The sequence below is a fragment of the Homo sapiens genome, chromosome 18 (genome assembly GCF_000001405.40).
Source record: "Homo sapiens chromosome 18, GRCh38.p14 Primary Assembly".
In the NCBI taxonomy this organism is placed as follows: Eukaryota; Metazoa; Chordata; class Mammalia; order Primates; family Hominidae; genus Homo; species Homo sapiens.
Genome location: NC_000018.10, coordinates 76,025,416 through 76,097,504, shown reverse-complemented (window position 1 = coordinate 76,097,504; position 72,089 = coordinate 76,025,416). Strand labels below are relative to the sequence as shown.

Below are 72,089 nucleotides of genomic sequence, written 5' to 3'. Positions count from 1 at the left end.
CTCATGAGCTTGACACTTGAAGAGCATGGGCCAGTTATGTGGTAGAATATCCCTCAATTTGGGTTTGTCAGATGTTTTCTCTGGATGAGACTGAGGTTGCCGGAGGCAGTGTGTCCTCCTCAGGGCAGCGCAGCAGGAGGACGTGATGTTGGTCTTTCTCACTCCTGCTGCTGTGAACTCTGATTGTTTGGTTAAGGTGGTGTCTGCCAGGCTTTTCCACTGTAAAGTTAGTCTTTCTCTGAGCCGTTATGAAATATTTCAGGAGGAGAGATGTGGGCATTATGTTAACATCCTATTTCTCATTATACTTTCACTCAGTAATTTTAGCATCTGCTATGCCTGCAATGTGCTGTTTGCCTATTGATGGTTTTCTAGTTGCCTCCTTCCTCTGTCATTGATAAACTGGAATTCTGCCCTAAGGAGAATTCCTTCTCCTCCATTAACTTACTCAGTTATTTATGTCACTACGAACTCAAGGTCTTTATTATTATTTTATTTTATTTTATTTTATTTTATTTTTGAGATGGAGTCTCTCTCTGTTGCCCAGGCTGGAGTGCAGTGGCGCGATCTCCGCTCACTGCAAGCTCCGCATTCCGGGTTCACACCATTCTCCTGCCTCAGCCTCCCGAGTAGCTGGGACTACAGGCGCCCGCCACCACGCCCGGCTAATTTTTTGTATTTTTAGTAGAGACAAGGTTTCACTGCGTTGGCCAGGATGGTCTCAGTCTCCTGACCTCTTGATCTGCCTGCCTCGGCCTCCCAAAGTACCGGGATTACAGGCGTGAACCACCGTGCCCGGCTTCATGGTCTTTATTTTATCCCACAGGTTATGATTCATTCCTATCATTTGTATTGTTTTTCCTCAGATTGTCCCAGATTTGTCCAGGGAGCTTCTCCAAGTTGGATCTTACAGGACTTTATAATTTGAATGGGTGAGATTGACCACAGATGTGATTAACTGAGCGCTACAGTTTCACATGGAATTGCACTTCAAAAACAAATAAACAACAAACAAACAAACAAACAAACAAGAAAACAGCCCAGAATTCTTTGTGGGAAGTGTTTCTCTAGAATTGTAAAAGAGACTTGTAACTGGCTATTAGCTAATGGCAGAACACTCTATGAAGACCTTCAGAACATTCTAGACTTTCTGGGAGGTTTGTTGTCCTTCTGTTGTGTCCTCCCATCATGTGGCAAGGAGAAAAATAAAAGAAATTTTGCACAGTCTCCACAGAACTGTGTTTTCGTTATCGCTAATTATTATTGGCATTATAATTACATTTAGGATGCTTTCCAAAGAGGATAATTTATTAAGCATTCAAAGCATTAAAGCATTTTGGCTTGAAAAAGTTCATATGTAAACATGTATATATGATCTACCTACATACATTCACATATGTGCTATATATAAAGAACACACACAGACACACACACACATAAAGCAAGAAACATACTCTCTGTGTGCCCACTACTCAACTTAAGGAATAGAACATTACCAGTACTGCTTATCCTTTTGTATACCTTTTGTGATTCTATTGCTCTTACCTTCTGTGTAAGGGACTACCCACCATACTGAATTTTGTTAATTTTTCTTTTCTTGAGTTTTATTGTCTTCTCTCCCTCTGTTTTTGGAGAATTGTCATACACTTAAGTTTAGGTTAGCTTCCAACATTTCATTCTGTGTACTTTCATTGTTGCAAAATATGTCTGCAAGTTTCTCTTTTGTTTGTTTAAAACATTTTATTTATTTATTTAGATTCAGGAGGTACATGTGCAGGTTTGTTATATGGGCATATTGCATAATGCTGAGGCTTGAGCTTCTATTGATCTCATCACCCAAATAGTGAACATAGTACCTGATAGGTAGTTTTTAAAAACAGTTTCCTCTCTTCCTCCCTCCCCTCTCTGGTAGTCCTCAGTGTCTATCGTTCCCATCTTTATGTCCATGTGTACCCAATATTTAGCTCTCATTTGTAAGTGAGAACATGGTATTTGGTTTTCCCTATCTGTGTTAATTTGCTTAGGATGATGGCCTCCAGCTGCATCCATGTTGCTGCACAGGACATGATTTCGTCATTTTTTATGGCTGCGTAGTACTCTATGGTGTATATGTATCATATTTTCTTTATTCAATCCACTGTTAATGGACACCTAGAGTGATTCCATGTCTTTGCAATTGTAAATAGTGCAATGATAAACATATGAGTGGATGTATTTTTTTGGTAGAATGATTTATTTTTCTTTGGGTATATACCCAATAATGGGATTACTGGGACAAATGATAATTCTATTTTTAGTTCTTTGAGAAACTGTCAAAGTTCTACAATTTCTTTTGATGTGAAACTTTTCACTGGCATCTATTCCTCTGAGATATCTTCATCACGATCTCTTTCCTCATTAATGTTCATTAGTGACCTTCACTAAATTCCTCTAGTCTTTCAAATGATGGTAGTGCCAACACTCTCATGGTCGGTTATCTTCTAATTACATCTAATTTTACACCTAGTGTTATTATTTTTGTTTCTTTGCTGCATATAGTAGGCTGAATAACAGCTGCCCCCAAAATGTACACATCCTAATCTCCAGAATGTATGACTATTATCTTACATGGCAAAAGAGCCTCCGCAGATGTGATTAAGACAAGGATCTTGAGATAGGAGGAGATCTGGGGTTATCTAAGTGGACCTGATGGAATCACATGCATTCTTATGAGAGAGTGGCAGGAGATAAAAGAGAGGAGGAGATGTGAAGACAGAGCAGAGACTGAAGTGATGTGGCCATGAGCCAAGGAATGCCAAGGCAACCTCTGGAAGCTGGAAGAGGCAAGGAATGGATTCTCCCCAGAATCAGCCAGACCCAGAAGCAGTCAGACCTGCCCACACCTTGATTTTAGCCCCATAAGATTTGTCCTAGACTTTTGATCCCTAGACCTGTAAGAGAATAAACTCATGTTGTTTTAAGCCTCTAAGTTGATGGTCATTTGTTACAGCAGTAATAGGAAATGAATACACCACACTTTGATCTTGCAAAATTTCCTCTTCCATTGTCCATTTTTTGTAAGATGTCATGTGGGTTTATCATGGAGAGAGGAGGAGGCAACTGAATGCTTTTCTTTCTGTGCATGAACTGAATAACAGAGTAGCAGTGACTAGTTTCTAGCAGACTTTGAAATAAGTGACAAGATTGATCACTGTTCAATATGTACATCTGTTCTTTATATGGTGATCTGTGGATTAAAAAAATGGCAGCACAATTGGCACTCTATTCAGTTACTTATGGTAGATAAGCCCTGGAAACTGAAATTTGAGCTGTGTTGTTGGGGGATAGATTTTATTTAACAAAACCATGGTAACTAAAATGTGTTCATATGAAAAACATTTCAAGCAGGAAGTGTCTGTATTCAGACAAACATTAACAATTTCCTATACATACATAAATATGACATGTCTACATATATATGTATTTATAGGTAATTGCTAACCTTACCTGTTATTTATATAGGTAATTATATACTTATTTATATAGGTAATTGTTAACCTAATCTTTCGACAAAGATTTGTAATTTTCTTTATCAAATATTGAACATTTTTTGCTTAATCTATTTCTAGGATTCATATGTTTTTGTTAATATTTTAATGATGTCAACTTGGGTTGAGTAACTCTATCAGCACCATTTTCCAATAGCACGTGCTCTCTTTGGGCCTCTGTGTTGCATTTTTGTAATTCTCGCAATATCTCAAACTTTTTCACTATTATTATATCTGTTACTATGGAGATCTGTGATCAGTGATCACTGTTGTTATTGTAATTGTTTTGGGGTACCACAAACCATGCCCATATAAGATGGCAAACTTAGGATAAATGTGATGTGTGTTCTGACTGCTCTATCTACTGGCTGCTCTCCCATTTCATTCTCTTTCCTGGGGCCTCCTGAGTGTTTAAGTAAAAGGAAGAATCTCATGTCCCTCACTTTAAATCAAAAGCTAGAAATAATTAAGCTTAGTGAGGAAGGCAGGTCAATAGCAGAGACAGGCTGAAATCCAGAGCTCATGTGCCGGTTAGCTAAGTTGTGAATGCAAAGGAAAAATTCTTGAAGAAAATTAAAAGTGCTACTCCATTGAACATATAAATGTTAAGATAGAAAACCAGGCTTATTGCGGATATGAAGAACATTTTAATGATGTGAATGGAAGATCAAACCAGCTATAACATTTTCTTAAGCCAAAGCCTAATCCAGAGCAATTCCTCAACTCTCCTCAATTCTATGAAGGTTGAGAGAGACGAATAAGCTGCAGAAAGAAAGTTTGAAGCTAGCAGAGATTGGCTCATGAGGTTTGAGAAAATAAAATAAGCCACCTCCATAACCTAAAAGTCAAGGTGAAGCAGCAAGTGCTGATGTAGAAGCTACAGCAAGTTATTTGGAAGATCTAGCTGAGATCATAGATGAAAGTGGCTCCACCAAACAACAGATTTTCAATGTAGATGAGACAGCCTTCTATTGGAAGAAGATGCCTTCTAGGACTTTCATGACTAGAGAGAAGTCAATGCCTGGCTTCAGAACCTCAAAGGACAGGCTGACTCTCTTGTTAGAGGTAAATGTAGCTGCTGACTTTAAGCTGAAGCCAATGTTCATTAACCATTTCTAAAATCCTAAGAACCTTAAAAATTATACTACTCTACTCTGCCTGTGCTCTGTAAATGGAATTCAAAGCCTATATGACAAAACATTTGTTTACAGCATGGTTTATTGAATATTTTAAGCCCACTGTTGAGACCTACTGCTCAGAAAAAAAAATTTATTTTAAAATACTACTACTCATTGACAATGTACCTGGTTACCTGGGAGCTCTGATGAAGATGTACTAAAAGATTAATGTTGTTTTCATGCCTGCTGACTCAACATGCATTCTGCAGTCCATGAATCAATGAGTAATTTTGATTTTCAAGTGTTATCATTACAACTGTATTAGGTTATAATATATTATGTATAATGATAACTATGTTATCATTATAAGTGTATTATGATATCAAGTGTTATCACAATACACTTCATAGGGCTACATAGCTGTGATAGTGATTTCTCTGATGGATCTGGGCAAAGTAAACTTCTGGGAAAAATTCACCTTTCTAGATGCATTAAGAACATTCGTGATTCATGGGAGGAAGCCAAAATATCAACATTAACAGGAGTTTGGAAGAAGCTGATTCCAGCCCTCATGGATGACTTTGTGGGGTTCAAGATTTTAGTGGAGGAAGTAACTGCAGATGTTGTAGAAGTAGCAGGAGAACTAAAATTAAAAGTGAAGCCTGGCGATGTGTTTGAATTGCTGCAATCTCATGGTAAAACTTGAACAGATGGGGAGTTGCATCCTATGAATAACCAAAGAAAATGGTTTCGTGAGATAGAATCTAATTCCGGTGAAGATGTTAGAACATTGTTAAAATGGCAATCAAGGATTTAGAATATTACATAAACTTAGCTGAGAAAGCACTGGCAGGGTATGAGAGGATTGACTTCAATTTTGAAAGAAGTTATCTGGTTAAAATATTAAAGAGCATTGCATGTATAGAAAAATCTTTCTTGAAAGGAAGAGACAATCGATGTGGCAAACTTCATTGATGTCTTAGTTTTAAAAATTTCCACAGCAGCAACCACCACCCTGATCAGTTGGCAACCATCAGAGTCTAGGCAAGACCCTCCACTGGCAAAAAGATTACAACTCGCTGAAGGCTCAGATGATCATAAGAATTTTTAACACTAAAGTATTTTTAAATTATGTAATGCTATTGCATACTTAATAGGCTGTCATATAGTGTAAACATAACTTTTATATGCACTGGGAAAACAAAAAATCTGTGTGACTCGCTTTGTTGAGATAATCACTTGATTGCAGTGGTCTGGCACAGAACCTGTAATATCTTCAAGATATGCCTGCAGTTGAATTACCTAGTCTAATCTCACATACACTGCCATTTCATGGAGAGTTCAGTCCATTTATGCTGAGTTTGAGTTGTGGTATATTCAGATCTGCTTCTCTGTAGTACTTTAAAATGTTTACACATCCCTTTTTTTGTCTTTCCTGATTTTGTTGTTTTGATTTAGATTTTCCTTATCCCTCTCTTGTTTTTCCTCTACTGGTTTAATATAGTGGCATTATATATATTATATATATATATATATATGAAATAGTGTATATATAATATATAACTTTATATATTGTATATATAATTGTGTATATATGCATATACAGTATATATATGTATAATTATATATATAGTATACATAGTGTATACATACCTAATATAGTGGCATTATATATATTATATATTTAATATAGTGGCATTATATCTATTATATATATTATATATGAGCGTGTGTATGTATAAATAAGTATATATTGGTATTCCATTGAACAGTTTAACATGTATATTTAACCTAAGGAAAATCTAATGTTAGCTAATACCTTTTCTTTTATCTCCCAAAACATAAGAATTTATGAGATATTTGAATTAAATTACATGCTTTTATTCATTTCTGTACTCCTAGTTCCAGAGTGCCTTGTATACATGATTAACAAAAGCTTGTTGAATAAATGCATTAAGATATTTATAGTTTATTATAGATTGACTCATATTTAGCCATGTTCCTGAGAAGTTCCCATGAAACTTGGGATATCGTCACTACAGGTGATTTGTTTATTTTGAAAATCAAATGTTGTGTTAGAATGTTTCACTGGAAGATTAAGTATACTGATTATAAAGCTTATATTTTTATCTAGATACAAGAAATATATTGTTGATTTCAGTTTGTCACAATGGAGACCTAAGTGGCTGTTGAGTGTTCATTGCTTACAATACGGTATTTAGCCCTTGTTTCCAGAAACTTGGAGTGAAATAAGATCTTGAGAGATATTCTCTGGTAACTCCTGCTTGTGAGTCTGTACAACTTTGGGCAAGACTACCTTTTCCCATGGAGGAAGGAAAGAGAATGGAATTCAGCAGCCATTGCGCTCCCCTTTGCCTCATCCCCACTTCTCAGGGCTGGAATAGAGTAGGAGAGGCATGTCTCATCCTCAGGCCTCCTCCCCATGGAGGCCCCAGCCAGCATCTGGGCCCCCATGACCTGGAACTTGGTGTGATTTGGGGCTCATCTGTCTTGCTGCATGCCTAAGGCTCATCGTGCAGAAAAGCTCAACACAAGAAACAATAACTCTCAAGAGTGTTGCAATTTAATATTGGTGTAAGTACATCTTTAGGGCTGTGTTTAGCTCCCATCCTGACCCATCTGAAGACTGTTCTAGGTCTTCCAGGTCATGGAGATGCTGCCCTTCTTGGAATTTCCTTACTCTTAGCGCTCACAACTTGCCGTGGTTTTCCCAAAGCTTTCTGGTGTTAGCTCTGAAAGTTCTGTCTCTGGGACCTTCTCACTCCCTGGCTGGCCATCCCTACTTATTGTCTCTGCCATTTCCTTAAGACGGGAGCACAAAGCCTTGCTCGATTCCTCATCTTTAGGCTGGGTTTCATTTCTCATAGGTGAAGCTTTCTCTCTGCCTCTTCTTTTCTATTCTGGGGGCAAGGTGGAGAATGCGGGGAGGTTCAGAAGAATATGAAGTTGTGCTTTTCATTACCTGGTCCTCCTTCCCACACAACACCCACATTCACTCTCCAGTCCCACCTCAGGGAACCCCTTATTGTGAATCTTGGCTGCTTAACCACTGAAGGATGCTGTCCTCCACACCGTGCCTGGTCCTGGGGAAAGCTTTGGATAGACTGGGCTGGCTGAGAGGCATGGGGACCTGTGTCTGCCTTTCTTACCCCCACACACCCACCCTCTTAGCATCTTCATTTACTCTGCATCCAAACAGACTTTCTGTTCTCACCTCTTTTTGATCTTTTCTCACCTTCCGTCTAGCTAAGTAGGACGCTCGGTGCATTTACTTCCTTTAATATTAAACTAATTTTCTAAGAGTTTATGCCAGTGTTAGGCATTGTCCTGGTTACTAGGTATAGAAGACAAAAATCTGCACAACTGTATCTCATGGGAAAGGCAGGGATGGAAACAAACACCAAGAACGTGATAAACATTGTGAAAGAGATCTATAGAGTACGGGAACCAGGAATGTTCTATGAGGACAGAAGTGATGCCTTATACTTCTTTTTCCATCTCAATTCTTGCACCAAGCAAAGTATCTTAAACAAGATAGGTACTTCATAAAAATTCCTGATGAGTAAAATAGTTGGAGTAGATGTTCTTGAGATCAATCTTGTAATCACATATTTAAAAAAGTTGAGCAGTTTGACTAATTTAAAAACCATTTATGAAATACCAATATGATGGTTTTGTTTTTGCATCAGACTATTAAATATGGCTGTGAAAGGGATTTGATATGATTCTACAAGTAGCACGTTGGGTAAGCACCAAATACTTGCTTATGGAGGTTGCAAACATATCCCGTATTTCCTCAGGTTGGCTCCTGGCCTATTCTGCATTTGCTATTTGGACTAGCTTTATGTCTTAATTAATGATCCAATAGAAAGAGCTAAAACAAAAACTTCATGAATTTTGCAGATGGTACTGAATAAAGAGATATTACTAATTGGAATAAAGAGTGGTAAGCATTCAATTGCCTTAAAGATGTTGGAAATACAGAAAATTTTAAAATATCAAACAAAGGTCAAACTTCTGTTTGTTAGAAAATGAACTAAAGAGGTTTTAGAAGTAGAAATACCAGAAAGAGAAAACATGAAACAGCAGGAAATTTGGTATTGGTCTAAAACATCACGGTAATGAAATTAGTTATACATAATTTTATATAAAATGATATTTTACAATGTATCATATGCATGCTTTTGAAATAATCTCACAGATTTTATTTTAATCTAAAATTTATTTTATTGGATAATCAATGATAAATCACTGGACTGAACTGTTATCTTGGGAGTGATAAGTTCTAATTTACAATTTTTACTTTTTTATTTTGACATATTATAGACTTTCAGAAAAGCTGTACAAATAATTCATAGCATACCTATATGTCCCTCTCCCAGATTTCTCAAAGGTTAACATTTTATCATGTTTGCCTTTTCATTCTCTCCCTCTCTCTCTTTCTATATATATTTTTAAACCATTTGAAAGGAAATTGCAAACATTGTTCTCTTTTACCCTTAAATACTCCAGGGTTCTGCACTCAAAACAAGAACATTCTGTTATAAAAACATGGTACAAGTATAAAAGTAAAAAATTAACATTAGCATTATACCATCAGCTATCTAGTCTGCAGATCTTAATTCAAATGCTACCAGTTTTCCTGTTAATGTTCTTTTAAGGAAAAAAATTCTAGGGCCAAAAGTTGTGCAGTGTTCAATCATTAGGGCTCTTTCCACTGCAAATGTGCGGTGGTGCATTGGTTTTCCCATGACTGTTAGGACCTTGATATTTTTGGTGAGCACAGGCAATTTGTTTTATAGAATAAATCTTGATTTGGTTTTGTCTGATGTTTCTCATGATTATAATCTATTTTTTAAATACCACAACAATAATGTTTTCAAAGTATATTATATCAGGAGGCACATGATGTTAGATGTCCCATTTCTGGTGATGTTATGTTGATTACCTGGTTAAGGTGAACTCTACAAGTTCATATACTGTAAAGTTACTATTTTTTTATGGCAAAGTTACTTTAAAGGTTCCGTTTTTACGTTTGTAATCTGTGTCTTATGGGGAGATACTTTGAGACCATGTAATTGTCCTGTTACTCATTAAACATTCAGCATGGGTTTGTATCCACTAGAGGCTAAGTCATGAGTGATTGAGATATTGCTGTGATGGTTGCCAAATGGTTATTCATACCCCATTCATACCCCAAATGCTTGCTTAGCATATTTAGTCAATTTAGAGTGTTGACTTTTCTTTTACTTTGTGGTTGTTTCTTCAGAGAATTTTCATCAGTGGAGGTATTCTCATAGGGTCATCAATTTAACTATTTTGTTTATTTTCCCTTTTATACCCAGTATCCAAAGCATGTCTCACCATTCCTTTGTAAGTTTTTCTTCCCCCAGAAGCAATATCTTTCAATCAAAGCCCGCCACTCAAACTGACTGCATTTATAGCTCCTTTTTGTAGCATCTGATTGTTCAGGACTCCTTTCATTTTGCACATATAATGGATTTTCTCTTTCTGGTGGTCATTTTGGATCAATCTTTGGCCGGCAGCTAACTCCTCTCTTTGCTCCCCCATGAAGTTTTTTTCTTGGACTTTCCTTTTTCTCCACAAAAACATGCAATTGAATAGTGGATAATGCTCTAAGGGTTATATTTCTACTTACAGGTAATTTGAAGTTTGGGCATTATTTGAGTCTAGTTATGCTGTAGGTATGGATTTTTAATTACAGGGCCCTGCTTAAAATTACAAAAGCCTCTGTGTTTCTAGGATTTTGGAAAAGTAGGGGTCGGAAGGTGAAAAGGAAGGGAGTGATGTCTTGGTGAGTGAATGGGTACTCATCTCACATATTTCTGGTTTCAGGTTTTTTGCATAATGTTTATGTCATTCTTCCCAATTAAAAATTTACATTAAACCTTCTGTAAGCCTATAAGGACTTCAATCACACAGTGGTTGAAGGTATGATCTCTGGTGCCACAAATATTGAGTTCCAGTTCTGGTGTCACCACTTGTACATTATTTGACCTACCTGCACCTGCTTCCTGTGTGGAAATGATAACACCTGACTCACAGGGTAATTGTTAAGACAAGGTGAGACGACCCCCATGAAACTCCTTGGTGTGATTCTAAACCATCATAAAAGCACTTTCTAATATTTAAAAACATCACACATGGTTAAATTATTTTACTTAAAGAAGTTTGATAAATGATTGTTTCTATGAGGATGTTTCTCTGTCATTGTGTTTGTAGTGTTTATCATTGACCTTAATGAAGACTTAAAATTCATGTTTATTAAATCTTCAGGTTGACCCCAAGTTAGAAGCTAAATATGATTATCAATTGGATAACAAATTTCTTTCCAAGTTTTTCTTTCTTTCTTGAATATATTTCATAGGATTTTGTTTTTCCCTCTGTAGTATCACTACCATAGTCCACAAGGATATATTTTTATTTATGTGTCTTCATCCTTCACTAACTTGTGAAGTTTTTCAGAAGAAAATCTCCTTATTCAGTTTGGGAAACCAGATGATGAATAGATATTATTCAGAGAATTACAATACAGTGGCATGGCTGAAATGCTTAGGTCCTGTGGAAGAGAATTAATTGAACTCAGCTATACACAAAATTAAATCTAAGATTTAATGGATGCCTGACTTATATAAGAATATTTCCACCACTGTGCCTAGAATGGATTAGAGGGAGACAGGAAAGAAAGTGAAGATCCATGCAGGAGATCATGCAAGCCCAAGATAATCACAGCATGGGCAAAGGTCACCCACAGAGGTAAGCAGAATTAGAAGGGCTTGAGATGTCACTGGGAGGTAGAACCAAGAGTGGCTAGTGTACAGCTAGACTTTGTTGCTTAGTTATAAGTATATTGAGGGGTGGAGGTCTGAATGTTGGTGAAATCCCTAGAGTTAAGACTCCATGAAAATATCAACACCCATGCCACAAAGGAAAAAAACTCTCTGTGGATTTGCCAGATTTACAGTTTGTTGATAAAAGTCAAATAATCCAAGAGAAAATAGTGACTCTTTTCTTATTTTATGTCCTCCACTCAGCTTCCTCCTTTCTCACTTACTTCTTGGGTGGCTTATTAGCAAGCTAAACTCAACACAGTCAAGTTGAGAAGAACAGTGACTTAGTGATGAATGAGTGCCTTATTCTTCTAGTTGGTCAAACACTTTACTGAGTAATTACTGTTGATGGTGATGGCGATCCATCTGGAGCTGTCACTGTGAAGACACTGGCTGCAGCGAGGGAGGCATAGCTGGGATTGGGTGCTCAGAGTGGTATGGAACCAGTGGGAGTCAGGGACAAATGGGATCCCCACCCTCTACTGAGTTGGCAGGGTGAGAGCCCTGTGCTCCCAGGCACAACTGCAGCCACCCAGCTGTGGCTGCATACCCCAGCATCCCTGTGCTTTTAGGAGGCCTGGTAAGCCCCCCTGCCCCTGCAGACTCAGAAGTGCCTGCTCCCACTTCCTGGTCTCTCCCCACTCCCACCAACCACCGTGATTTCCAAACAAAGTTGGGGTCAAGCCTGGGTGCTGTCATGACCTGGTAGGTATGTGTGCACCCAGGGAGACACTGACATGCCAGCCCCCTGCTGCCTTGGCACCCTCCAGACTTTGGGTGCTGACGAGCATGGGAGGGAGGCCAAGAGGGGGCTGAGGGTAGTTGGGTGCAGGCCTGCAGGTGCCCCTTGTCAGGAACAGCCTGGGAGCCATGGACAACATGATTGATGGTGGCAGGAGGCAGACAGGCTCCTGGGTGGAAAGGGGCAGGTCCCCAGTGAAGCCTCACCTCCAAGCCAGGGATGGCCTGAAGCTGGGGGCTAGGCTATCAGTTCTGGGTGGAGACTGTGGCCCAGAGTGAGAACTTATGGTGCTTTTCCTGGGCTCACCTATGGCCACCTATGGACCAATCAACATGCACTTTCCCCTTTCTGAAGCTCTTAAAAACCCTGGACACAGCCAGACTCACAGAGACATTGGGACAACCTGCCTGGAGAAAGGAGCTACCCACTGCCGGTCTCCTCTCTGCTAAGAGCTGGACACTTGTCAGTACAACCTGCCTGCAAAAGGAGGTACTCACTTTGGGTCTCCTGAGAGATGTTTTGTCTCTCAATGAAACTTCTCTCCACCTTGCTCACCTTCCACTTGTCTGTGTACCTCATTCTTCCTGGCTATGGGACAAGAATTCAGGACCTGCTGAATGGTGGGACTGAAAGAGCTGTAACACAAGCAGGACTGAAACATGCTCCCACCACTCGCCAAATTGAGGGCAACAAGGAGAGAAGAGCTGTGGTCCTTTGGGGAGCCCAGACCTAGGGGCTCCCTGAGCTAGGACTGTGACACCCTCTTTGGAGCTCTGTGGCTCCTGGCATCTGCAAGATTCTGGGCGCCACTGCATTCCCCTAATCCAGACACGGATGCCCGCAGTGAAAGCTGTGTGAGGTACATCTGGTCTAGCTCCAGCCTCACACAAAGCCAGCACCTTTGTCAGTACCTGGAGCTGCCCACCCAGCCATAGCAGCCAGTGTGCTTGGTGTGTGCAGTGGCCAGATCCTGCACTCACTTGCCCTCACACCCCTCACTTCTCTGGGCCTGGCTTGCCCTTGGCACGTATGGGATCTGGGCTGGTAGTGCAACCCCAGTGTAGCCTGCCAACCCGAGTGGGCGGAACAAGCCCAGGGGGTGTGAGCAATACTCAGGCAGAAGGTGTGCCCAGCCACAGAAGTTTCCAGCTGGTGCAGCAACACCCCATGCATCCTGTGACACTGTGAGCTGACCCAAGGGATACTAGTGGTCTTGACAAAAATTACTAAGTTGATTATAAAATGTTTGAACGTGGTTATCAACAATAAAATTAGCAGAATTGTGACAGAGAAATGATTTTAATTGCCTACAATTTCTAAAAATAGTATATGTGCATTACTTGCATGACAAAAATGAGGCAGAGCATGATTTTCTAAGAAGAGGAATTTGCTGGGGAAAATTCTGTCCAGTGTTTAAATAAGCCAGAAGTTTCAGGAGGATTCTTTTTTTTTCTTTAATAATCTGTAATCAAAACTATTGATATATCTTTTTTCCTTTTTTTTGTTTAAACCATGTTCTTGTTTTGAATCTAGATAAAAAATAAAATATCTCTACAGTTATTCTTAAAGGCCATAAAGCAGTGACAATTCTACACTGATTCATGAAAACTTTCTGCTCATGAGTTGTAATTGCAGGGCTAATCCTAGGTAATGGGAACCACCAACAATCTTTTTAGGAAATGATGATGTTTTGATCTTTGCTGCAGGGTCTTTCTAGGTTTTAGCTTCTTGAGACGAAGCAGAGGTCTACTGAATGAAAGCTTCAATTTCTGAGGTTTAAAAGACCTTGTTGGAATCAAGCCTCTTTGGGATGAAGTACATTCAGCTGAGTTTGTATTAATTGATGAGATTGCAAGAGATGCTTGTCTAAAATCTTTAACAAATACTGAAACAAGAAATTCTGTTCACTTTTCTTAGAAACATGCACTGGAAGAGACCTCTATGGATTATTCTATTTATTTCCTGGCCTCCTAGCAAACTTGATCTAAGCTTCCCAAATAGGTTCAGCCATGCTGCAAGAGTTTTCCTGCAGTGTACCCATGAAGTAATAGGGAGGCAGGTTGGCGTCAGGAAACACGCCACAGGGCAGTGCTAGCCCTTTATATGCATCTTGAAATTACAGCCATGCACTCTGGAGTGATGCTTTTTTCCTGTGTCTGATGTTTTAATGCCTTTTTTTCCTGGTACTAACTGTGGAGGAGGTGCTTAAACTTCACTTCCCAGGCTGACGAGGACTCGATGTCCGGGGCAACATCCTCAGGGCTCACCATGGGCTGTCCACTATTTATCAGTCTTTCTTTCTTTCTCTTTCTTTCTTTTTCTCTTTCTTTCTTTCTTTCTTTTTCTTTCTTTCTTTCCTTCCTTCCTTTTTTCTTTCTTCCTTCCTTCCTTCCTTTCTCTCTCTCTCTCTCTCTCTCTTTCTTTCCACAGAGTCTCGCACTGTTGCCCAGGTTGGAGTGCAGTGGCACAATCTCGGCTCACTGCAACATCTGCCTCCAAGGTTCAAGTGATTGTCCTGCTTCAGCCTCCCAAGTAACTGGGATTACAGGTGCCCTCCACATGCCCAGCTAAATTTTTTGTATTTAGTAGAGATGGGGTTTCACCACGTTGGTCAGGCTAGTCTCGAACTCCTGACCTCAGGTGATCCGCCCACCTCTGCCTCCCAAATTGTTGGGATTACAGGCGTGAGCTACTGTGTCCAGCCTTATCAGCATTTCTTCTTAATTTTTGGCAATGCCTCTTTTACAGATATTGCTTTACTTCCGGTGTCTTTACCTCGGCCACAGAGACAGGTGTTCAGTTTCCTGGGGGCTGCAGGCGAGGCGCCAGTGTACCCACAGTGCAGCTAGTGAAGCGGTCATTGCAGGCAGGAGGGGACAGCATCCCCCTCAGCAGGAATGCACAGGTGAAGCCCCATCAGCACCTGGAGCTGTTCACCGTTGCTCCACGGACACCCCTAAAAATGCCCTGACACAGATGACTGGCTGGGAGGCTCCATGGAAGGACCTGTGTTTGTCCATCTGGAAGCTGTTCTTCAAGATCCCCAGCACCCAGCCCGTGAGTCCCTGTGAGCCCCCCTGCCTCGATCTGCAGGATTTGAGGCTGCTGTGAAGACCAGTTAAGTCCTGGAAAAGCAGCCAGGGGCTGCAGACCAAATAGTTGCTGCTGCCACCCACGATGAATATGGCATCTGGAAAGTTTTCCTTTGAAATTAGATTATGTTTCACAGATCAATAGCGTCTTCTTTATTTAATCTTCCCGAGGGTGATAGCAAGCTAGGGAGAGAAAGGAACACGGCTTTATGAAACCTACCCGTTTGTTTGCTGGCTCAGGTGTCTCCCACTTTCACACCAGCATTGGGGAGAATTCCTCACTCTCCTGTCTCTCCCTCATTTCTGTGGCCACGTGTGGCCGCTGAATGCATTGGTACTAGGCTGGCAACCAGGGCAGGATGGGGAGCCAGCTTGCGGCGGGGAGGCTCGTCCTGCATCCTCGACTGGGCTCCAGCTGCCTGACGACTGGAGGATGGAAGTGCCAGCCTCTGGTCTAGAACTAGGCCCCTGGGGCAGCACCATGGCCGGCACCGTCCATCAGCACTTGCCTGGAAGCGGCATCACTGCACCTTAGGAGATGTGGGGCTCCCAGGCTGGAAAAGCACCTCCCCTCCCTCTTCCTCAGTGTTAGGCTGCAATTCGTTCCCATCCTGCAGGAAAAATTAAAAAACTCAGATCTCATCTTTGCCTTCAAGATCATTTGCCCAAATCTGGGAGCACAACTTCCTCCTGGAGGTGGAGAAGCACAGTCTGTATGAGCAGCAGGCCTACCACCGCCAGCCCTTTTGGATATGCTGGGAAGTGAGTCCACTCTGCTGGAGTCCACGCCCAATAAACTTCACAGAAGCCAGTGCTCCCAAACACTGGCTTAAAGAGGACAAATAAGTCATTTAAAGAAAGATATTGTATGGTGTTACCTGTCCATCATAAAAAGGTCTAGCCTATATGGTTTTATAACTTTGCCAAGTCTTATTGTGGTGTTTGAGTTTAGCCTGGACAGTGGCTAAATTTGGAGTTCCTTATTTATTTATACTTTCATGCAAGAGGGTCACAGTGTGTGTGGACAGAGGCAAGTGTGTGTATGCACAGATTACTTATCTGCCTGGGTGAGGATCCTTCCTTCTGGCTGCCTCGGACCTTTGGTCACAAACAGACCTTTCCATCGTTTGGACAGATTGAGTTTTCCCAACTCATGTTGCTTCTCCAGGAATGAAGAACATGGGGCTCCAGGACCATGGGGTCAGTCTGATCACTCCTTTGAAAAAATGTTTTATTAAGTTTTTAAATTTTTTATTGTGTTCATGTCAGAGCTCCACACCTTCTGTCTTATGAGACATGCTCTGTCCAAGGGAGGCTGGTGAGCCCAGGGGCTGGGGAGGTGCATCGCGGCGTGGCCTCTGGCATTTCTTTATGACAGTATCCTTCCAGCCATTGTAGCCTGCTCCGTGCAGAAGCATGGTTTCAAATTCTGCCCTTGAAACATGGATTAAGCAATGTTGCTAATACGTATTTGTCCCTGCGCTGTCAAACATTTCACTGATTCTGGAGTCTGCAGACAGCTTAATAGCCAGGTCCTCTGTCAGCATGACTGCGGCTGTGTCTGCTTTGCTTTAAGATGCCATTGAGATTTATTGGAGAAATAGGTGCAGAATGATACCTAGTTAAGAACAGCACCTGGTTATGTATATATCATCACAACTCACGGACATCCAAAGTGACCAGATGAAACGGACAGACCCTGCTTGCCAACAGGCACCAGCCTCAGTGTGGGAGGTGAGAGCACCAGCCCCTGCCCATGTCTCCGCCACACTGTGCACACGGCCTGCGGAACACGGGCACCTCTGGTTGCAGAAACTGGGATCCGCTAGTGATGGAATTCCTGAGATCATTGATGTAATTGATTTTACTTTTTTCTTTTTCAAAATACAGTGTAATTGCTCTTCAAACACAGCACCTTTAGAATAGTGTTGGTTTCTCTGTGTATGATTCTCTAAGACATTCTTCCATTTTCTTTCTCTGTAGCTTTTAGTATATAAGAAATAGGTGGCCGGGCGCGGTGGCTCACGCCTGTAATCCCAGCTCTTTGGGAGGCCGAGGCGGGCGAATCACGAGGTCAGGAGATCGAGACCATCCTGGCTAATACGGTGAAACCCCGTCTCTACTAAAAATACAAAAAATTAGCCGGGTGAGGTGGCGGGTGCCTGTAGTCCCAGCTACTCCGGAGGCTGAGGCAGGAGAATGGCGTGAACCCGGGAGGCAGAGCTTGCAGTGAGCCGAGATCGCGCCACCGCACTCCAGTCTGGGGGACAGAGCGAGACTCTGTCTCAAAAAAAAAAAAAAAAAAAAAGAAATAAGTAATTAAACACTATTTTCATCAGTTTATGGCAGAGATGATTGGACTGTGCTTCAAGATAATATTATCAAATACCTCAATCCAAATACGTTAGAAACTGCATTTTGATTACATAATTTAAGAAATAGATTGGCATCCATTTATATATTTATGATGAAGGTGAGTGAAACTTAGCCATACAGGGTTGTGCGAACTCTTCTAGGTGGTGCACAGTAGGCCACATTTCTCTTCCTGTTAGCATCTCATACTTTTCATAACATCGTTGTTTAATAATGATGTATTCACTGAATGAAAAACGAATGAATACATAATTGCTTATATTGAAAAAATAAGTCAATCTGTGGTTCACATGGCCTTTGATCTATATGCATTTTCTAAATATATAAATATATGCATTTCTAAATATATCCATTTTAATCCATACATTTCTGAATATATAGTTATATTTTACATACATAATACTTTTTTACATACAAGGGCCTTCTTTTTTTTTTTTTTTTAAACTAGTGAAAGACACTTAACTTTGTCCAGGAGCTGGTTCCCCTTATGCCTAGTAGAGGCTGTTTAGGTTCAGGTCTCCACACTGAATCTAAAATTCATTCTTGGGCTTAGGACATGCATTTTAATTGATTGGAAACAATCATGATAATTCCACCTCCTTTGTCGCGTGAAATGGAAAGACGTACTTCTGTCTCTTGAGACAGGAGGGCAAGCCTTCAGCCTGGGCTTCTGGGACAATCATTTTGGCATTTCACCTTTAGCATTAATGAAGAAAAAATGCAAGTAAAATTGAAAAGATGGAGAATGACAAGTGCTGGCGAGTGTGTGGAGCAGCTGTTACTCCCCCACCTTGCTTGCGGGTGAGTGAAACTGTTTTCCACTCTGGCCATTTGCGGGGCCGTTTCTCGTGAAGTTAAATATGAACTCAGCAAAGAATCCTGCCATTCCATTCATAAGAATTTACTCAAGAGAAATGAGCATGTGTATCCACACAAAGCCTTGTGCACACTTGCACATGAGTGTTCATAGATGCTTTCCTTATATTCACTCCAAACTGGAAACAACCCAAATGTCCATCATCAGGTGGGTGCATAAACAAGTGACAGTGTCCCCACCGAAGGACAGAGTGCTACGGAGCGGTCCCCAGGAGAGAGCTGCAGAGGGCACAGCAGCACGGGTCAACCTCCAACACAGGCTGCTGAGTGAAAGGCTGGGCCCTAGGAAGTCCTGGACCAGGCAAACTCTTCCATGCTGACATTCACAGATTCTGGCTTTCTAGGGGCAGGGTGGGAAAAGGATGGACCGGAGGGGAGTGCACGGGAAACGTTTGGGGTGATGGAGACACCCTACATCTTGTGTAGGTGATTACAATAGTGTAATTGCATTTGTCAAAATGCACTCAATTGCATACATAAAATGGAGATGATATTTTGCGTAATTTATAGTTTGGTACAGTGACTTTTAAAAGAAAATCACAGAGATGCAAGAAGGAGAGACCATGTCTTCTGCGCCTGAGCAAGCAGTGGGCAATGCTATGATGCTCAGGGCACCTGCTGTCCTCTGGCCCTGAGTGGAGACAGCAGCTGGAATGAGGACGGACTCATGTGAGGTGCAAAGGATCCATCTTAAGGATGTCATTACGCCACTGAATTTCCCAATCCTGGGATGAGTAACTAGGTATTTTGGAAGAAAACAAATTTTTCTTATTGTCTAGTCTAATCTTCTTGATGTTTTGAAGTATTTTTATATATTTTTATTCTTCCTGGTCACTATCCCCACAGACTACATCTGCATTAATCATTTATTCCTCACCACAGCCCTAGGAAATAGAGTGGGCAGCTGTAAGAATTTTGCTTTGGAGGATGAAAGCATCTTTGGCTCAGAGAGGGTGAATGACTTGTGCCATATCACAGCGTTATTTAGGAGGGTGCTGGACCTACCTTTCTGGTTTAAAAAGCCACTCTTCCTCCTGTTACACTGTTGTTAGCTCACAGCTACTGATGACACTATTATTTCCTCCCCTCTTTTCCTGGCATTCATGTTTTTATTGGTGAATTATCACTTTTCCGTGAAGACAGAGTTGGAAAGATGTTGAGAACTCCCCCACACACTCAAACAGCTCCACAATGACTGTTTTATGGAGGTAAACATGTACATAAAAGTGGAGGCCTGCCCACCACATGTGCGCTGCATTTATTCATGGGAGAGACAGGCGACAGACACTGTCCTCAACTCCATCGACCCTACGGTGTCTGAAAACAAGGACAGGCCAGAAAACAGGCATGTTGTGAGAGGGTCTCTTTAGCCCACTGTGTGACCGGAGGGTCTATTTCAAATAACAAAGAGGGAATTTACTACATGTTAACATCTTGAATTTCTGCCTACAAATCAACACTATTTTCAATCTTCACCTACTTACTTATCCACCTATTAATTCAAGTCTGGATTAATTCTTATTCAAAGACATTTCAGCTCATGCAGTATTTCAAAACACCCCTATCCAGTGGGGTGGAATCCAAAGAGATAGTGACAAAACAGATATTTAAGCCTTCTGACTATCATAGAAACTCCAGGTGAGAATCAATCTTTTGGGTGTTGTCTGAATTTATCTTTCCTATTTTAAGCAGTTTTACTTGGACTTCTTTCTTTTTTTCCAGAAATTGTTGTTTATTTGTGCCTTTTAACATATTTCTCACTGGATACTGAAGGCAGGAGGTCCATTCTTCTCAGTTTGTCTACCTTTAATGTTAATGATTATAACTCTTGAGTTATTTTGGATTGTATACAGACAGAGTGGACACGAGGCTATTTGTAGATAAGTGAACATTGAAAGTGGTCACATGTAATTATTAAATGTTTTTCTTTACCTTCATGTCTTTCCAGCTAAAGTAATTCATTGATGCTTTCAATCTTTCATCCCCAAACCCTGTGTTGAGTGCCTGTCATAAGCAGAGTTGGGAGTATGTCACTGTATCCTTGATGATATTGAAGCAGAGGTGTTGATAATCTCCCTACAACTACTCATTGGCAACGTTCATGAAGACTCACCGGAGTCACTGAAATTAAGCCATGCAAAGGGGGCCTCCTCACTTCTGCTTTCTCAGGGCTGCCCTTGTGCCTTCCCCATTTGTATTGGCTGCGTCCGTCTTCACCCCATTGTCCATGTTCAAAACCTTGACTTTGTTTAAATTTCCCTCTCCCTTTCTCCCAACAGCTACATAACTTCATTCCATAAAAATTCTTCCTTATCAATGTCTCTAGCATCAAATCCATTGCCACTGCCCTCAATTAGAAGCAGTGCTTGGTTCAGATTTCCAGTATATTCTGTGTGCGGCTGCCATGGGAATCCTCGTTCAAGCTTTCATCATATCAGCCTCCTAGTAGAAGATTTCAAACACTTTTCCTTGCTTATGAGATAATATTCCAAGCTGCTTGTTTGGAATTCAAGGATCTCATGTCACCCTGATTTACTTCAGCCTAAGATGACTGAATTGACACTTTGCATTATTGCACTCCAATAATGTTTAAGTCCTAACGTCTAATACTAAGAAAAACTGGCTAATTAAATGCTGCTGATAGTGTTTCTATTTCTACATTTTTGTTTTGGTAAAAATATTTTAGTGAGACTTATGGTTACATAAAGCTTCTGCTTTTCAAATAAAGAAGTTTGAAAAACTGAGCAATTACATTGCTTGATATAATAGCCCATTATGCTGCTTCCGTCCTGCGTGGAGTCACATTTCTGCTGGTTGGTAGCCTAGAAGCTGCACCATTTTTTCTGAAGTCCTGAGGTCACCTGCAGAAGAATCTCAGCAGTCCAGAGGAATGGCTGGCACAGCCAGCGAGCATGACTCATGGAACCTGGAGACCCTGCTGTGGATTCCCAGAGACGCTGGATGAGGGAAATCTGAAAGGCTGAGCTTACTGCAGAGCTGGGTATAGTAGCTGAAGTTACTGTTATTTATAAAATAAAGGGAACTATAGCTGTTGGAGGGCACAGGAGTCTGGGATACCTGGGTTAGAGGACCTTGCTAATTCTCAATTCTGTGTATCCTTCACTGTAGCCAGCTGATAGATGGGCTTATTTGTGAACATGCCTAACACATGCTAGATTTTCTGACCTGGGCAACTTCCTGTCCTCTCCACACACCTGTCACATCTTTCAGAGCTGACCTAAGCCCCACCTGCTACCCGATGTTGCCACAGGTTCCCAGGAACCTCTGAGCCATGCTGCTGGTTAATTTTGCTCAGACAAAGCAGCAGAGTCAGTCCTTGCTGGAGCTATGGGACCTGCTAAGTGGGCTCCTGTTTCCAGTTTAAAGCTTTTCATCTGGAGGAAGGGAGCTCTTTTGAATTACTAGTTTAGTACAAATTTCTCAGGGTGAGATAACTGGGTCAGACTATGAATGCCATCATAGTTGTAAACCATAATTTGGAGCAGTAGTGATTTGGTTTAGAGTTTGAAATAATTAAATAATCTATTTTATTTTATGCCAAAGTTTATTCCCATGATTTATGCATTCTTCATACTCACTGGAAATACCTCTTGTGCTGCTATAACAGAATACCACAGACTGGGTACTTACAAAACAACAGAAATTTATTTGGCTCATGGTTGTGGAGTCTGGGAAGTCCAAGACCAAGGGGCCCACATCTAGAGAGGGCCTTCTTGGCCAGGCCATCCCACGGTGGAAGATGGAAGGGCAAGAGTTTGAACTTGCAGCGCCCCCAAGCCCTTTTATAATTGGCATTAACTCATTTATGAGGATGGAACCCTCATGACCTAGACACCTCCTATTAGGTGCCAGCTCCCAACACTGTTGCATTGGGGATTAACTTGCCAAAAAGTGCTGCGGTTTACATGTGTCCCCCAGAAAGCATTGTCCCCAAATGCTTTTGGAGGGGGACACATTCAAACCATAACACTTCTCATTTGAAGTACCACTTCTGCTGTCATTATTACTATTTATTTTATTCCTACATGCAGTGGACACACACTAGGGTAATCGCCCATGTGGAATACCCTGTATAAGTCCCATCTCTTGAGTGTGCTGGAAGCTGTGACTTGCCAAGACAATATGGCAAAGCTGAGGGGGATGTCATTCCCTTGACGAGCTTACATTATATAGGCTCTGTCTTGGCAGGCTGGAGACAGAGATTCTTCTGCCTGCCCTAAAAATGTAAACTTTGCTGTGTGAGAGGGCTCTGCATTCTGGGAAAGGGTCGCATGGCAAGGAAGAGAGAGTGGCCCTGGCTGACAGCCAGCAGCGAAACAGAAGTCTTAGACGTACAACCGCAAGGAACTGGGTTCTGCCAACAACTGTGTGAGCTTGGAAGAGGACTTTGAGCTCCCCAAGGTATCTGGCTGATACCTTGATTGTCACCTTGTGAGACCCTTAGCTAAGAGCCCAGTTTAGCTGTGCCCAACGTCCTGACCCATGGAAATTGTGAGAAAATAAATGTGTGTTATTCTAAGTTGCTAATGTGGTAGTTTGCTCTGCATTTGTGGAAGGCTGAAAGATATATATATGTTAATCTCTGGAATCTGTAAATGCAATATTGTTTTAAAAAAGGATCTTTATAGATGGAATTAAATTAGGGATCTTGAGATGAGGACATTTTCTTCGATTATCCCAGATATATCACAAAAGGCCTAAGAAGAGGGAGGCAGAGGGAGATTTGAAAGGCTGAAGAGGAGGAGACAATGTGATCACAGAAGAGCTTGAAGTGATGTGGCCATGAGTCAAGGAAGGCTGGCAGCCACCAGAAACTGGGAGAAGCCAGGAACAAATGTTTCCCTTGAGCCTCCGGAGGGAGCGTGGCCCATAAACACCTTGATTTTGGCCCAATGATGCCAATTTCAGACTTGTAGCCTCCAGATGGAAAGACAAAAAAATTCTGTTGATTAAGCCCCCAAGTTGGTGGAAATTGTTTACAACGACCACAAGAAACTAATACAATGTCCATAGATAACAGGGACTTGCCAATAACCACAATTTGGTGAGCACTTAAGATGGGTGAGATTCTGGGATAAGCACCAGTATATATTTCTCAAACTTGCTTCCAACTTACAGATGGGTTGACTTTTTTTCAGAGAGATAAAGTGACTTCTCAAAGGTCACATGTTTGGATAGTGGCAGAGCTCACATCTGTAGGGTTCCACATTCCACACCCTTTAGTCTTATACCATGCTGCTTGAAAGGACCAGCTTACTTAACGCATTTAGTTGTGACTCATCCATAAAACCAACCGATTGGTACTAGCCTGGCAAGTCCGATGAGATAAACTTTCAGATGCTGAAGCCCCAGAGATGTGTCTCCACATTGCTGGTCAGGGAGCACAGTGCTTTGTCCCCCTCCAGGGTGCTCAGCGAGGCACCAGCAGCAAGTGTACGTAGCTACAGAATCACTGCAAAATGAGGCCAATGTCTCTGACGGGATCTTAGTCAAAGGAGATAGTCATGTCCTTAATACTTATAGAAAGGGGAACTCTCATAATGGCATAAGAAGTGACTGGTGGGTGAAGTAAAAAAGTGGATATTGAGTTTTAATGGTAGGACATAGAGAACCATTGCATCATGGAGGGATGGACTTCAGGAAGATTAATTGGGCAGCGTCTACATCAGTTCAGGTTGCCATAACAAAATACCATAGATTGAGTGGCTTCAAAACAGAAATCTATTCTCTCACAGTTTTGGAGTACAGAAGTCTCAAATCAGAGTGTCAGCATGGTTGGGTTCTGGTAAGACCCACTTCTTGGCTACAGATGGCTGTCTTCTTGCTATGTCCTCACATGGCTTTTCCTGGGGGTACATGTGAAGAGAAGGGAAGATTTTTCTATGTCTTCCTCTTCTTTTAAGGGCACTAAATTCCATCCTGAGGGCACTGCACTTGTGACCTCATCTAAACCTCAAGGGTCCTATCTCCAAATAGCATTCCATTGGAAGTTACGGCTTCAACATGTGAATCTCGGAAGACACAAACATTTGGTCTGTAACAGACAGCAATATTAGGATAGCTTTGAGACACTGGAAGCCAGGGGTATTATGTGTTACTTGATGCCAATATCAGTTACCACCTCAGACATTAGTCTATTTTAAAAAAATCTGTAATTATTCAAAATGCCATAGGTCAGCAACCTGGGTGGTTCTTCTGTTGGGCTCAGCTGGGATCATTCGTATGACTGCAGTCTTCTCATGACCTGACTTGGAGTATAAAGCTATAAGATCTCATCCAGGTTTGGAAGTTGGTTCCAGCTGTTGGCTAGGGTGCCTCAGTTCTCTTCCACATGGTGTGATATCTTATTTCCCAGTAGCCAAACCATCTTTGCAAGACAGTCACAAGGAAGTGTTTTAAGTGACCAGAGTGGAAGTTGCTCTGAACTTAGCTCTGAAAATGTCACTCTTACCCATTGCATTAATCAGACCAATGTACAGAGGCAGCCTAGATTCAAGAGTGTAAAGCTATCAACTGCATCTTGATGAGAACAGTGACAGCTTTACATGGCAAAGGGCCTTGGACAGATGCAGGGAAGTATACTTCATGGGATCATAGTTAATACACTCTACTGCAGCCAGTACCAAGGCTTTGCAATTTTTCAGGACAATTATAATATGAATTTGAGTTGAGATGTTCATAAAAGAAATGGAGAGAGAGAAAGGAATGATCTCAAGTGTTAGGGTAGAGACTAGGATCCTGACTACAGGTAGGAAGCATAGCCTCGGAGGATAAGAAATGACCCTCATGCATTAAATGTTAGAGTCCTGGAGGCTTTGATGCCATTGTGAGAAATAGGAAAATCCGAACAACAGGCTTATGGGCCATAGAGCGGAATTGCTCTAATGCCTGTTTATGCAACTTTAGAATTTTCTAGGAGAAGTTAATATAACAATTACTTGAAAATGATAGATAATGTAATGGGTAGAACTTCAGTACTAAAAGGTAAAATTTGAGTCTGATTGACAAAGTAGAGATAAGATAATTGGTTTAAGAAAAAACTTACGTATTAGGGGCAGAAGAAAGACAAGCTTCAGAAATAAACCAAAAGGGCTGTGGATATCATTAAAGGCAGTGGAAGAAAATTTTGAGAAGGAAGAGATGCCATATGATTCAGAGAGATCATGAAGAACATAATATAAGAAAAGCCATTGGCTTTGGGGATTAGAAGGTGAAAGGTAATATTGAAATATCTAATTTTATCATATTTCATCCAATTTATGATTCCATTGATCATAAGACTAATTCCTATTTCAGACATGCTAAAATGTGAAAAAATGTTTTTTCTTATAACTGAAAAATTATTGTAGCATATAGGAAGCAAAGCCAGATTGACAGAGAAAGAAGTGGCAGTAAATGACAAGGAAGAGGACTCTGAAGAAGTAGTGTAATTATTTTAAAGATGTTTAATGAAAGAAAATATAAACTAGGAAACAGATGCAAGATCTGAAATAAAATTTTGTTTGTTTGCTTGTTTGTTTATTTTCAGATTACGATTTGTTTGATTTCAGACAGACAAGAAAGAACCAGTGGAGACGGAAGAGAGAATTGAAGATAAAATAAAATTTTAGAAGGAGGAAGAAATAGGGTTAAAACCTAAGGGAAGATTTTAGCTTTGGAAATAAAGAGATTTTTGTTTTTTATTTTTTATTTTTATTTTTATTTTTATTTTCTCTACGTAAAGAAGAAAATGGAATCTCTGGTTCCAGTCATAATGGAGAAGCTCGAATTAGAATAATCACCCCTCTCTCCTAAAACAACCATAAAAGCTGGACAAATTATGTAAAGCAACAGTTTGATGGAAGTGGTGGGAAATGCTGTGCATAAGACTTCAGGGGCTACCGTCTCTCAGAGAAGGGAAATATACAAAATTATTTCCATACTCACCTCAGAAAAACACAGGAGGAATAGAATCCAAGAAGACAGTGGCAATTGTACTAGCTGAGGACACACAGGTCAGATCCAAGCCTGCTAAAGCAGTTGGTCTAAGAGGGCAAAAGTACCGTGGTGAAGGAAATCACAAAGAAATCACTCATACATTCGTAGAACATTTCTCTCAATTACTGGCCAATTTCTAGGCTGCATATTTGCAAAGAAACTTTCAAGAAACTTAGTAAGAAATAAGAGCTGGCAAGATAAAGAGATGAACAAAGATTTCAACCATGGAGGGTCTGAGGGAAAAGTAGTTAGAGTTCAAGCACTGACCTGGAGGAAGAGCCTCGATATGTTATCTGGTCTATCAGTAGAGGGCTCAGAGTCCATGTCCCAGGACAAGGTTACACTCTAGAAATAAATACCATTTCTTAGGAATAAGTACCATGCACTAGGAATATACAACATAATCAAATAGATATTCTGGATCTGAAAAATACAATATCTGAAATGGAGAGTTATTGGATGAGTGTAACAGAATACTGAACTTGATAGAATACAGAGTTAATGAGATAGAAGAAAAGCAAACAAACAAAAATCCAAACTTAAGGCAAAGAGAAAAAAAAGTTAAAAAAATGGAAAACCTAGAAGAGACATGGGATAAAGTCAAAAGGTCGAACATATGTGTAACTGGAGTTCCAGAAGGCACGATGGGAGATATTGGAAAAGAAACAATGTGAAAATAACATGGCTGAGAAATTTTCAAAACTGATAAACAACATCAGCTTACTGATTTTAAGAAGCTCAAAAACCTCAGTTTTGATAAATATAAAGCAAATCATGCCTGGGCACCTAGGTACTTCCAACTCAGTGTACTAAACCACTGCCCTGCCCACCCACCCTCCAAAAAAAAGTGGGGGGGAGAGAGAGAGAAAGAGAGAGGAGACAGAGAGAGAAACTAAAAGTAGCCAGAGTTAGAAGACACAAGGTAACAATAATAAGACTTAAAACTGATTTTTTATAGAAACTATGAAAGCCAGAAGACAATAGAATGGCATGTTTAAAGTGTGAAAGGGGGAAAAAACTACATATAAAATTTTATAGTCAGAGAAATCATCCTTTAGAAATAAAAGCAAAATAAATAATTCAGTTAAACAAAAGTTGAAATAATTCAATGCCAGCGTGAGTTATTTCAAGAAATAATAAAGGTAGTTCTTGAAGCTAAATAAAATAGCTTCAGTTTCCAGCCTCTAGGTTTCAAAATATCATACAATGCTATTGTAATAAAAACAAGATAGTACTGGCATAAAAACAGACACATTGACCAATGGAACAGGATTGAAAGCCTAGAAATAAACCCAGTTATTTAGGGTTGATTGATTTTCTCCAGAGGTGCCAAGAACACACAATGGGGAAAGGATAGTCTCTTTAACAAATGGTCTTGAGAAAACTAGATATCCATATGCTGAAGAATAAAATTGGACCCTATTTCACACTATATAAAAAAATCAACTCAAAAATGAATAAAAAGACTTAAACATAAGACCTGGAACTATAAAGCTACTAGAAGAATGTTGAGAAAAAGCTCCATGACACTGGTCTGGCCAATAATTTCTCAGATGTGACTACACAAACTCAGGCAACAAAACCAAAAGTAGACAAGTGGGATTATATCAAACAAAAAAGGTTTCTGCATAGCAAAGGAAGCAATCAACAGAGTGAAGAGAGAATCCATGGAAAATATTTGCAAACCATACATCTAGTAAGGGGTTAATATCCAAAATATGTAAGGAACTCAATAAACTCAGCAAGAAAATAGATAATTTGATTTCAAAGATGGGCAAAGGGTCTGAACAGATAGTTCTCTAAAGAAAAGATGTGAAAGGCAACAAATATATTAAAAACCTTTGACATCTCTAATCATTAGGGAAATGCAAATTAAAACCATAATGAGATATTACAAAACACCTGTTAGTATGGCTATTATTAAAAAGATGAATGATAAGTGTTGGTGAAGCATGTGGAGATAAGGAAATCTTGTACCCTGTTGGTTGGAATGAAAATTAGTACTCATTTTGGAAAACTGTATGAAGGTCCCTCAGAAAACTAAAAATAGAATTACTATAAGATTCAGCAATCCCAATTCTGAGTATTTAGCCAAAGAAATTAAAATCATTATGTTGAAGAGATATCTGCATTTGTATGTTCATTTCAGCATTATTCACAATAAATAAAATATGGAAGCAACCTAAGGGTCTGTCAGTGGACGACTGGATAAAGAAAATGGTGTATATACACAACAGAATACTATGCAGGCCTAAAAAAGTGGGAAATTCAGTCATTGGTGGCACTGTGGATGGAACTGAAGGACATACGCTAAATGAGATAAGCCACAAACAAAAAGACAAATGCTGTATGACCTCACTTATATGTCGAATTTTAAAAGTCGATCTTATAGAAACAGAGAGTAGAATTGTGGTTGCCAGAGGCTGGAGGAGGGGCGGGAGTGGGGAACAGGAAGTTGTTGATCCAGGGGGAAAAGTCTCAGTCAGACTGAAGGAATAAGTTTTTAGTGATCTGTTGCAGTGCATGGTGACCGCAGTTAATAATAATGTACTGTGTCATTCAAAATTCATGAAAGAATAGATTATTAATTTTCTCAGCACAAAAGAGAATAATAAATTGGTGGAGGTTATAGGTATGTTAATTAGCTCAATTGAATCTTTCTATAATATATACACAGATCAGGCTGGGCGCGGTGGCTCACACTTGTAATCTCAGCACTTTGGGAGGCCGAGGTGGGCAGATCACGAGGTCAGGAAATCGAGACCATCCTGGCCAACACTGCAAAACCCCATCTCTACTAAAAATACAAAAAAATTAGCCGGGCGTGGTGGTGGGCACTTGTAGTCCCAGCTACACGGGAGGCTGAGGCAGGAGAATGGCGTGAACCTGGGAGGCGGAGCTTGCAGTGAGCCGAGATCGCGACACTGCACTCCAGCCTAGGTGACAGCAAGACTCCGTCTCAAAAAAAAAAAAAAATATATATATATATACACACACACACATATATATGTGTATATATACACATATATATGTGTACATATATGTGTACATATACACATATATATGTGTGTACATATATGTGTATATATAGATACATAGATATAGATATAGATCAAAACATCACATTGTACTCCAAAATTATACATAATTAGTGTTTGACAGTTATAAATAAATAAATAATAGATATTTTTAAAAAGACTTTTTTAAAAAGAAAATGACTCCAGATAGGATAACACTGCAGGAAGGAAGGACTCTACTGAAAAGGATAAATATATTGGTTTTCTAAAACAACAACAAAAATACTATCTTATGTAGTTTATAATACACACACGTGCATATATATACTATGTAGAATATAGTAGTATATCAAAATAGTGCAAAGGGCAAAAGAAGAGAAAAGACACTGGACAATTTTAAGGGGCTTGTCATGTTTCAGTAGTGGTAAGTTAATTGGTTTACAGTGGATTGTGGTAAGTCAGGAGTGCCTTTTGTAATCTTTAGATGTCTAGGATCTAAAATAATAACTTTATAAGTTATTATTTTAACTAAATAATAACTAAAATAATAACTTTAAAATACATAAATTAGGAAGCAAATAGAAGATTTGGATTTTAATAATTTGCTCTGTAGGTGGGTGTGGAGGCATGTGCCTGTATTCTCAGCTACTCGGGAAGCTGAGGCAGGAGGATTGCTTGAGCACAGGAGTTCAAGGTTGCAGTGAGCTATGATGCCACCACTGCACTCTAGCCTGCATGACAGAGTGAGACCCTGTCTCAAAACAAAAAAGGAAAAATTAATAATAATTTGCTAGATGAAGGTTATACAGCAATGGAAAAGTTGAAAAACAAGAAATGGAAAAGTGGTACCAAAGGTGGAGTGAAGACACACAGAACAACATCTGTGCAAAGGCTGGTCTGGATCTTCTTGAAAAAGCAAAATTGAAGGCAGGGAATCAGCAATTGGGGACCAGGATGTGAGTGTGGAAGGAGCGAGAGGAGGTTGGAAATGGTGTTGATGTAGGAGCTAGACTAAAATTATTTAGGCAAATAGTGAAGGTAACAGAGTCTTCGGTAAGGCCTCCCTTTTATCAAAAAGCAGCCCCCAAATCATTTCTTTTCTAACAAAGAGCAGCCTGTGAAATCGAGCTACAGACAGAGATAAGCAAGCTAGAAGCTTGAACAGGTGAATGCTGGTAGCTGTGCCAATAGGAAACGTCTACCTGAGGGCCAGCCGTGTTCAACATGGAGGCTTCATTTTCCTTTTCTTTGTCAATCATGTGTGCAGTAAAGAAGCAGGCACCATGGCACCAGCCAGGTAGAGAACCCGTTTGCATAATAAAAGGTGAGGGCGGGACGGCCGGCTTCTTTGCACGCTATGCAAATGGTACGCCTGGTCCAACCGATCTCTCATGCCCTATGTAATCAGATACCAGCTCCTCAAGCTCATCTATAAAACCCCTTGCATTTCACCAGGGAACCTGAAGACCCACTTGGGAGCCCCGTCTCTTTGTAGGAGAGAGAGCTTTTGTCTTCTTTTTTCTCTCGCCTATGAAACCTCCGCTCTTAAACTCACTTCCTGTGTGTCCACGTCCTCGACTTCCTTGGCGTGAGACAATGAACCTCGGGTATTGACCTGAGACAATGACGCAGCTTCAGTGTTGAATGGAATAAAAGGAATATGTGTTTTTCATTGGGGTGACTACAAAGATAGTAGTTGGGACTAGAAAATATATTATTTTGTGCAGCCAGTGCTCCTAGTTTAGGACTTTCTCCCAGAAAATCTAGGCAGATGGGAATGCAAGCAGATAAAGTAAATGAAAGGGTTTACCCATGTTTGTGGGCTAATACGCACATAGGTCAGGAGGATGAAGAGAGGGCCCTCGAGGAGGTGACCTGGAGTGCTGTTCACACAAATCATCTTTTTTTCTCTTTTGGATAGAAAGGAGATTGAGACCTAGAAGCAATATTCATAGAGTCATAAGGAACAATAGTTTTATAACATGTCCTTGGCATTGTCCATGCAGCAATATTTTTCACAATAATTCTGATCAAGTTTTACATTTTAAGTACATGTTATATTTTAAGTACATTTTAAGTTTTATATTTTATGTACTTATTTAAAATAAGTAATCTGTACTTATTTTACACTGCATGGAATTTGTGACTGTATTGGAAAATCATCTTGTTCCATGTATCAGATCCATTTTATAAAGGTGGTAGCATGTAAGTTTTTGTTTGCTAAATTATATTTTCATTCAATCATCACACATTTTTGGAGGGTTTGTCAGAGTCACTGTCCTACTGCAGAAATAGTATTTGACACATATTTTATTGAACACATATTTGCTGGGCACCCACCCTGTGCCAGGCACTGTGCTTTAACCTTGATTACATCAACAAAACAAACAGACTAGAAATAAAAATGTATGGGATTTTGATTCTAGGAGGAGGAGATAGATAATTAACCATAATAGTATAAATCAGTAAATTATGTTCACGAAGAAGTGCTAAGCCTGTGGAAGGGGTAGAGGAAGATGATAGGAGGATGAAGCTACTGGGAGGTGAGTGAGTGTGGTTTGCATTTTAAAAACAGCATGATCACAGCAGCGATGATTGGAGGACATTGAGGAGTTAGTCATGTGCTTATCTCAGCCTAGACCAAGGGGAAGGCAGGACAAGTGTCCTGTGGGAGGAGACCGCCTGGCAGATTCCAGGCGCTGCAGGAAGCCTGAGCAGCTGGGTGTGGTGGGGGTGGAGTGAGGGCTGGGAGAAAGCAGAGTCAAAGCGGTGAGAGGGGAGGGCAGACAGGTAAGCCTGCTGCCCGCGGGAAGACTTTGCTTGTGTTCCAAATGAGCAAAATGGGAGGCCTTGCAGGTTCTGAGCAAAGAAGGAGTCTGCCTTCACCTTCCTTAGGCCCTAATAGGGTTACTCTTGCTGCAGTGCAGGACTGGGAAGGGATGAGGATGGGAACAGGAGCAAGTTCAGAGGCTTCTCCCATGATCTGGGAGGAAGATTGACCTATAAGATCACGCAAATGCTGGGGACTGGTGGTTCCAAGTTCAGCCAAATGGCTGAGTGATTTCCAGGCACTGGATTTCACATTTTCTACAGTTCTTTTGGCCTTTCCCTTCCAGCAACAAGGCATCAGCTACGGCTTTAAAAAATAATGTCTCCAAAGGCCCAGAGGAGTGAGCCAGCAATGCACGGGAGGGAGGGAGAGCTGTCTGCAGGTGTGCGTGTGTGTGTGTGTGTGTGTGTGTGTGAGCGTGCACAAGTGTATGCATGGTGCCAGTCTGCTGGGGTTTTTTGCTTTTTTTTTTTCTCTTTAATGAGGGATGAAATAGCTTTTACAGAAGTTGCAGCCGAACTCCCCTTCTGGCCAATGGGCTTCACACTTCCTCTGGCTCTCTGGTGACAAGGTGTGGAAAGAGAGCATCTGACAGAGAGAAAGGGATAGTCTTGAATAGTTTAGTCCAAACCCCTAGCGCTGGCCATGTTGCTGCCTAAACAAGATCCAGGCTCTGCAGCAGGGAAGAAGGGATGCCTGCTCACTGGGAAACAATGGTGTCTGCCATCCCTTCCCAAGGGCTCCCCACTTCTCCCCACGTTCCAGGCCGGCCCATCCCTGGCCCAGCCTCAGCGAATGCTGCCTCCTCTGCACTCCCATAATTCCTAAGATCTTTCTGTATTCACTTTCTTTCTGGAATTTAACTTTTTTGAAACCCATGCTATTGAAACTGGTGTGCAAATCAGTGTGCCAAGCAGTATGGGAAACTGGCTGGGCGCAGTGGCTCACGCCTGTAATCCCAGCACTTTGGGAGGCCAGTGCAGGCAGATCATCTGAGGTCGGGAGTTCGAGATCAACCCCTGCTAACATGGTGAAACTTCATCTCTAGTAAATATACAAAATTAGCTGGGCATGGTGGTGTGTGCCTGTAATCCCAGCTACTTGGGAGGCTGAGGCACAAGAATCGCTTGAACCCAGGAGGTGGAGGTTGCAGTGAGCTGGGATCACACCACTGCACTCCAGCCTAGGTGACAGAGTAAGACTCCATCTCCAAAAAAAAAAAAAAAAAAAAAAAGGGAAACTAGAGGGGAAAAGGTCTCCTAGAGCAGCATTTTTACCCACCTTTTTTCCCTTAAAATTATCTAATACATTTTCATGTAAAACAATTTTTTTTAACATATCAAGGAATCAAACACAGATCTTGGACAACCTTCTGAGAGGGGCCAAAAATGTTCAGGAAACTTTGGTCTTCTGTAGGACTGTTTTGGGATATGCCCCTGCTATCTGCTTGGCTGCATCTTATTCCTCTGCTATTTGGGGCACTTTGGTGGACATTTTTGAAAAGCCTCGAATCCACCGTACTCATGTTTGACCCAGATGCAGCCACTGTTTGTATTACTCTCACTGTAGTGCTAAAAAGAGGGGAGCCTGGAGAAGGAGTTTTTGCTGGAAAGCAAGCAGCTTTGGAAAGAAATAAAGAAAGAAAGGAGTGAGCTCTCCACTGAGTAGGTAGATCCTCTGTCGCTTATGTTGTCAGGGTCTCGGCTGACTATCACTGAGCTGCACCCGCAAATGCCTGGTAACACACGGATGCTGAAGTTCAGCCACTGTGTTGCATTTTTCATCGGAACACCAGCCTCTGCTCTCTCTTCTTCCACCTTTAACTATTCGTGGATGCCTTGCAATTGACACCTTACTATACGGAATTCTCTAATTTCCTGTTCAGCAAAGTTTAGTTTTTCTATCTTTGAAAGGGTTATTATACTTGATACTTGATACTTTACTGTGGATTACTTGTTTTATTGCTGGTCTGAGTTCTGTACCTCTTTTTTTTTTTTCTTCTTAGGATTATAAAAACACAAGAGGTACTCAGGAAATACTATTTCATAGTTTATTAAAGTTTTTGATTAATTGATTATGATTATGATGATCTATTTTCCTTCCAACCCTCTAATAGGCACAGAGAAAGCTCATTAGGTATTGGGGCTGTGGTGGTTTAGCTACCCCATTCCAACTGGCTACAGCTGAGGCTTCAAGAATGGCTGTCGCTGTTCACACTATGCTCACTGTAGTGCTAAAAGGAATGGAACCTGGAGAAGGAGTTTTTTTCCTGGAAAGGAAGTAGCTTTGGAAAGAAAAAAAGAAGTAAGTGCTGATATGTTGAAATTAAAGAAATAGCCATTCTGACATAGAGACTGTGCTTTAGACCTATTGCTGAAGAGGCTACATAAAAAATATGTGCCACATTTTCTTTATCCAGTCTAACATTGATGGGCATTTGGAATACTATGCAACCATAAAAAAGAATGAGTTCATGTCCTTTGCAGGGACATGGTTGAAGCTGGAAACCATCATTCCCAGCAAACTAACTCAGGAACAGAAAAACAAACACCACATGTTCTTACTCATAAGTGGGAGTTGAACAATGAGAACATATGGGCACATGGAGGGGAACATCACATACTGGGGGTTGGGGGAAAGGGGAGGGATAGCATTAGGATAAATACCTACTGTAGATGATGGGTTGATGGGTGCAGCAAATCATCATGGCACATGTATACCTATGTAACAAACCTGCACGTTCTGCACATGTATCCCAGAACTTGAAGTATAATAAAAAATGGAAATAAAAAAGCAAATATGCTAACTTGTGCCTATTTTGAAAATATTTCTTCACCAAAAATATTATGAATAGCTAATATTGTTTTCATTATTTTAGTTAAAGTGATCATCTGCATGAACCTCACAGCAGCCCTAGGAGGCACGCACTGTCACTGTCCCCACCATTCAGAAGAGGAAATAGGATTAGCAGGCCCAAGAGTTAGCCCACGGTCTCACAGCTACTGAGACATGGAGCTAGAATTTACATCCCAGGGTCCATAATGAAGTCGCTGTTCTAAACTTATGAAACTACTTTCCTCATAATTTCTCTTTCACCCAATTCTTCACTTTCCTGTGAGTGAAGGAGTTGGGGGCCTATGATGTCCACTTGGGCAAAAGACTAAGAGACCCCACCCAAAGCTGCTGTGTTTATCAGGGAAGCAGGAAATTAAGCACAACATAAAAAATAAAATTTCAATGAATCAAAAAAAAAAAAAATAAAAAGGAACCTATGTAATGGGATAGAATATTTGCAAATCACATGTCTGATAAGGGATTTGTATGTTGCATACATAAAGAATTCTTACAACTCCACCACAAAAAGACAGCCCAGTTAAAAATAGGCAAAGAGCTTGAATAGACATTTCTTCAAAGAAGATATGCAAGTGGATAACAGACACATGAAGAGATGCTCAACATCATTCATTAGTCAATAAGAAAATGCAAGTCAAAGAAAGCCACAGTGAAATAGCACTTCACACCCATATAGGATGGCTATAATTAACCAACCAACCTACCAACCAATCCACCAACCAAAAAAACAAAAGAGAAAATAACAAGCAATGGAAAGAATGTGGAAGAACCGGAATCCTTATACATTGCTGGTGGGAATGTAAAATGGTACAGCCACTGTGAAGATCTGCAACAAATGAACAGAATTATAAGTTTGGCATCCTCAACAAGTTAAACGTAGAATTACCATACAAACCAGTAATTCCACTCCTAGGTATATATGGTGAAGAATTGAAAATAGGGACTCAAACATCTTCATGTACATGCATATTCATAGCAGCACCATTCACAATGGCATAAAGGTGGAAACAGCCCAAATGTTGATCAAGAGTTGATGGATAAAGAAATTGCCGTATATCCATAGAATGGAACTTTATTCAGCCCTAAAAAGGATTTTGGAGTGATATACTCATACAGGCTAAAACTTGGATGAACCTCAACAATCTTATACTAAGTGGAAAAATCCAGACATAAAATGTCGTCTATTGTATGATTGCATGTATGTGAAATATTCAGAATAGAAAAGTAGAGACACAGAGACAGAAAACAGATTAGTGATTCTGAGGGATTTGTAGGCAGGGTGATTGGCAATTAACTTATACATGGGTATGAGACCTCCTTTTAGGGTGATGAAAAATATTTTGGAACTAGATAGAGGAGGTAGTTGCAGTACACTGTGAAGGTACTAAGTGCCACTGAATGGTCCACTTTGAAATGATTAATTTCATGTTATAAACATTTCACTTTAATTAAGAAACAGTAACAAATATTTGAATGAAATTCAAAGAGAAATTCACAAAATGTAAAATATCATAAATATGAAACAAACACAATCCCATACTAACAAAACATTGGAAATCAGGGTGCTGTCCGAAGATTGTTGAGTGAAATTTAGCAATCCTAGAACTTAGGTTCTCTCTGCCCCGGGGGAGTGTGTGAATCTTACTTTCCTCAAGAATTTCCAAGGCTTTTGAACCAACATTGCAAAGTGTCATCAGATCCTGCATCTATTGAAGGTTCAGAGTAACAGCTAACTTTCATTGAGCACTACTTTGTTTGGGACACTGTCTTAAGGGATTGGCATATAATGTCTCATTTAATCTTCACAGTTATGTTCTAAATTAGTTGCTCTCATTCACCCCATTTTAAATATGAGGCTATCAAGGCAGAGAGAAGTTAAACAGCCTGTTGGTCCTGCGGCTACAGATTGAGAGCTCCAGATCTGGTACTTGGACCACTCAACTCCTCTGCTTCTGTGGAGCATTCCTATTGTTGGTTCCAGGACCCACGCTAGAAAAGACACACAGGCAAAACACGGGGCACTCCCTTCGCTTTCCACTGAACACTCGCTCAGTATCATGAGGGAGTATATAAAAATCGTATCATTTTTGTTTGATTTCTCAGTGTACCCAAGCTTCAAAAACTGGTCATTTCTCCTTCCTCATGGCCATTCTACTTTTAAGGAGCCAGCAAAAATTCACTTCTGACCCAGAGTTTTCGTTTGGGCTTAGCATCTGAATACTTTTATCATTGCAAATATACAGCACTGGTCATTTTGTGTATTTAGAGAAAACTGCAAAATAATAGAAACATAGATATTTTAAAATGGGAAATTAAGATTTCCATTTGGAAACCTAAGTTAAGTGTACATTAGTGAGTGTCTTAGTGTTGATTGGGATGTGATAACAAACTATCATAAACTGGGTGACTTATAACCTTATAACCAGCAAAAATGTCTTTCTCACAGTTCTGGAAGCTGGGAGGTCCCAGATCAAGGCACCAGCAGCTTCAGTGTTTGGTGAGGGCTGTTTCCTGGTTCATATATGGCCATCTTCTCACGTGGTGGAAGGAAGGGTTACCGATGAGGGTTCTGGGACTTCTTACATAAAGGCACGAATTCCGTTCATGATGGGTCCATCTCCATAATCTAATCACTGGGAGTGACTATTTCAACATATGAATTTGGGGGCTACACAAAAATTCAGACCATAGCAGTAAGTGGCAGTGTGTTCCTGGTATGACCTGTGCTTTCTGGTTGCAAATTCTAAACAGATGTTAACGTGTCTATTTGAGGGTTGTTTGTTTCATGAGAAGGTGGCATAAATAAATCTACATTTTGTTGTTGTTGTTGTTTTGTTTTTTACAGGTGAAATCTTAGTTATATCTATTGAAGGAGAATTTTTCTGGATAAAAGTTATTGCCTAGGATAAAGTGAGCTTTCTCCCTTTCTGTGGTAGGGTATTAGTTTCCTACGCTTCTGCAACATTACCACAACCCGGTGGCTGATGACAACATAAATTCATCCTCTCAGAGTTCTGAAGGACAGAAGTCTGATATCAAGGTTTCTGCAGGACCCTGCTTCTCATGGGGGCTCTAGGGGAGTGTCCTTCCTTGCCTCTCCCGCTTCTGGTGGCTCCAAGTGTTCCTTGGCTTGTGGCAACCTCACTCCCATCTCTCCCTCTGTCTCTGTATAGCTTTCTCTTCTCTGTCCCAAACCTTACTCCACCTTTCTTTTCAAGGACACTCATCATTGATTTAGGTCCTGATCAGATAGTCCAGGATGACCACATCTTAAGATCCTTAACTTAATTACACCTGCAGAGAGACTTTTTCTAAATAAGGTCCTTCTTTGCACATTTATAAGTTCTGGGGGTTGGGACGTGGACACATCCCTTTGGGGGCCTGCACCCTACCCTGCAGGTGGTAACTGAGTTTAGAAAACAGTTGGGTGTGCTCTCGGCCGCTGTTTCCTCCCGGCTACTAGGCCAGCAGGTCCTCTGAGGGGGCTGCACGCCCTGCCCGCAGGCTCGGGGAAGCCACCTCAGAGGACGCCTCAGGAAATGAGGCTGTTTCCAAACAGTTGCATCAGTGTGATTTTTCTGAAACCACATTCTGGTTTCAGCTTTATATATGTGAAAACCCTGGATTTACAATCCGGTAATAACTCTGGAGCGTCCAAGGACTCACAGGGTATGAACTGAGTCCGCAACCACAAGGTGCCTTGCAGTCACACACTCTGCGTCCCATGTCAGATGCCACCTCTGACAACAAGGAGATGAGAGTCACCGGGGCTTTTGAGAAGGAACAACGACCAAGACAGAAAGTCTTAAAGAGGAAGGCCTCCCTTGTTCCCACGAGAACATCACCCTCAATCCCACACATGTGCACTCGTGTGTATGCGTGTGCATGTGGACAAGGCAATTCATATGATAGAGAAGGCGTGAGTTAGTTCTCTCTCATCCCACATTCAAGAATATCATTCTATTATCTTCATCACGTTTACTTTCTAGCATCTTCCAGAGCCCCCCTGCTCGGTGATGGGCCTCAAGTGTCACCCTCAGCTGGGAAGGCTTCCCTTTTCCCTTGTTGAAATATCTCTCCTTAAATCTCTGCTCTTGGGGGTGCCTTTGCTCTTATATTAAGAGGGGACATAGGAGGCTGATCAGACAAAACGTCCCTTGATTTTATGTCAGGATCACGTGTGCACCTGTCGGAGCTATAAGATGCCGTTCAGTGAACTAGAGACAGAGCTGGGGTGCAGGAGGAAATGGGTTAGGTTGTGAGTACATGTCAGTAGCTTTTAAGTATCTGTATACCCCCTCCTCTATGCACGCACCCGGCTGGCTCCAAATGCCTCTTACCAAGGCCGGCATCACACGTTTAGTTTATTAACTACCTACCATCCTTGCAGCTGCTCTGGGCGCTGCTGTGCATGCTGCCTCGGAGCCCATGAAGCTATTCCATCCCAGCCACGAGGGTTTTTGTTCCTCGTGTTCCTCGTGCTAAATCAGGGTGTGATTTAGCATCCAGGCTGTGATTTAATGCTAATGCCACTAATGTCAGAGACGGCCATCCTGGAAACGAATGAGGAATTCGGAGAACAGCTCCAAGATTTCCCCGGGTGGCGCCGAGATGAGTGGATTGGCTGGAAGCCGAGGGGCCCGCTCTGTGTCATTTGGGGAAGAATATCTTCCGACACTGCCCATGAACCCCCTAAAAGTCTAGGCGCTCTCGAAAGTGTTGTGAAATATCTTAGTGATCTCCGCGACTACTGGCTGCAAGATTGGAGGAGAAGGGGAACTATTATTGATATATTATTACCTAGCCCATACTCAGCCACAATTATTAGATAATCTCTGAAAAGTGGACTTCCAGGGTAGAAATTAAACACCGGCGAGCAGCTGTTGAAGGAAAATCGGTTTCCCATTGGATTTCTTTTTCTTTTAATGCCGATGCTGGTGGCTGGTCCGACTCCTCATTGGTATTAAAGTTCTCGTGTCAGTGCTGGACCGGAAGAGATTGATACCCAGCGTAGGCGTCAACTCCGATTTGCACGAAGACCGCAGTGCACCCGTGTTTGCTTGGTACCAGGCCCGGGGTTGGCTTGACTGGGGAAAATATTTCATTTACATGCTTGTGTTTAAAAAGGTAGCCATTCTGAGTGATGGAAACATGCACCGGCTGTTCCTAACAGTCCCGGTATAATATCCAGTAGATTGTGCTATTGGGAATGAATCAGGCGCTGGAGCGCTGACAAAATGCTGGAGCACGTGATCCTGTATTTACAGTACACTATCTCATTTTTAATAGAACTTGTCCAGGAAAGTCTTCCAAAGAAGTTTCAATCGGCTGGCCTCCTTCTAGCAGCTGTGGGGATTAATATTCCGAACAGATCTATAATTTTAGGTCTCTAGTGCAATTTTACTAACTCACTCCATCCTTCCTCCTCGTCCCCTCCCCCGTACTCCATCAGGGACTCTATGCTCTCTCGTCTCCCTTTCTCCAAGTCTCTCCCACCCACATACCCTGAAATTACTCCTCCTGTCCAAATGGAATTCGGTGAAGGATTTCTCAATATCTGTGACCGAGCCATGCTCCGGCCCCTGGCCAGCTTAAGCTGACTTGCAAGAAGTAAGATATGCACATGGATTTTTCCTGAAGCACATAACAGCTTAAGATGCCTTACTTTTTTCTTTAGATGGTTTTATTTACTTTTTTTTATTAGTTTTGGGGAAGTGATGAGAATCTCACAATTGCGGGAATTTCTAGCTCGCAGATGCTGAGTCTTTTCCGTGGTTAACGTCATGATAGTAATAACGAGAATGCTGATACTAATAACGACAGCCCTTATATGTTGGAAAATGCATAAAAATAAAGATAAACAAGGAATGGAGAATGAAAACATGGTGAGTATCAGGGACAAGGCTCAGAGAACTCCCTGATAAAATGGAGCAATTTTCAAAACATTTATGGGGGCTTTTAAGAACTGTGAATTTGTCAAGTGTTATGAAGCAGCAAGCAGCGGGCAATAGAGGGAATGTCTTTAGAAAAAAAAGGGCCCTGGTGTTCGCCAAAAATCTGTGCAGGAGTTCTTCCTAATGCCTGGCCCCCTCAGCAATATGAGCAGAGATTTGGACGATCTTCCTCTTCTACAGTTAGCAGGGTAATTTAACGAGCTGTTTAGAATTATCAAATGTCTTTGAAATTACCAAATGTCTTTGAAATTTTCAAATATCCTTTCCTGAAAATAGCACATGAAATGACTCAGGTATTATTCTTTTTTTTTTCCCTCCCCTAGGCACTGTCCCTACTGCGCTATTATCTGTGGATGTGATTTACTTCAGCTCTTCCAAACAGACAACCGTCTGAACAACACAAGGATGTGGCCAGCACCCAAACAGACCACACTCCTCTGAAGCAGGAGGGCAGTCATCATTCACCAGTTACTCCTAATGTCGAAAATGTATGCAATTTGGACCATGGCGCCTGATCGAGGTAAACTAAATAGCACCATGAACTCACAGCATAGTGAACTATCCACACGGCAGTCGGAGACAAGCACATTTGCAATTTTTCTGAGATTTGCCAGAATCGGAATGACTCAATCCACGGAAGATAATGGATGTGAGTATGGGAAATGGAGCTGTAAGAACGGAAGGCCGCCTTGTTTCCTCTGTTCCCATGCCTGTGGGGTTCACGCTTTAATTCAGGAAGATGTGCCAAGGAAAGGCGTTGCTCTCACCGGTCAGGGTCCAAGGCTCCGGGCCACCATTAATGTCTCGTTGCACACCAATGGCGTTCCCGGGGAGCTTATCTGGCACTGCAAGAGCAAAGCAGCTCTGCTGCAAATCCACCTGACTCAGAAAGCTCTTGACGACCCAGAGCAGTTGGTTCTGCTGTCCTCCACCTCACACTTTCCGGAGGACTTGGGACAGTACGTACACGTGAATCCGCATGTGCCCACACTTGGGGCTGTACATACACGTGTATCTTCATGTGCTCACACTTGGGGCTGTACACACACGTGTATCTTCATGTGCTCACACTTGGGGCTGTACACACATGTGTACATACTTGGGGCTGTATGTACATGTGCCCACACTTGGGGCTGTACGTACATGTGTATCTGTGTCTGCCTACACTTGGGACTGCGGATTGTAACACACCAAGTGACTGCAAGGGACCCCAACAGAGGATAGTGCAGCTCTGCGTTCTCATTTCTGACACTCTCTCTTCTTATTTCAACAGTGACTTCATTTGTGTGAAACAGTCTAATGTCAGTGTGGTTCTTCTATGACACCTGGTATGTTATTGTCACATTGTCATCAGGATCATATAAGAAAATGTCGATTGGGAAGAAACTCTGCAGCTAGTTAAAAAATTCTTTTAAGAGGCTCCCTTTCCGTTGATTCTAATTCCTGTACACCTACAAGGTCATTTCTCATGAGTGAGATGCTCCTGTCCCTGTCCCACCTTGACAGGGGGTGGGAGAAGGCCTCTGAGGTCTCAGTGCTCACCCAGGCCTGCCCCATACTTTTATCTGTGGTATCAGCCATTTATTACCACCAGGTCTCCGGTTTAGTCCCCTGCTGACTTGGCATCTCTGGATTACATACACTGCCTTACAATTTTCAGGTCAATTTGTGATTGAAGGGATGATTATTTTTGTGCTTATCTTTGGGAATGACATTTACTTTAACTGGGGTCTGCAGAAACTTTAGAGTGGACTTCCGGCCTGGCTTGGTGCAGTCCCTCCATCTACAGGCTTGGATTTTTCAGGGTCTCAGAGTTGGTCTGGCTCAAGAACACTGACTCGTGTTAGCACATCTCAGAGGAGACTGACACAGGAAACCAGAGTGCCAGTTCATTAATTTACAGTGAGTAATATAAGTGTCAAGTGGACCAGATGTTGGCTTCATCCTGACCAACACATTCTCTCCCTGTAGGCAAGCTACTTGGGAAGTCAAACAATCAGAAGGATGCTTGGGGAACAGGCAGTCAGAACAGGAGCACGGAGTTTGATGATTCCAACGTCCAGCCACACGAATGGTACACAAAGGCTGTTCAGACCCCTCATTGGAAGCCGGAACAGGAGCTGTTGCTCTGTAATTAGCGTATCACGTGCAACTCCGAGCTGCTCACCTTCTGATACCTGGCTGCCCTCACCTTGTCTGCATCCCAAGGCACAATGGAAGTGAGCGTCTGGCCTGCCATGGGTGTACGGGGTATGTGGTGCAATATTTGTGAGCATCATGTACACAAATAGTGTACACAAATGGTATTTGGCTAAGAGACACTAGCCACAAAATAAAAAATATACCTAAGAATTATCTGATATGAATTTGCACATCCCTATCAACCAGCAAAATGTTACAATCAACCAGCAATACACAGTTTTTTAGTAACGCAGATCATTGCCAGCTTCACTCATGTTAATTCGTGGCTCAGGTCCGCAGTAAGATATACCTGTTAGGCAGGGCAGGCGCTGGGGCTGGGGGCAGAGGACTCGCTCCCAGGGTCGGTACTTAGGTGGGCTTTGCAGCAGTTTCCCCACATAACTGTTCTTTCTGGTGCTTCCATTTTAGGCCTGCATCGTGTCATACCAAAGGGCCTTCTCGCCCTGAGATGTGTTTGACAAGCCTGCTTTTAATTCATGCTGGATGTGAAGGCAGTCCATCTCGTTGATGGAGTTTTGTTTTGTTTAGCTCTGATCATGCTGTGTTGGTGGTGTAGCTTAATTCTCAAAGCGAAAACTGATTTCCAGGTTCTTAAAGAGCACTCCTGCATGGCTTCCAGGGTGCCACCCCCTGCCCCCGCATCTGCACGAGCCCCTTCTCATTCTTTATTCTTTTACGCACTCCCTGTGATTAATCTGGCTGCTACTCCAGTGCCCATGACTTGGGTCTGCCTCAGCCACCTCCAGCCCCCAACATCCCCACATCTTTCTCATCAGAGGGTGGTGGCACCTTTGCTGCTCATGGTCCAGGGTTGTCACAAGGATCAGATGGCAAACAAAGCACAGTGCTGTGAAATCTGTGCAGAGAGAAGAGATTCCAATTTCTTTTCTTAAAAAATAAATATGGCTGCTGGGCTTGATTTTCTTCATTTCAGAATGTCTTGGTGGGACCCAAGAGAAAGGTGGAAAAAGAGTTTAAAACAACTTCGACTGCAAGCCCGTTTCCATGAAGTTCCTCAAGACTTTTGTATGTTAGTAAATCTCTCCACGTGACCTCATTTGGCATAATCTTATCTTTTAGTTTGGTAGAAGTGCTTTAAGATTTGATCACAGACATCTTTTTCACAGATATCCTATTCACTAACACCCTAGTGTACAGAAGTGAAGTTTGGCTAAGAGACAGTAGCCACAAAATAAAAAATATACCTAAGAATTATCTGATATGAACTTGCAAATGCCTATCAACCAGCAAAATGTTACAATCAACCAGCAATACACAGTTGTTTAGTAATGCAGATCATTGCCAGCTTCACTCATGTTAATTCGTGGCTCGGGTCCTTAGACTTTGACTTTATCTTCCATTTTGGGAAACTTTGCTGAACTTTAACCCAGGCTCTGTATCCACCAATGCATTGCCTTGAAGCCTGTTTCAGTTTACCTAGCCCTCAATGGGCATCCACCTGCTTACTGTTCCTCTGAATACCAGCCTTCACGGAAACTACACCAGGAGATAATTAGTCACGCTAACAACCTCGGAAAGCACTGACGAGGCTGTTCAGACCCCTCATTGGAAGCCGGAACAGGAGCTGTTGCTCTGTAATTAGTGTATCAGGTGTAACTCCGAGCTGTTCACCTTCTGATACCTGGCTGCCCTCACCTTGTCTGCATCCCACGGCACAATGGAAGTGAGCGTCTGGCCTGCCATGGGTGTACGGGGTGTGTGGTGCAATATTTGTGAGCATCATGTACCTGCAACTCTCATTAATTAAAAAGACAGCTGGTACCCTAAAAAAAAAGAGGCACAATTCATTTAATGACAGGTATTTTAAATATGTATGCTAATTTCAGGTTTTTCCTTTCATCCCCCGGAAGCACAGACGTGGAAGGAGGCTGCTGGAAGGAAGTGTGTGAGATGAGCTTATTTGTGAGTGAGCAGGAGGGAAGGGGTGGTGAACTTTCCTCCCAGGACGAGATGTGTGCCTGCACTTCTCAGCCGTGAGTGTCGGGAACCAGTCCTGGAGAAACATGACAAATCGCTTCCCTGCGAAGGTACATACCCTTTCCCTTTAGGAACAGTTGTGTCCTATTCTCTGCGATAGAAAACCATCAAAGTCTTTTTTGACATCTCTGACATGAAATAGTGAAGACAGTGCAGAAAGATGCTGTCTTGTACCTAATGACCTTGTGCGGAGAGGGGAACAGACACAGCTCATTAGAGTGATTTAATGTGGTATTTTGTTAAAACTAAATCAAAATAATCTATGGAATGTGGCTGAGATTCATCTGAACTTGAACACACAGGACTGCGCTTTATCTCTTTGTTTTCATTTTGCAGCTAAATGGAATTCTAAATTTGAAATACTACAGAACAGGATGCTTTCCAAATTAAAAAAAAATCCTTTTTTTTTTTCCAAAACAGGCTCGCAATCTTGGGATAACTGCATAGCAGGAAATAAACAAGACTTGGCTCTATATTCGAAGCCTCAGTACAAACAGAACCTAAAAGACAGACAGAAAGAAAATGATACATATAAATACATGCATGAAATGGCGGAGGGGAGAAGACTATCTCAGAAAGAAAACCCAGAAACATAGTGCGGGAATGCTCACAAACCCAAATTAGCTGCAGCTTCAATACAGTTAACTATTGTTTCCTTTTGGAAAGAATTTTATTATTCTGTTTTCCTCATCTCTTCCAAAAGAAAGAGCTTCGAGCAGCATCTGCAAATTGCTGGTAGGGAAATCCTTGATCTTTACCCCTATTGAGATTGTCAAAAGATACCAAAAGCTGGAATCTGTGCTTTATAAAGTTAATGTTTTCTGGAAATTGCAGCAATACAGAAAGCAGCCTTTCCCCTGCTTTCAACAGTGTTTGAGAGGATTCTGAAACTCTCTGTAGGCGAAAAAGAAGCCACCAAACTGACTCTGTTTCAAATTTCTACTCTAAGTTATTTCTCCTGTTCGTGTGAACCCTGGGACAGAACGGGTGTGTATTCATTTTAACCTTAGCTCAGATGGACAGCTCCAGGTGTGTAAGTGGGTTGGTGGTGGCTGCCCAGAGAGGAGGAGATATTTCAGATTTGGTTTCTCCAAGGTTGCACCATTGATTGCATTCCATGTACATTATGATCCCAAAGTGTGTTTAATCGAGAGCTACACAACAGTGCAAAGTGGCGGATGTTAATGTTGACTAGAACTTAACCTATACGTTTTGAGTGCCTTCCTGGGGCCTGGATTTTAACTGAGCATCGTTAATGTGATGAATTTCTCACTGTTAATTAAATGTTATAATGAGTCTTCAATACTTTTAAAACCAGAAGAGAAGTATTCTGTGAGAAAACTTTATATATGTTTAAAAAACAAAAGAATTCCATCTTTCTGTTGACACTTTCCCCACACCTTTGTGCGGCATTTTCTAAAAGAGAATAAAATAACAGCAAAATGTCTCATTTTTCTCAAAAGCTAAGTTGCCTTTACACACCTGTAAAAAAACAGTACTGAAAATTGATGAGTAAATTGAGGAACATATTTAAATGCACACGTATTTTTTATTATATTATATTATATTATATTATTATTATACTTTAAGTTTTAAGGGTACATGTGCACAATGTGCAGGTTTGTTACATATGTATACATGTGCCATGTTGGTGTGCTGCACCCATTAACTCTTCATTAACATTAGGTATATCTCCTAATGCTAACCTTCCCCACTCCCCCCGCCCCACAACAGTCCCTGGTGTGTGATGTTCCCCTTCCTGTGTCCGTGTGTTCTCATTGTTCAACTCCCACCTATGAGTGAGAACATGCGGTGTTTGGTTTTTTGTCCTTGTGATAGTTTGCTGAGAATGATGGTTTCCAGATTCATCCATGTCCCTACAAAGGACATGAACTCATCATTTTTTACGGCTGCATAGTATTCCATGGTGTATATGTGCCACATTTTCTTAATCCAGTCTATTGTTGTTGGACATTTAGGTTGGTTTCAAGTCTTTGCTATTGTGAATAGTGCCACTATAAACATACATGTGCGTGTGTCTTTATAGCACCATGATTTATAATCCTTTGGGTATATACCCAGTAATGGGATGGCTGGGTCAAATGGTATTTCTAGTTCTAGATCCCTGAGGAATCACCACACTGACTTCCACAATGGTTGAACTAGTTTATAGTCCCACCAACAGTGTAAAAGTATTCCTAGTTCTCCACATCCTCTCCAGCACCTGTTGTTTCCTGACTTTTTAATGATCGCCATTCTAACTGGTGTGAGATGGTATCTCATTGTAAATACACACATATTTTAAGATTACCACAACTAATGAAATGTAAGGCTCATTGCCTTACGTTTGTGTTTAACACTGTGTCTAACTAGGGGCATCTCCAACTTTTCTAAACATTTGCAGACAGCCGTGTTCGTGCACAGGTAATTGCTCATCTCAGAACAGTGCCCCTGAGCCAACTGGAGCAAGGACTTAGTGCCTTTTAGAAAGGATTCAAGGTCATGGCTTATCACAGATGCCCTGCTAATGAACATCTTACAGATCATCCTAGGATGCAAGAAAAACAATCTCTCAAAATTTCAGAGGGACCACTGGAAATCAGCCATTTGGGAGTTTGGGTTGAACTGACTGTTTCTTCAATGAGCCAACTACTGTACATTCAGCCTAAAACCGTTAGATGGTGAGGAGTAAACATGTCCATTCCTGGGGTCCTCATTCCACGCCATGCCAGCCACGATTGTGCTTGTGCACTCAGGAAAGAAAGGCTATGGCTGTTTCTTAAGAGCGGCCCATCCTGATGACACAGTGCAGGTTCTGAACTGGACCTGGTGAACATCACTGATGAGCAATCCCGCTGAGCATGGGAAGAGAAGGGATCTTAATCCGAGCACCTTGCTTAGCACTGGTGACCTCCTCCAGGACGTGGAAGAAAAAAAGGAGAGCGCGGCAGCCCGGGATCCCCTCTGGCCCTTTGCACTGCTGTCTTCTAATCCGTGTGCATCCTGGTGGTCATCAGTTTGATCCGTTCGGTAAGCAATCAATCTTTTTTCAATGGTGTGATTTTACAGGATATGATAGGAAAACTGAAATGGCTCCAGCTTGGGTCCTAAGGTAGGACCTATGATAATTGTTTAAAATAAAATTGTGGGACCTTTTATTTTGAACGTGCATAAGGTTAAAAGTCAAAAGGTGGGGGGATGCATAACAGGGGAAAGAAGGGGCTGGAGAGAAAACATTCCCTGTTGGATTGGCTCATCTTTTTTTAAATGACAGTCACCATTCTTGAGGTTACAGTGATTTTTTTCATCTCTAGGCCTTCACGTGATTTTCAAGGACAAGTTAATTTCCAACTTTTCAGTCCTTGCATCCATCACACATGACTCTGCCTGCCAGGGTTTTAACAACAGGGCATGACAGTAATAAAAACAACAGCAACAATGGCTACCACGAATCACTCCTCCATTCATCCCCCTTTGTAAAGTCCTCGCTCCACGGCAGGCTCTGTTCTAGGTACAGGGAACCCAAAAGGAAACAAGAAGGTAAAAGCTGCTTTTTCTCGTGGAGCTTGTGTTCTTGTGGAGCAGACAACCGACAAATCAGCCTCTACTAGTTCTATGGCCCCGCGTCGAGTGCCAGCCACGCCCTCAGACACCTCTTCAATCAACGTGTCTTTAATCCACACACGACTGTGCTGATGAAGGTGTATCGCCTACTTAGCAGATGAGGTCACTGACATTTAGAGAGGTGAGGGCCAGTCCCCAGGTCAACAGGTGGAGTGTGGAGCCCTGCCACTTTGACTTCAGGTTGCACGCCTTTATAACTGTTTCTGTAAGGGAGCCGTCTGGTCTCCCTTGGTTCCTCTGTGCTGTTGTGTTTTTTTTTTTTTTTTTTTGAGACAGAGTCTTGCACTGTTGCCCGAGCTGGAGTGCAATGGTGCGAACTCGGCTCACTGCAACCTCTGCCTCCCAGGTTCAAGTGATGCTCCTACCTCAGCCTCCCGAGTAGCTGGGATTACAGGCACCCGCCACCACACCTGGCTAATTTTTTTTGTATTTTTAGTGGAGATGGGGTGTCACTATGTTGGCCAGACTTGTCTCGAACTCCTGACCTCGTGATCCACCCGCCTCGCCCTCCCAAAGTGTTGGGATTACAGGCATGAGCCACCACGCCTGGTCTCTCTGTGCTCTTATGAGTGGGTGTTCGCATTCCTGTCCTGGTGTCCTTATTGCTCCCCACCCTCTCAAGCAATGTCTAAAGCAGGTGGCCTTGGCATTAGCTTCTTTGATTCCCTCCTGAACTTTCCCCATGAGCCCGGGATTGCAGTGGCCATTGCACTCTAAAATGGAAATGCTCTTGGCCCGCTTCTGAGGTGTTCACAGAGTGGGAAGGAAGAAAGACAGATAAGTAAACAACAGCACAGCTAGGTGATCAGAGCTAAAATGGGGATGTGCACACTGCTATGGAAACATAAATGAAGGTGTTTTCATTATCTTAATTACCCTGGCTCCCTAATTCGATTATGCACTATTGGCGGCAGGTGCCACATTTTTTCCTTGTTTTTCCCCAAGTGCCTAGGATAGCATTTACACCCAGTCAGTGCTTAAAAATATTTGTGAATTGATTAAGCAAACTTGGCAAGTCAGACTTTCTTTTTCCTGCCTTTACTTCTTCTCTCAGTTTGATGCTTTCAAAAATTATCCTTGATGCTTCTTTCTTCCCATTTTTTTGCTGTAGTGATGAATATTATTTCCATGAGTACAATTGTGTTGCCAAGGTTTTCTAACATTTGGCTAAATTTCAAAAACTAAGCCATTCAGGTGATCAAAACACTGCAAAATTCATCAGCTAAGGGGGATTTTTACTCTCTACCCCAATAAACCTAGCTAGGGACACCACAATTGTTGTTCAGATTGTTTGGTGGCCAAGAGCCTGGTGGAGACTGAGGTCTGTATGGAGTTCTGCCAGTATAACCCTGCTTCCCAGGATGGGGACTGCACTTTGAAATTAGAGAGTTTTAATCTAATTTTCCCAAAGATGCTGTAAGGGCTATTGGTTACTCCACACCTACAGCTTTATAACTTAATGTAAATAAACTGGAGTGTGAAAGACAAGAAGAATTGAAAAACTGTCATCAGGCTACCATAGGCATCTGCTGTTATGGTAGCAAGCCCCACACATGGACTGTGACTACCAACTCAACACCATATATGTTACTTTGGTAACGTGAATTTCTAGACACTCCCCCAAAACACCATGTATGTTACTTTGGTAGCATGTGAATTTCTAGACACTCCCCCGAAACAAAATCTTTAAGGACAGGGCCTAGACGTGGTGCATTTTTGTGTAATTGCTGAATAATTCTTAAGCATCTCATTCATTGAGAATCTTGCTGTCTTCCAAGAAGATAGGTTGTCCACAGTAAAATTTCAGAGAAGAATCATTACATTGGATGTCGGGAAAAGATGGTCTGGAACTGAAGGGAGATTTGATAAAGACAAAGAGAAACATAAACATGGCAGATGTTCTGGCGTGAAGCAAAGGGATTTTAATGTGGGGGCTTAGTATTGAGATAAGAGACGAGAAAAGTTTTCACATATCTAGTGAGTTGAAAGAAGGGTGATATTGAAATATTGTGAAATGAGGATTATTTACCAGATAATTTTCAATTCCACAGAGCCACAAAAATTTTAGGTTGATGAGAATTTTCTTTAACTTGATATGTTAGACTCGTTCTTATCAAAGTACTACTTGTAATTTTCCCAGCATCAAGGGCCTTTTCAGCCATCTCAGAGCAAGAATTCTTCTTACAATATTGAAAAGAGACTCCAGCAATGAAATCCTCTGAACTTTCCATGACGTTCAAGGGCACCTGCCACTTTCCAGAACCAACACAAGTATTCTTACCTGGCCAGGAACAACTAGCCATGTGGTTGGCAGGGTCAGAGAATTGCATAGGGCCAGAGAGGTATTTTCAGGTGGGACACATGGCCATCTGAGGGCTGGCAAGTGACAAAGTTGGAGCTGTCCCCTAATATGAGTCTGCAGAAGAGCTCAGCAGGAGCCCCTGTGCTCCCAGGCCCCCTCTGCTCTTAGAAGAGCCTCCATGATGGCCTGGATGCTTCTTCCTCTTCATCCACTTTCTTCCAGCTTGACCTGGGACACCTCCTTGGGGCTCCTCAACTTTGTTTCAGCTGGTCACCAGCAGCCCTTGCAGGCACAGAGCAAGTAGCAACCAGAAGCTTTTTGACTCTAAGGGGAAGAGAGTTTGAAAATGTTTTTCCTGCTTCAAGAAACTTTTCTTAAAAGATGAATTTGCTTATTACTTCTGGTGTCCAATCTCCTGCTGATTCCAGGCTCTTCAAAAGTTTAGAAATGAATTACAAGTCAAATGCAATGCTCCTAAAATTGGGCTTGTGTGTGTGTCTGTGTGGTTGTGATTGTGCAGGTGTGTGTGTATGTGACCTGAGACAAAGCTTTCCAGGTGGAGTTGACAAATGGCGATGACTTCCTGCATCCTTCAGCCTGGGTTTGGGTGTTCCTCTATCTGAAACATCCCAGCATTTTGCATTTCTCCAAAGCTGTGAGCAACTCCTTGCGAGACGGTTCTTGAGGGGCGTGTGCATGGGGATGGGGTGTGATCAGCCCTCCACATTTTGATATTTGCATCATCCATGCTGGGAAGCTGTTTAAAATACTGCATTTGAAGATTATGTTCTCTTTTTTGTAATTGTGGTTTTTAGGTGGGAATTTTCCCCAAGGAAATAGTTTTGAGAAGCTTATTTTAAATTCTGTAATTGTTAACCAGTGCTTTGAAACACTTATGATGAAGAATATCCGACTGTCTTGATTTTCATGGCTGGAAACATGAGTTCCCATAAGTCAAACACACCCACTGTGGCACGGGAAGATGAGGGCAAGTCCCCACAGGACATGAGCTCTTTGTCTACATCATCCCTCATCCCCATTGTGTCCCTATCACTAAAGGTGCTCGTTTGTGCTCAGCCAATTACCAGTGACATTTTTCAGGAGCCTAGAGTCTTCTGTAAGACCATAACCTTAAGCCTTCAGATAATTTTTTATTTCTAGTTAATATCTTCAGCAAAAAGAATAATTCCTTAGCTGTCTCTACTTGCCTGGTCATGAGAACACAAAGCCTGTGACGTGGCTGTTTCCCTCCTCTGCTTCATCCTGTGATCCCGGGCCCTGAGTTCCCATGCCTTTGCATTTTAGGTAGTTGGCTGTTTGGCCTTGGTTAATGATGCTTGGTTGCCATCATGGAAATGGCCAGATTAACGCCTATGGGGTTTATTAAACGTTTAGCAACATTGCATGGATACATTAAAATGGAGAAAATGGAGAATGCCCTTTCTTTTCTCTTTCTCTCTCTCTCTCTCTCTCTATCTCTATCTCTCTGTGTGTGTGTGTGTTTTAAGAACCAAAAGGCAAATTACAATTTTTTTTTAACTTTATTTTGGTTCAGGGGTACACATGCAGTTTCCTTACATGGGTAAACCCGTGTCATGGGGGTTTGTTGTACAGATTATTTCATCACCCAGGTACCTAGTATCCAGTAGTTATTTTTTTTTTGATGCTCTCCCTTCTCCCAACCTACGCCCTCAAGTACGTCCCAGTGTCTGTTGTTCCCCTCTTTGTGTCCACGTGTTCTCATCATTTAGCTCCCGCTTGTAAGTGAAAACATGCGGTATTTGGCTTTCTGTTTCTGCATTAGTTTGCTAAGGATGATGGCCTCCAGCTCTATCCACGTTCCTGCAAAGGACATGATCTCAGAGAACGCCTTTTCAATGTTAGCCTCATTCTTAATTCAACAACTCAGTATGTGCCTTTGAAAATCTGAAATTTGTTTAACTTTCCTTTAAAAGAAGACCATCAAGAATGTCACTTTTTAACAGTATCTTAAAAATCAACTTAAAATGATAGAAACAAAGTGAAATGAAATATTTAATATTTCTATTAAATGGTGTTCAGTCATATGTGCTTTAAAAACTAAGGTACATTAAAACAGCATTACCAAAAAATATACACATTACAATGTCTTGATTTCTAACTTCAGATCATAAATGTTCTAATTTCACATTATTATGTTAAAATTAAGACTATAAACATTGTTAATTATGACTTCATGTCAAGCCCACACACATTAATTCAGTGGTATCATTTCTGGTATATGGCGTACATTCGTATCTAGAAGAAGCTACATATTTATCTCTATTTCAGAATGTGAGATTAGACACTCGAGTACACTGATAAATAAGACAGACATCTCAGTCAATACTGGGCTATCTGTGTATCTAATAGTTCTTATTAGGGCCCTGTTTAACCTTATTTTATGGTACTGCTGAGGGAATGTCACACAAAGCTCACTGCTGTGGGGCAAGAAGAGAAACCAATAGGTGGGTAAGTTCCTGTGGGCCCCTGAGGCGTTGCTAACAAATAACTATGCTGATGATGCTAGTAACAATAATTATAGCCACTGCTATTTCTTAGAAATGGCAGGCATTATGTGACATGTGTTATATGCATTACCTTGTTTAAATATTATGACGACCAGATGAGGTAGGACATATTATTGTTCCGTCTTTATAGAGGTTAACTAATCGGAATGTAGGTTGGATGAAAGCAGGGATTTCTGTCTGTGTATGGACCACTGATCTTTGGGGTGGGCATTCCATAATCAAGTCGTTATTCAGTTTTGAAGAGTATGTACTCCAAGCCACACCCCCATAAGGATTTCCATCTCAGGTGGTCTGACCAGAAACCCTGGAGCTGAGGTGCTCCTCCTCTCATCCTATAGGTCCCCTTTCCATCCAGAGCCAGGAGAGTCTCTGCTGTCTTTCTCTAATGATGGTAGTTGCCTCTTGTCAACCTTGACCCCAGAGCATTAATGACTGGATTGTAATTTTCTTCCCTGGGGATTAGGAACCTACAGTCCTTCTCACTTCCATTTCTACTAAGTAAAAAAAAAAAGCAAGCCAAATATAATAACTACAGCTAATATTTATTAAATATCTATTACAAATCAGATACCACACTGTGACTCTATTATGTATGTAAGGAAATTTAATTTCTTCAACAACTCATTTGCCCTCTTACTCCTTCTTTGAAGTCATCATTATTCTCCATACAGAAGTTAGTAAATTGTGGGTGGGAGGTAAGGAAATTCCAGAGCCACTGATTGACCAGAGCTTGTATTCAACACTAAGCATACACTCTTTGTCCTACAATATGTTTTCTTCCAGTGCAGGGTTTTACATGCCCAAGTGGCTGATACTGGGTTTAGATAGCTATTTTTCCATGTTCTGATGATACGATTTTATCTGAACCTTATTCCCTAGTTTAAAGAATAATGGGGTGTGAGGAACAAAAATCCATCTGAGTGTTGACTGTCCTTGAAATCCCATTCTGCTTTCCAAAAATCAGATGCAGAAACCATATTTGTATAAGTAATTGCTCCCAATTCCTTTGAAACTAAAATTGAATAGAAAATACTAATCCAGAATAATAATAATGATGGCTAAAAATATAGTGCTTTCTCTCTGCTATGTACTGCTTTAATTGCTCTACAAATGGTTAAGTCAAACCAGCTCATGAGAAGTGTCCTAGTGTCAACATTTTTTTCTTTTGTAGATGAAGACACTAAGGTAGAGGGAGGTGAATTGATTTGTAGAAGGTGCCACTCTCGTCAGTGGCATTGGAGTGGGGGACTTGCACCTGCTACCTCTGGCTTAGGAGACCATGATTTAAGTAGTACGTGTTGTTGCCTTCGAATCACTGCAATAGAAGCTCCCGTGGCTTAAACAGAGATGAAGAACAAGTAGAGCTCAGAATTTTCAGGCAGCTTTACATCTAGATTAAAAGTTCGTTTCTTCCCTTCCTCCCTCCCTTCCGATAGCTGCTTCGGTCACTGTGCTAGGCTTCAGCAGGAACGAGATGACCATGACCCAGCAGCAGTCCTGAAGAAGCCGCAAGTTAGGGTCTAGTGAATACTCACACAACAGCAGAGGTGACCAGTGATAGCGATTTGCGCAGGTATTTTTAGAGCAAGGGATGGGGACTTCACTTGTGTTCTTTGTCACACTCCCTTCTATTCCAGAAAGAGGGCCTCCACTTGGGGGTTAACTACACTCACCATTCATGCATTTCTTTGGGGTCAGCTGGGAACCTATATTCCCTTCCCTGGCACTTCCACCTGTGCTTGGCTGGCTCAGTCTAGGACCTACCTTCTCCATGGCTTTTAAACAAGGACTCAGAGAGTTGAGTCATTTTCACTCTCTTGTGGCAGAAGATGAGAGTTTTCAGTAACTGATCAAGTTAGGAGTTGCCAGCAATCATGTTTTCTGTCTGGTCAATGCATTTGCAGAAAAGGAGAGTCACACGGATTGTCAGAGAGGAGCAGAGTTGCGAGATCATGTTGGTGGCATGAGTTCCTGATTGAAAGCCTATCTGATATTCAGCCAGATTCCAACCCTCGGAATCTACCTCCACCTTCCAGCCCTGAATCCTTGCAGTTAATTTTCATTTTTGCTTACTCTAGTGCATGTGGGATATGTTCCTTCCAACACAAACAGCCCTAATTCGGCTAATATAAATTTTTACCTAATAGAAAAAATTCCTAGTTCTTATTTTAGTTTATTTGGCTTCTAAGAATAAAATGTTCAATATATCCCATATTAATTCTGCTCTTACTGACTAGCAATTAGAAACCATATTCTAGCTCAGTCATGCCACCTTCTGAATGCCTTCCAGATGAAGTTCCACAGTAAGAAAATCTTGCAGGTCGATCTAAGAAGTTAAACGATTATCAGGGATATAATTTCACTGAAGAGACTCCACTTCTGTGCATAGAAAGGGGTTAGGAAGAGAATCTGGCAGCTCAAATTTAGGATTGTCAGCTATGGATAAATATAAATTGATATGTTTGTCACCCTTTTAGAGGGAATATGTACCATTCAAATCTTAAATTTAGTAGAAATGTTTAACATTTTCCATGCGCTCATTTAAATATTTATACAAATTCTGTTCCACATACACCACCAAATTATAATATTTATAGGTAAAAGATGGCTTAAATTACTTTTGAAGCAGTGCATTAATTTAAACTTGAATGTGCAGTTACAATTCAACATTTTCTAGAGCAAAAATTGAAAGTATAATAAAATGATACATTTTAATTATAACTCAAAAAAGCATCATGATGGCAATGCTTGATAACGATTCAAGTCTATTTTAGAGATATACAAGTACAAGCCATGCAAACATATTTAAACACATCTTTCCTACTATATATAAGATGTTAAGTAGTTTGCAGTATGTAAACACTATCAACCACAGTGTACTTGGTGTAATTAGGCTACAGAAACGAACATTTAACAGAATATCTTAATTTATGCTTGAGAAAGGCAAGATGAAAACAAAAATCAGATGAACACCAGATTTCTTTGCCATTTCTTTGAAGTAGATGTCAATATTTGTCAAAGTACAAATTGGACCACAATAATAAGGAGATACTGCCTTCAGGGCATGGGGAATTCCAGAGGTCGAGGGTAGGGTGAGGACAATAAAGGAAGGAAATCTTTGTCTTCTGATCTTCATGGGATAGACAGCATTGGGGCTTGGTGTAAGTTAAACTTCAGCCTATGTAAATTAATTGCAAAACTTTTTGTTATCCACCTCCCTTTCTCCTTCCCTGATTTCTTCTTCTTTTCAAGTCCTGTAGTTGTTGATTCAAATTCTAAAATCAGGAAAATCTTTCTGATTTGGTGAATATTGATGAGTGTTTCTTTTTCATAGTTTCTGTCAATTTCAGCACTGCCACTTTGTAATTTTTCTACCATTATGGATTCCACTTGAAGGGCAAATGGAAAGGCAGACAGTTCTTCTGTAACCATAATAATAAACGTTAGTGTGGAATATTAACAACTTAGCTGTTATGAGCCTTGGGTGGACTTTTGTTGGGCTAGTCAACTCACCTTCTCATCTCCATCAGGTTTTCCTGCAGGTAACCATGACAGCACATCTTAGTTTTCATAATTAGGGAAGCTGGACAGTATCATTTTCAAAGAACAAATCATAGAGGCTGAGGCAGAGCAGCCAGCCCCTTCCCCTGAACCAGAACACCAATTGGCCTGGTGATCAGTCTTCTGTTGATTGAGAAGTTAATTCACCATAGTTCCTAAAGGTTTGGGATGCTTATGGACCATACCATCTGCAAGGTATTCAACGGATGGCCCAATAATTCACTAACATCTGTGATTTAGTGGGTGTTTGAAATGCAACGTCTATGGGGTTTTAACTAAAGCCACACTAAGTCTGTTTTATTCATTAGGTGAACTCCAGAACCTGTTTGTTAAATTCATTTTTGTGTAATCATGACCAGACTTAAACTTGGGATTAATGTGAAATAAGCACTTTTTTTGACAGTAGGGATATTTTTCAGTCTATATTATCAAATTTTCCCCTAGTAGGGTAGCATTTTATGTGTCTCTTGAGTGTCCTACAAACTCCCACTCTTAATGGTGTGTTCATGGTGAAATTGATGTGTTATTGCATTGGTGCTCCATGTGCTATTATAATGTTTTAGGGCTGTAAACCATTTTTAAGCTGGTGTGTGTGAGAGAGAGAGAAAGAAAAAGAGAGAGAGAGACAGAGTGAGAGAAAACCCTTAAGTCCAACTAGGGTAATATAGCCCTACTAATTATATTGATCTAATTAATCTAATTAAATTGCAGCTAGATATAATTTTGTGTATGTCATTTGTCTACATTAACATTATGTAAACCTATTCTGCCTGTCCATGCATTTTATATGCAGTATTTTCTTTAGCACCTCAAGGACTTTGGGTATTAGAAGAAGGTGTAATTCAGTTCAGCAGCTTTGTGAAACAGGATACTGAAAGACTAGAAGAATTTGAAAGATGAGCAACAAAAGAAAGCACACTTCTGTTAAGCAAAAGATTTTGGATATTTGAAAGTATAAATATGTTCAGGGAAAAAAACTCAGTTTCCCACCTGTACTTCTCCCTCACATGCTTTTTTTTTTTTTTCTTATGGCATCTATTAGGATAGTCCTTTGTTTTATTGTTGATGAGTGGTATAGAACACATCAAACACACACACACACACAATTATCCTGGGTTACTATGTTTTAAATTATCTGTGGTAATATCTAGAATATTTGAATATTTTAAATAAAACTTTAAAAAATTAGGATGCTTCATTATAAAAAAATGACTGATGGAAATAATATCAAAGTCAATAAAATATTACAAACTTGACAATAATTGTTAACTGATAGGGGAATATCAATGTTTTAGACAATATTCTCAGACTAGATATTAATCTACTCAGGGGAACCCCATGAGACAGGTATTGATATTTTTCTCATTTCACAGATGAAGAAACTGAGGCACATAGTATTTAACTTGCGAAAGTCTAGGCTGCTACAAAGCTGTAGAACTGAAATCCGAACCCAGGCAGTCTGACTTCAAAGTCTAAATCTGAGCTGTTAAGGATAAAGCTATGTAGCCTCAAAACAAAACAAAGTCTGTTCTTTAAGCCCGGAATTCCATAGCATCAAGACACTCTGCAAGTTTTCTTTTTTCTTTTTCTTTCTTTCTTTTTTTTTTTTTTTTTGAGACGGAGTCTCTGTTGCCCGGGCTGGAGTGCAATGGCGCGATCTTGGCTCACTGCAACCTCTGCCTCCTGGGTTCAAGCAATTCTCCTGCCTCAGCCTCCCGAGTAGCTGAGATCACAGGCGTGTGCCACCATGCCCAGCTAATTTCTGTATTTTTAGTAGAGACTGGGTTTCACCATGTTGGCCAGGCTGGTCTCGAACTCCTGACCTTAGATGATCCGCCCGCCTCAGCCTCCCAAAGCTCTGGGATTACAGGCGTGAGTCAACATGACTGGCCACAAGTTTTCTTTAAATAAATTGCACCAGAAAATAAGCCTGTGTAGCACATGCCTCTAGGAAGTGTCCTAACCTGAAAATTTAAAGTGTTTTAAGGACGACTTATGGTGGCAGAGATGAGCAAGGAGAGCGTGGATAACGGATTTTTTTTTAATACTGTGACTTGGAAAACAAACATTATTTCAACTTATCTTATGAGTATAGAAATTACCTGGTAACTGTGAATGCATGGGAGTGTTGGGCGATGGTGAGTATCAGCCCTGGGAGCTGTAAGAAAAGTTGGGCAAATATGGAAGTCTGGACATTTCCGCTAGATAAATGACTATGGGAACAGATAATGCAGGGTACCCAAGGCAGCCTTGCAAATCAGTGCCCCAAGGAAAGAAATAGCCTCAAGGGGAGTTAATGGAAGTCAGGAACTCCATAATCCACCCAGGAAGGAAAAGGGATGGAACAGTTTAGGCTGTAAAACCGACAGAGAAAATATCTCATTTGAAGTCTCATTTTTCTTTGCTGATGGAAGACATGGGAATTGGAGAGGCTCAGCTCTCACAGGGCTGCAATAAACAGGGACACACCAATGGTATTTCAGCTATCTACTGCTGCGTAATAAACCACCCACAACCTAGTGGCTATCAACAACAACAATATTTGCCAACAAATATGATGGCCTTCTGCTCTGGGCTGTTCTCAGATGACCCAGGCTGGACTTGTTCCTGCCTATGCAGTGGGTTGGTGGATCTGGTGGAGGCAGGCAGAATTGTGGGGATGTCATTCATGTGGTGGTCAGCTGATTTTCATTGAGGGTGACGGGAGGACTGGGCCACCACCTCTCCTCATCCTGCAGGCTAGCCCAGGCGTGATCTCGTGACATGGGGCTCAGGGGCGCTAGAGAGATGCAACATTGCTCCTGAGTGAGGCTTGCAGATGGCGCATCATTTCTGCCACAGTCTCTGGATCCAAGCAAGTCACTCTGTGGAAGATTCCAGGCGTTTGAAAATAGACTTCACTTTCGACAGGAGTTGCTATCCAGTCTTGCCGCAGTTTTGGTTATATCCATTCACTATAAACAATGAGGCAGAAGCACCGGCAGTTGGACTTTCCTGAGGCAAGAGGTTTTTCCTTAGCAGAAGACATACTTCAGCTGAACAAAAAATCAGTCCATTGAACATTCTTTCTATTGAAAAAGATGATGGAACTCTGTGAGGTTTGCTTCTTCAGTATCCTTTATTCTGATATGAAGAATCCTGGTGTTGAGAATTCCTTCTGATTTTACCTTGGGGGTACTAGCTCTCCCCAGTCTCTTGTTTTTATTATTAGTAGAATGCATTGACTCCACCCTCTTGTTCCAAAAGTGGGCACATTTCCTATGCTTGATAATAAAACATGGCACTCCTATAGTCATAGACCCCACGGTGGACCAATCAGAATCAATGCTAGGATGCTGGTCGGTGCTACTGGATGAAGAGTACTTTCTGCTGAGTTTGCTAAGAATGGCAGACAACAAACTTCATGTCGGGAGGGAGGACCTGCCTGAGAAGGAAGAGTCAAGAAAGAAATCAGGTCCTCCCCAGGCTGTGTATCTGGACCTAAAGTTTTTTTTTTTTTTTTCAAATTATACTTTATGTTCTGGGATACATGTGCAGAACGTGCAGGTTTGTTACATAGGTATACATGTGTTACGGTGGTTTGCTGCACCCATCAACCCGTCATCTACATTAGGTATTTCTCCTAATGCTATCCCTCCTCTAGCCCCCGACCCGTTGACAGGCCCCAGTGTGTGATATTCCCCTCCCTGTGTCCATGTGTTCTCATTGTTGAGTTCTTAATGCGCCTCCTGACATTTTCTGTGACAGAAGCCACTAAGTTCCTTCTGTATGTTTGTTTCAATTCAATTTCAGTTTCTGTCACTTGCAGATAAGAGTCCTAATGTATGAGAAATAAAGGACAAGAAGATAAGATAAGGAGGTAGATTAGATGAAGGTATAAATATAAAAGGATACATATGAAACAAGAAAATAAAATTAAGGTAAACAATGATAATGAAGTTTAATACAGAAAAGATCAGAATTTAAGTATATTGTTAGTATATGAATAAATATTTCAGGATGAAGAATAAAAGAACAAACAAGATAAATTAAATAAAAAAGAGAGGCAACAATGAGTAAGGCAGAAGCAGCAATCAGGAACATAACTGTGGGAAAATGAGTTAAAGTAAAGTAAGGTCTGATGCCTTAAAGATGCTTTTTGTTCCTAGTGCAAATTATTAAGAAGTTGAGTTTTGAAAGCGAAGAAGAAAAAGGTGGAGTTAAAGAAAAAGAAGAAGAAAATCATGCAAAAGTCTAGATAGAAAAACAACAATCACAAAGACCAACCCTACTAAAACATTACCTACTAAGTGAAGGGAAGGCAGGGCTACCCTCCATGCATTAAATCCCGGGAGAGGAGGGCACCGCATCCCTGGGACTCAGAGCTGGTGAACAAAAAGTGGCCAGAGAAAGGAAACACTGCTATCCAGTAACTGGATGCCTGGCAAAGTTGTTCCATTGATAAGATTACAGGAGGAAGCAATTAAATAAACTTATCTCCCACCGTTTTCCTTGTAAAAAAGTAACTTTGAGAATTATATAGAAAATTATGGTGAATTTTAAAAGAAGCAGGAATGAAACAAGGGGTAGAAAGGTTTATGGCAAGCAATGGGATCACACAGACATGTAATTGTAGAACAATTGTTATAGTCATAAATACTTTTCAAAACAAAATAAATAATCATAACTCAAAAAGACATGATGCATATTGATATTCATAATTGTGAAATTTAAAAAATGGGTCAACAAATCCAAGATAATTTCAATTTGAAAAGGGAGGAAAGTGAGAAATGATTATCAGAGGAATATTCTTTGACTGCTAAATTCTCCATCGGAATAATCAGCAGTTATTTACTTCTTGAGGTTGATAAATATAATGCATTTGGCAATAAAGTGAATCAGTTTCAGAAATAAAAACAAGATTGGTAAACGTCAAATCTCCAAAGTGCTAAATAAAGAATTGAAAACATTGTTCAAACATCTATAAGATAGAAAATGAAGGACAATAAAGCTGGTTGGAAACAAATTTATTTATGACAAAAGTATCAATAATGACATTAATTATAGAAGTGTTTACTTTTGCATGAAAAGATATGGATGACCAGACCAGATCAAGATATAAAATCGAAAAGAATTTATTCAAGTCACTGAGTCTTGAACCAAAGAGATTCGCGGTGAGCTTGCTCTAGGTGTGAGCATTGCAGCAGGAAACAGAGCAAACAGCAGTCTCTGCATGCTTGGATCATACATTTTAGGGGGTTTAAGAAACAACAAACGTCATAAATATCTAAAACTTAAAAAAATCATAGAAAGTGATAAATGACATGAAGAAAAATAAGGCAGAAAACAAGGGGAGGGGGTGAGGAGAGGGGAGGCATAATCTGAATTAGGAGAGGCTGGGAAGTTGTCACTGCGAAGCTGTCATTTGAGCAAGACTTGAAGGTGAGGGAGTGATGAGATCAGTGGGAAAAGTGGTCCAGGTGGAGGGGTAGCCTGTTCAAAGGCCCTGGGGAAGGATGATGCTTGGCAGTCATGGGGCTAGTGTGGGCGGCAGAGTCGCAGGAGCTGAAGTCTCAGATGGGGTGGGGTCTAATTTACAATGAACCTTGTCTTTATTCTAAGTGAAATGGGAGAACCAGGGCCATGCAAGTGGGGCAGTGCCATGGCCTGGCATATTTTTAGTGCAGTGTTCTGGCTGCTAAGAAGCAAGGAGGCTTTGAGGAAGATTCGATTGCTTTACAGGTGAGCCATATTCTGGGTATAGTATTTTAGTAGAGTATGTATTAGTTTCTTGTGGCTGCCATAAAGAATTGCTATAGAGTGAGTGGCTTGAAATAATAGAAGTCTGTTCTCTCGCAGTTCTGGAGGCTGGAAGTCTGAAATCAAGTTGTTGGCAGGATTGACTCCATCTGGGGCTCTGAGAGAGAATCTGTTCTGGCTTCTCTCCTAATTTCTGCTGGTTATTGGCCTATTGGCTTCTGTGGCTTGTGGCTACATCATTCCAATCCCAGGGTCCATCCTCCCATGGCCGTCTTCCCTCTGTGTGCTCTATGCATCTCTGTGTCCAAATCTCCCTCTCCTTTCACTTAGAAGTCATTGGAACAGTGACATCCCTAATTGAGCAGAACTTCATCTTAATTGGATCACATCTGCAAGACCCTATTTCCAAAAAAGGTCTTCTTCTTAGGTACCAGGGATTAGGACATGGAGATTATCTTTTGGGGGGACAAATTCAACCCAATGCAAAGCATAGGAATTTTTTATGAATGAATGAAATGTGAGATGTTAGAGAAAGAGAGAAGCCAAAGGGGACTGTAGGTTGTGGTTCAGTCTGGCAGAACTACGGAGGTGTGCAACTGCCATGGACTGAGATGGTGGTGACCACAGGAACAGCCCATAGGAGGATCTAGAGGGGGTTTGTTTGCTTTTCCACTTCAATATGGCTGGCTATTGGATACCACAGTGGAGATATTGAGTAGGCAGTGGTCTACAATAAATGAATGGTCACAATATGAGAAAGCAGAAGTTTATAGACATAGAAGGAAAGTAGCAGTGGGGTAGAATAATATGCACTTTTTTTTCTTTATATAAGGAAGTAAACATTCAAAGTAATTGTTAAGTATGTACTGAATTCTGTTTTCCTAAGATAGAATCCACTTTTTTTCCCCAGTGCCCATGGAATATTTATCAACATTGGTCAAGTTACAAAATCTCAATAAAAATAAAATCCCAATAAATTTCAAAAAACAAAAAATAGAAAACATGTCAGTGATATAAACAAACACTTGCTCTATTAAATATCAACAATAGGCTGAGGCAGGTGGATCACGAGGTCAGGAATTCAAGACCAGCCTGGCCAACATGGTGAAACCCCGTCTCTACTAAAAACACAAAAATTAGCCGGGCATGGTGACAGGCACCTGTAATCCTAGCTACTTGGGAGGCTGAGGCAGGAGAATCTCTTGAATCTGGGAGGTGGAGGTTGCAGTGAGCCGAGATCGCGCCATTGTACTCCAGTCTGGGCAACAAGAGCAAAATTCCATTAAAAAAATATACATATCAACAATAATTAATAGAATATTTAAAGATCAGAAGAATCCTGCATACCCTTCTTCATGTGAAAAAATGTGTAACTTCATCTATTAAAAGAGAAATGCAAATTAAAACTACATGGAGATTCATTTCTCCTCATTAGATTGTATGTCTAAGATACACAACCCAAAGTTTAAGAACATACTGGTGGAAAAGCAAACATTCACATGTATATAGAATGTATAGAGATAATTTGTCAATACCTAACAAAATTACATATACCTTTACCCTTGAGCCCAACAAAACTGTCTCAGAGAATCTAAGTCAAAGATATACCTCCACAAATATGAACAAACTTAAATGCAAGGAAATGCAATTCTGTAAATAAAATATCAGGAGCAACCCAATATCCGGAAATGGTGGCTGGCTCAATAAAGTATGATTTTACCCCACTGTAGAGTATTGGCAGCTTCAAAAGCATGAGAAAGATCTCTTTAAACTCATTTCCTCATACAGATATGAAGTGAAAAAGGCAATATGCAAATTACTGAGTATATTATGCTATCTTTGTGTAACAAAAAAGCAAAAATAAGATGGGGATGGAAATGAAACTTTTAAATCTAATATTGATTTATGTATCATATAAATGTTTGAATATAATTAAAAAGGAAAACAAAACAGATTTAAATAGAAAAGAGGTTGAAACAAATAATCCTAAGGGCATATTCAATTGAACTATTTCAAGTGGCATTTGAACATAAAACTCTACTGCAAAATGCCACTGGGAAATGTTTTTAAAAATAAGGCAATAACAGCCAAGTAGTCTAAATTTTTACTCAGTAACTTTATGTTTAGTCATAATGTTGGTATGGTGAATTTTTAATAACTTACACATATTAAATAATAAAGAAAACATTAATATTATGAGCAATGTATGTGCTTGTGTTATCTGCCTGTCCATCCCCTACCAATTAGACCTGTGAGCACTGATAGCCCAACAGCAATGAGCATCTCTCGTACCCAGATTATGGTTACTAACACCACTCCCTATTGAAAGGAACCAACGTTTCTTGAATAGTTAATTCAAGGTCCAAGGCAGGTAAAGCACAAGGTGAGCCTGGGAATCTTGTCGTGCCAGAAAGTCAGGAAGTGCTTGTGGACTAATGGAGGAGTCACAGTCATGTAATGGGCCAGCCCAAAGAGACTCTTATTAACCACATTTGGGAATATTTGAGCAACAAGAAGAACAATTATGTTTAATTTAAAAACATAGGCTATATAAAAATCCATGTGTCTAAAGATACTCAGAATATATGTATATATTCTCTTTCTCTCTATGTATATATCTATATATACACATATTTTCTATGTATATATTTACATATACACATATTCTTTCTCTCTCTGTGTATATATCTATCTGTACATACACATAGAGAGGGAGGAAGGGGCGAGAGAGGGAGGGAGAGAAAGGAAGATAGTTTAATCAATTGCCACCACTGACAGCGACGCTTACATCATTTTATAACTCCAGTTGAAATAATTTATTCAGGCAAGAATCATAATTAGATGCTAGTGCCATAGATTACCCCTCCCACCATGACAGATTATTTTCTAACTGAAAAATGTACCGTGAGAAATCATTAAACTTTGCAACACTGAAAGGTGAACACCTGATGTCATGTTCCTCCTTGTGTATTGAAATATGAGATGTCTCAACACCTATGATGTATTCTCTCCAAAAATGTTGAACCTAAATCTGAACAGGTCTTTACACCTAATTTTTGAGTGTATAAAGAATATATGGGAGAAAAACACGTTAGACCACATCTTTAGATAAATACAGAATAAAAAACATTCTTAAATAAACCAGAATATGAAACATTGTGTGAGACTTAACACTAAAAAATACGTCATGAAGGAAAATAAAGACAGAGCTCGGGACCTGTTCTAGATTAAAAAGACTAAAGGGACATATCTAATTATATCCAATACAAAACCTTGGTTGGAACGTAAAGTGTTTGAAAAGCTTATAGGACATCATTAGTACAACAGAGGGAATATGAACATAAACCCTGTATTTTATGGTATTAGGAATTATTGTTCATTTTATTAGGTATGAATTGCTCCTGTATTGGAATAGAGCCCCTTTTCAGGAGTTTCATGCTTAAGTGTTTGTTGATGAAGCCACGTTATGTTTGGAAACTGCAAAATATTCACTTGTTCAGTTAAGTTGGTGTGTATATATGTGTTTATTTTACCATTGTTTCAATTAGTGTTTAAAACCTTTTTTACTATAAATATTTTTAAAAAGTAACATGACATACATGTTTGTTAGTGAACAAGATATCTCATGGAAAATGAACAGTTTGCTTGGAAAATATAAATTCTAAAATTAGTTCAGGAAAAGTGCAAAGGCGTGAAAGGTAAATAACTGTGTAAGACCTTGACAATATCTGTGAAGGACTTACCCCTCAAATTGCTTTTGTTTTACTACAAAGAAAGGAAAAATATAATGAATTATAAATGATCATAGAGCAATTCCAAGTGAAGAAAATATTTTTAATTTATTTTATAAAGATTTTATACTCTGATATCAAGCCTGTCAATTATAGCAGGAATTAAAAATAAAGACAAAAAGAAAAAAGTCTAAAAATGTAAGTTTAGAAATCCTAAATGGAACATTAGAAAATTAATTACAGGCATAGTTAACATTAAAAACTAAATAATCTAATTTATCACCTTCCTATGGAAGCCACATTTGGGTTCAGACATAACTTCTTCACATTCCGGCTTTATAACCTACCAGATACTGAGCCTACTTAAATATGTTCGTCATTTGGAAAAGAAACATTAAAAAAGTGTATTATTGCCCTCGAATTAAATGAAACAAATACTTTAAAGTATACAGCAGTTAGCACTTTGTCTGACAGTGATAAACAAATGTTGTTTACAATTACTAGTATCTTAAGGGAGAAAAAACATATAATACTTTTGCAAATGTCCAAAAGATATCAATAAATTATAATAACCTTACAAATTAAAATTAGAACCCTCTGTGTAACCTAAGAGTGAGAAGATGCTAGGAAAAGAATATCTATTTCCAACTAAAAAAATCATTGTACTCAATGTGCAATACATTTGATTAAAAAGCCAAGAATTAAAAGAATGTGCAAGAAAATGAATAAAATATTTTTCACTTTTATTACTAGTTAATATTTTTCAGGAAATTCCAGCCATTGTAATAAGATAAGAAAATTAAAGAATAGGCCATCAGAAAAAGAAGGGAGATAGTCATTATTTTTCCATGACTGTTTACCTAGAGTATCCCAGGGAATGAAGTTCATACCTTATAATTAACCAATTTTTTCCCTGAATCCCTGCTTTCATAAAGCATTTTCCAGTATGTTTCCCTTGGATTGTTATTTCTCTGAAATAAATCACACATTAAAAAAGTAGCTCAATAGTCAAATTAATGTGAGACTAAATTCAATGGCCTATTCTTGAAGTTTTTCAATGCAAATTAGTTTATTAAACATTCTTTGAAGTTCTATATCAAGATGATTAGAAAGCTCCAAATAATGTACTTCGATTATTTACTTAATCAACAAATATTTAGTATCTTCAATGTGCTATTTGCTACAGTGACTGCCCTTGTAAAGCTTATGGTTTAGCTAGAGAGAGACAGAACGTTATCCCATAATGATATAAACAAAGGTGAAATAGCAACTGTGATGAGGTCAAGAGGCATGCAGGGACAGTGACAGCTTCTTCAGAATAGACAAAAACTGCAGGCATTTCACATTCAAAGAAAGTCTGTGCCAAGGACCTTTGGTAAGCAGGAGCATGGTGAGAGTTGGCCACACCAGGGAGTGTGCAGAGAGTGAGAACACGATGAAGGCAAAGGCGGAGAGGGCTTTCAGGTGACTTCAGGGAAATGCCCTCTTAATCCTAAGAGCAATGGGAAACCATTAGAACAATTTAAACCTGAGGCTGGAAGAATAAGTTTACATGTTTAAAGGGTTACTCTTTTCAACTGAATATGAATTGGTAATAAGAATAAAGGAGATACAAAAAAGTATGCTGAAGGACACTTAGACAAGAGAAAAATTAGACGAGACTGTGATGTGGAACTGTAGGAATCATATTAACGAAATATCAAAGACATTTTAGATATGATCAGAGAAAAGAGATTTGGGTACAAATACGTCTGTAGCTTGAAACCAGTGACATAACAAAAGCAAAACGTCTCCATGTCTATTTGCCCCCATCTTCTCTGCCAAGGAGAATCATCCTCAAACTGAAAAGGGTAAAAATGAATGTTGCTTCAAGGTAGCCAAAACCAGGCTTCAAGGCAGCCTGGTGCAAGAATGGATAAAGAGCACCTGACAACTCTAAATAATTTGACTCCTGGTTTATATACGCCTGTGTATCAAGAGGACTTAAGTAAGAGATCAACTACGTGTGGACCCACCCTGGAGGGAGATCTGGGGAGTGGAAGGGGCTGCAAAGGAGAGAATAGGCAAATATCTGACTTTCAGAAAGAGTAATAGGGAAGGCAGGATTTATGAAACAAAGCTTGGTGGACTTGGTTTCAATCCAGAAAATAATTCTGTAATGAATTTTAAAGCATCTGTAAATACACAGGAGGCTTCATTGCAGGAAGCCATAGGAAGTTTGTGAAGAACTAACGATGTCTGATTAAATTCAGTCCCTTTATTGAAGGGATTATTAAGCTGAAAGAACAACTGCATTCAGAGGAGGGCATGCCGTCCACACCAGGAGACCATTTAGGAAGACTGTGGGTGTTCTGGACGTCGGCATGGGGAGACTGCAACTGCTTCCCAGGAAAATGAGCTACATCAGGTGATGATTGAATGAACGGTTTGTGGCAGAGATGAAAGAGCATCCCACAGTCTCCCTCCTGCTCCTCTTTGTTTTTTAAAAACTGATTTTTTAAAATTATTTTTAAAATTTATGTGGGTATATGGTAGGTGTATATATTTACAGGTACATGAGATGTTTTGATACAGGCATGCAATGTGAAATAAGCACATCATGGAGAATGGGGTATTCATCTCCTCAAGCATTTATCCTTTGAGTTATAAACAATCCAACTATGTTTCTTAAGCTACTTTAAAATATGCAGTGAAGTTATTATTGATTATAGTCACCCTGTTGTTCTATTAAATAATAGGTTTTAGTCATTATTCATTCTTTTTTTTTCTTTTGAAACAGAGTTTTGCTCTGTTGCCCAGGTTGGAGTGCAGTGGTGCAATCTCGGCTCACTGCAAACTTCGCCTGCTGCATTCAAGCTATACTTGTGCTTCAGCCTCCCGAGTAGCTGGGATTACAGGCATGCACCACCATGCTTGGCTAAATTTTGTAGTTTTAGTAGAGACGGGGTTTCACCATGTTGGCCAAGCTGGTCTCGAACTCCTGACCTCAAGTGATCCACCCGCCTTGGCCTCCCAAAGTGTTGGGATTACAGGTGTGAGCCACCATGCCTGGCAGGTTTTATTCATTCTTTCTATTTTTTTTGTACCCATTTACCTTCCTCACCTATCCACCCAACCCCACCTCCCAATACCCTTCCCAGTCTCTGGTAACCATCCTTCCACTCTCTGTGTCCATGAGTTCAATTGATTTGATTTTTAGATCTCACAAATAAGTGAGAACATGTGATATTTGTCTCTCTGTGCCTGGTTTATTTCACCTAAGATAACAGCCTTCAGTTCCATCCATGTTGCAAGTGACAGGATCTCATTCTTTTTCATGGTTGAATAGTACTCCATTGTGTATATATACCATATTTTCTTTATCCATTCATCTGTTGATGGACACTTAGGTTGCTTCTAAATCTTAGCTATTGTGAACAGAGCTGCAACAAACATGGGAGTGCAGATATCTCTTTGATAGACTAATCTCTTTTTTGAGGTGTATGTACCCAGCAGTGGGGTTGCTGGATCATAGGATAGCTCAATTTTTAGTTTTTTGAGGAACCTCCAAACTGTTCTCCATAGCGGTTGTATCAGTGAACATTCCCACAGGGTATGAGGGTTCCCTTTTCTCCACATCTTTGCCAGCACTTATTATTGCCTGTCTTTCAGATAGAAGACACTTCTTTAACAATAGGCCCCCTGCTGCTTTGCCTTCTCCCAGCTGGAGAAGGAATGTTCCCATCTCCCTCCAGTGTAGTGAGACCATGTGATGGAGTTGCAGCCAGCAGAAGGTGAAAGGAAGCCATGTGAGCAAACTCACGATCACTTCCTTAGAAAGGAAAGTGTTTGCTTTTAACCTCCTCTTTCCACGCATGTGACCAGGTGAGTCAGCTTTCACCTAGCACAAGGTGTGACACAGAATGACCGGAGGGGCCCTGCGTGATGGCAGGAGATCACCTGCCTCCTTTGCTGAGCTGTTCACAGGGTCACCCCTCATCTGAGGTTTTGCTCTCCGTGGCTTCAGTTTTCTGAGGTCAACCATGATCAGAAAGTATTAAATAAAAATTCCAGAAATAAACAATTAATCAATTTTAAACTGTGCACTGTTCTGAGTAGCATGATGAAGTCTCGCACTGTCCCGCTCTGTCCCACCTAGGACATGTCTCCTCCCTGTGTCCAGCATGTCCTTGCTGTATGGGCTCCTTGCCTGTTAGTCACTTAGCTGCTGTCTCAGTCATCAGATCCACTGTTGTGATATCACAGTGCTTGTGCTCATGTAACCCTTATTTGACTTCATAATGGCCCCAAAGCACAAGAGTAGTGACGCCGGCAATTTGGATATGCCAAAGAGAAGCCAAATATATGCCAAAGAGAAGTTATTAATTTCTTACTGTGCCTAATTTATACATTAGGTCTTATCATAGATATGTGTGTGCAGGAAAAAAACCCATGATATACATAGGATTCTGTACTAGCCATGGTTTCAGGCACCCACTGGAAGTCCTGGAACACTTCCACATATGGGGGACTGCTGTATTTAAAGAGAGAAAAGCTCCTTTATTTGTTTGAGCCGCTAGATCTCATTGTTAAGACCACTTTACTTACACACGTGCTAAATTGAGTGGCTTAGAAACTTTCAGAAATCAGGCTTATTATGCATAAGTAAATGAGCACACAAAAATTGAATAGATATATATGTAAAACATATTTATATTAACTTTTTGAGAGTTTACTGGTGTAAGACCATAGGTTTTGTCTTGTTCATATATTTCTAATGAATTGATATAGAACTTACATCATTAAAGGAATGCATGATATATAATGAAATTAAGATATAAAAAAGTTTAAAAATTTGGGACAATAAGATTAATTTGATCTATTCACTTTAACAGAAACATAAAGTCTTGTTTATTGATACAAATAAAGTACATTGCAAGCAAAGAAGGAAGAAATAGTACACGACAGCCGTCATTTCAACAACGACAGTAACAACAACAAAAACAACAACACAAATCCGAAAAACAATCTGAAATGCAACCTGGCTAACAGGATTAAAGAAAAGAGCATTTAGTCTTTATTACTGGAAGAATCCTATCTAGAACGATGAAGCCATGTTTTTCAATTTGCAGTGGGCTTTACACTTCAGAAT

The 72,089-nt window shown here is 40.6% G+C and overlaps 1 protein-coding gene and 1 long non-coding RNA gene across 2 annotated transcripts, besides 5 other annotated features; both read left to right on the top strand.

Moving 5' to 3' along the window:
* Positions 12,692-13,191: an enhancer, noted in NCBI's record as "H3K4me1 hESC enhancer chr18:73796269-73796768 (GRCh37/hg19 assembly coordinates)". NCBI's record gives its function as "activates a minimal SCP1, AML or CMV promoter by ChIP-STARR-seq in primed H9 embryonic stem cells {active_cell/tissue: H9 hESC(primed)}" and the evidence as "EXISTENCE:reporter gene assay evidence [ECO:0000049][PMID:30033119]".
* Positions 13,192-13,693: an enhancer, noted in NCBI's record as "H3K4me1 hESC enhancer chr18:73795767-73796268 (GRCh37/hg19 assembly coordinates)". NCBI's record gives its function as "activates a minimal SCP1, AML or CMV promoter by ChIP-STARR-seq in primed H9 embryonic stem cells {active_cell/tissue: H9 hESC(primed)}" and the evidence as "EXISTENCE:reporter gene assay evidence [ECO:0000049][PMID:30033119]".
* Positions 31,920-32,419: an enhancer, noted in NCBI's record as "OCT4-NANOG-H3K4me1 hESC enhancer chr18:73777041-73777540 (GRCh37/hg19 assembly coordinates)". NCBI's record gives its function as "activates a minimal SCP1, AML or CMV promoter by ChIP-STARR-seq in naive H9 embryonic stem cells {active_cell/tissue: H9 hESC(naive)}" and the evidence as "EXISTENCE:reporter gene assay evidence [ECO:0000049][PMID:30033119]".
* Positions 32,114-32,314: a silencer, noted in NCBI's record as "peak3186 fragment used in MPRA reporter construct". NCBI's record gives its function as "represses an SCP1 promoter by STARR-seq MPRAs in K562 erythroleukemia cells {active_cell/tissue: K562}" and the evidence as "EXISTENCE:reporter gene assay evidence [ECO:0000049][PMID:32103011]".
* On the top strand, positions 40,959-43,754 carry LOC105372204 (uncharacterized). Its single transcript, XM_011526288.3, has 2 exons — positions 40,959-41,183; positions 41,576-43,754. The coding sequence occupies exon 2, from the start codon at positions 41,730-41,732 to the stop codon at positions 42,474-42,476; it is 747 nt and encodes a 248-aa protein (XP_011524590.1). The 5' UTR covers positions 40,959-41,183; positions 41,576-41,729; the 3' UTR covers positions 42,477-43,754.
* Positions 41,529-42,728: an enhancer, noted in NCBI's record as "MED14-independent group 3 enhancer chr18:73766732-73767931 (GRCh37/hg19 assembly coordinates)". NCBI's record gives its function as "activates an origin of replication core promoter dependent on BRD2, BRD4, P300/CBP and CDK7 cofactors, and independent of MED14, by STARR-seq in HCT116 cells {active_cell/tissue: HCT116}" and the evidence as "EXISTENCE:reporter gene assay evidence [ECO:0000049][PMID:35650434]".
* Positions 43,755-45,314: 1,560 nt separating the features above from the next.
* On the top strand, positions 45,315-46,899 carry LOC124904339 (uncharacterized). Its single transcript, XR_007066434.1, has 2 exons — positions 45,315-45,502; positions 45,873-46,899. It is a non-coding gene; the product is annotated as an uncharacterized LOC124904339 (long non-coding RNA).
* The last annotated feature ends 25,190 nt before the right edge of the window (positions 46,900-72,089 follow it).

Bases quoted from the DNA above. Each gene is read 5' to 3' on its own strand.
- LOC105372204 (XM_011526288.3), top strand. From the start codon at position 41,730: ATGTCGAAAATGTATGCAATTTGGACCATGGCGCCTGATCGAGGTAAA.